Consider the following 72,089-nt stretch of genomic DNA (forward strand, 5'->3'; position numbering starts at 1 on the left):
AGGAATGAAAAAGTTTCGCGTTAAAAGACGCCTACATAGTATATATATATACGGTGGAACTACTCTCTCGCGTTTCCTCGACACGGTTCCACGGCGGTATGGACCCCAACACCATCTCACTCTCTACAGTTATAAATATAACGTCTTTTTTCTCTCATTCTTTTTTGGGAATCACTCGCTCTCTACTTTATATATATATATATATATTTTTTTTTCTCCAAGCGGTAAGTTCACATTGTCCGAGCCTGTATCCTTTTGTTAAGGGTAAAAATATAAAGCGTCGGGAACGGGAGGAGCGGAGGGATACATACGCGCGGTGGAGAGATCTCTCGCCGCCCACACGTCCCACTCTCTCCCTTCCTTCCTCTTCTCATTGTAACAAAAGGGGGGTACGGGCTAAGGTCGCCCCCCTCCTTATTCGGATGCTTTAGAGAAGCCGGGACCAGGAGCTTCAGAAGGAAGTTGCCTCGCGGAGAAGCCAGCTGGCGGAGCTTTCGACTCTTTTTGAAGGCCCGTAGATGAAGCTGCTCAGTATCCCCCCGCGAATACAGCTTTTACGCGTTACAATCCAGCTCCGTACTAGTCGACTGGTTTGTTAAAAGAAACGAAATATAGACAGACTTGCCAAGAAAAATCCGCGCGAAATCCCCCATAAAGATAAAAAATATAGAAGAAAGAGGAAAAGAAAATGTAACGAAACATTTCCCATTGAAAAGAGAACCCGAGAAGGCGAGAACGTCGTCAGCTTTCCGTAAGCGAATTTTCGCCCCGATTACGTTACGTATTTTCCGGGTGTCAACATGCGTCGTCTGCTTTGTTGGATGCTATCGACGCTACTCGTCCTGCCCTGCTTTTTCGAAGGTTGGTAAACACGCCACGTTTTTCAATGGACGTTCCGTTCAATTGTTATCGTAATTATTTTCTTGTCATTAAGCGAGAGGTTCTGGAGGTTAGTTCGCGAATGATATTTCAAAAATCCCTATAACTTCCGGTGGGGCTCTTTAGATGATGATAATGGCCAAAGTGAAAAATCGATTTCTACTAGGTCGTAAAATGTTGTTACGGAGCTTTTAAGAGGGCTTAAGATGGCGGAAGGGGCTTTCTCGTGGGCGTATTCTTTTTTTCTTGAGGCATACGATGAGGAATATATGAGCCAAAGCACGAGATAAAGAAATAACGGTGTATGAGGAAAAAATATTTTCATACATACCTTTTTTTTATAAAAATAAAATATCTTTTGGTAAGGTCAATCCTAGGAAACGAAGAATTAGCTTTATTTGCTTAATAAATCTGATATACACAGACCGATTTAACGAATACTAAACTAGCCTTTGATCTGTTCAAGGTACTAAATTATAATTTTTACTATTCCGAGTCTTGATTAAGACGTCGTAATGAAGCTAACCTTGATAAACCAATTTCCTTGTAAAAGCCCTTTAATTACTAAAAACGTTCGATTGAAGGAAATATCGAGAAGGCACTTAGCCCTGACTTACCACCGGTGTAAATTGAAACTAAGTGATTTATTGTGTTTCGTCCTTATGGTGGATAACGTCGAGTATTTGTTGTATCCGAACGAGAATTACTATAAGGTCTTTTGGCTTTTGATTGAACTGACAAAAGCTTTCCTAGTAAACTTTAAGATTAGGCCCCGATATTATAGAGGTTCAGCACCACGCTTCTCAACGCGAGCGCGTAGACTTTCGAAAGGCTTTGTTAGAGTTCGGAAAAGAGGAAAAAAGAAATCGCATTATACCGGGGTTATTTCTATCACTAGATTTTTATTGTTCGGTCGCTTCGAAAAAGTGCCTTAAGCTGCGTTCAGACTATGTGAAAATATTACGTTAGCATCGGTCGTGTCGTTTCGGTTATGTTGGTCGCGACGGTTCGTTCATTTCACTGTTCAGAAAGGAACCAACCTTGCACATAGATTAACACAAGAAGTGATTGTTCATCCTATCAGACCTCAGTAATAACGGCATAAAAATTGAAATAATTTTTTATCCACCTCTGATTGGTTATAGTATTTCGATGGTTCTAAAGGTCGCCACTGCCTAGAGTCAGCGCTGATGAGACATAAGGCTAATTGTCTGCTATGAACTTTTTGAGCGCAACGAAATGCAAAAATGTAAACGACACGCCCGAAAATTTAAAGTCTCTGTTGAGAAGTCTGAACGATGTAAGAAATCGAACGAACCGACACGATCGACGCAAACGTAATATTTTCACATAGTCTGAACGCTGCTTTAAAGAAAAAATATTTTTTACTTTCAACTACGGGATAAAATGGGGTTGTAAAAAGCTGTTTTCGAGGGTCGTTAAAGCGGAATAAAGGTCGCGAAAGAGTAAATATATACGCCCGCAGGTGTTCCACATCGATTCTCTCCGAACATTTTGTCTACCAACAAATAGGAATTTGATTGAACTGTTATTTCTTAACATCATATTTAAACAGTCTTTTTTTTATGAAAACGAAATATAGTTGAAATATTAATATTATCAGAAGTGTATATAAAATAGAATGTATTATAAGCGCAAGTTAATCAATTGATGGTATTATCTGTTTATTTAAACAATTTTACTTTACTTTAGTTTATCAATAATTTGAATGTTAGTTTGCGTAACATCTAGCGTTTAAGGAATTTAAATGATAATTTTCAACGAAGCTAAACACAAATTCAATCTCGAGCGAATTATACGAATGAATAAATTTTAGGTTGGTAAAGAAAATAGAACTGAAACTTGCGGGATGCGATTCAAATCCAATTAACATTATTTCTCCCTTCAGTTCATCGGAGTATATTCGCCGATAAAAAATACAATTTAAATCCAGCCCATTTACGGACAAAATAGCGTCGCATTCCGAAACATAAAGATTCTTCGGAGTAAACAATTCTACATTAATCTTATTATTATTTATACGAGAAACCAAACCCCGAACAGCCACTTTCGCGTATTAGCCATGTAAAATCGAGGTTGGCCTTTCGGTAACTTTCGGTAACTTTCGGTAATGGAAGCGGACGACCGAAAAACCGGCGAGTACAAGGCGGGGACGCTGCTAATAGATTTTCCCATTTCACTCAGCCGTGCCACGCGGCGGCGTTTGACTTCGGCGAATGCCATTTTCGACTTTTTTGAGTTTGAGGAATTTGAGAGAGGCGCGTCAAGGAATTCACTATTAGGTTACGTAAAAAATTTATTTTCTTGGTTTTTCCCCTTTCCTTACCAGGGTATAATGGTGTCCTTTTCGCCCTTTGGGAAAATAAGATAAAAGACGATAAAAAATTGAAGAAAAAATATTTTTTCCTTTTTTGAGCGATGGAGGCCATTTTAGGAGAGAAAAAGCGGGTCGCGCGTGAAGGCAAGACGCAAATTGCCTTTCACACCCAACTATAGAGGAACACTGAAACAATTTAAATTGCTTCGATGTACGTTGAAAGAACCGGCGTACTAAAACTTATAAGAATCTTCTTTATCACTAGTTTTTTCTAACGTATATAGGCCCCGGGGTTGTTTGTTCGAGCCCGGATGAAGGGGAGACGAGGCTGCCTCATCATACTTCGATTTTTCATTTTTTGATTCGAGCTGATATTTTCACCAAACTTAAAAGTAATTTTAGATGTTTTCTCGTACGTTATTTCCCCCGAGTTTCGGCGGAATGACGCGAGGGTAAATTTCGGTGTTTATTAAGCGTAGAAAAATAGTCGTTGACTATTGAAATATGGAAGATAACGTAACCCGTCAGATTTCATTAAGCTTGTTTTCCACTAGCGCGCGTCATAATGTTATTTTCTTTACGCGCGTAAAAACGTTTGAACGTTTCAAAGCTGAGAAACGCGTCGTTGCGCGCGCCAGTGGAAAACAAGCTTAACGATGATAACTCATTACGATGTTGTTCTAAAAAACTTACTGATAAAACTGATCAGAAGTCAGTTAAGTTAAAAAGGCGTCGAGTGTAAACTTATGAAAGGTGGTACTGTCTTTAACCCTCGACTCGTAACGTCGCAATCTTCATTATGCAGAAAACCATCATTTTAATTATGAGACAATAATGCGCGTTTAAAATGACCCGATAAAGATACTTTTCACGTCGTAGCATCGCGACTAAAAATAAAGGGTCACCCTCGCAACGAGATAGACTTTTTTTTGGCTCGTTTGGGAAAAGATGAGCGATTTTTTTACTCAACCCTCGAACGTGGTTTATGGTCTACCATTAAGCTTAGAGGGGGGAAAAATCTTAGCTTTAAGATTTTTCAATCTTTTACATTATGAAAGCCGCAAAAGATACAGAGTAGCGCGTAGCGGTGGCTTTCAAAATCGCGGGACCTTAATGCCCAGAGGATATAAATAAGGCTTACGCGCGGGGAAAAAAATCCATACATCAGTTTTTTAAATGAATTTTTTAGAGAAAGGTTGTAAGCGTAAAAATTTCACGTTTGAGATATGACAAAATTTTCCCTTTTTTAAATAAATTATTTTCAATGGATACTAAAATGTATCTCGGTTTCTCTCCGAGGTGTAGCACGCTGCTCACGAATGAATTGAATAAGGTAGTTCGTTTTAGCTCCACTTATCTTTGGCCCAAAATGAGATATTCGGGTAAAAACACGGAGCTAATATTCATTTATATTTATTGTAACATTTTACCTATGTATTATAGTGCTATATATGATAGAGCTTTTCAAGATGGTTGCCATTTCAAAATGGCGGACTAGACAAATATACAAACATTCGCGTATCCTTTTCTACTTATTCGAACAGTACGTAGATTTCACCAATAGATGTCTTTTAACCAGATTTACTTAAATAATGTAATTTTTCACTTACAAGTGTTAGTTGATCAGTGACCTGGCCAAGTTTTTCAAGGTTGCTAGAGATTTTTGCTAATATGCAAATATTTTTCAGTTATAATTTTATTTTACTAACCATTGAAGAAGCGTACTTTACTTAACTAATCTGTATGCCTAATTAATTATTTAATTAATTAACTAATTAATTAATCAATTATATTTTTCTATAATTTACTTATTCATTTATTAATTATTTATTTATTTATTATTGATTTATTTATTATTTATTATTCATATATTTTTAATCAACTAATTAAAAAATATATTATATTTTTTATAGTTTACTTATTTATTATTTATATATTTTTAATCAACTAATTAATTAGTTAATTAATATATTTTATTTTTTATAGTTTACTTATTTATTTATTATTTATATATTTAAAAAATAATTAGTTAATTAGTTAATTAATTAATAATTAATTAATTATTAATAATATATTTTATCTTAGAAAAGTTCAATTCAACTTTTATTCAACATTTATTCCCAGAATTACGTTTAATAAACCTCTAATTTACTAAAACTGTGGTCGTTAGGTGGCTCTATGTGATTAATTAATTTTTGAGTCGCGCATTGAATCCATCACCTGCTAAATATGTTATCGTAGTTAAAAGTATTTAAAAGACTCTTAGTTGCGTATTTTAGGTAAACTGAATTTCTTCCAATAAATGGGAAGCAGTGGGCAGTCAGATTTAGTATTTCGTCAAAATTTATGATCATTTTATCAACATCAATTGCTTTAGTCCTAAAGATTTGTGAAATGTGAAAGGGTGATTAGCCCACGCACTCCTAGCTCCCAAAATATATTTTGGCGGCAATTTGGCTCCTAATTTCGAAAAAGACGATCTAAAAGAGGAACCCGTTTTCGCCGCTAGATACCCAAACCACCGGCCCGACAGATTTACTCAGTGTGGTAACATTAATAATCCGGCTTCACGTCAAAGCTTACAGTCTTTCACCCGGGAGGTTTCCTTTTCAGTGTTTTTGCCTTTGATCGAAGTTAGTATTGGGACGACGGCTAAATATAGGAGACGTTATGTTTGTATTAAATTGTAAATGACTCCATTCAATGTCAAAATTTTAATCCAACTAGAATCGAGTCACGTCTAGTTTGAATACAATTCTGTTTGGATCAAATCACTTTGATCAAATCGGAATAAAGTGGTATTTATTACATTGGGATCAAGTATAACACATTTTGGATTCTTAATTTCCGAACCAAGTTGAAAATCAAATTTGTTCTACCATTTTCGTAAGGGATCACAGTCTCAATACGAGATAGTGATGTACGTCTTGGCCTAGCATTCGCAACCACATCGGTTCGATACTGTAGTTCGATAGCAGTTCCGTCGTTCAGGACGCTCCTATAGATTCTACCTACACGAACGGCCCTTAAATGCATTTCTCCTAGATAAACACGTCCGCGAAGAATCATTTCTGCGAAGGCGAACTATTATGGTTACTATGTTGACACTACCTTCGTAGTGGCTGTATCAATTTTAAACCTGAGTATTTCATTATACAGGAAGCCTTAACGCTTGAGAAATTAATGTATACCTAGTATTAATTCTATATACACGTGAAAACGATACATAATAAATAGTCATTATCAGTGGCGAATTAAGCGATAGTCTGACAAGGAGACTACTCGAGCTGGTTATCACCGATTTTGTTGAAACTCGGGGGTTAGGTAGACCTTATGGTAGTATGAAAATTGCCACTGGTTAAAGGGGTTTTCCCCCGAGTTCTTCGGTTTCCCCTTCCCATAAAAACTTATAGAGGTTAACGGTAATAGCAAAAGTAAATATTGAGGTAAAGTCTAATACTATCGCCTCGACCTGCGACATCTTATTTGAGGGGTAAAAAATTCTTGGCTTTGGTGATGCCTTCCCCCTCGCCACTTTTCAGGAACATTAAGTGTATCGATGTACTTCACCGCGGTAAAAATAGTTCGCTTTAAAATACGCGGATATCAGTGGCGGCACTAGGAATTTTCGCGAGGGTAGGCAAACCAAATAAATGGGCCCCCGACCCGGGACCCCCCTTTTCTCAACGAAATGCTTCAATAAAATAAAGTAGTGATGTACATGACGAACAAAAAAGTTCTAACAACAGTAAAACGAGTCCAAATATAACAGAACTGGTTTTATTTACTAGGAGATACCTCAAAAATTTCTAAATACATTATCGGCAATTGTTTCATTGTTATTTATAAATAATTTTATCTCTTTGGGGCCCCTCAAAATTTTAAGGTAGGCAGTGGCCTACCTGGCGTACCCCCTAGCGCCACCACTGGCGATATTAAACTTTCGCTAGCGATAATTTGATAATTTATTTTCCAAAATAAAGTATATAAAGTAGGTATATGATTGAACCTAAAATACGTCATTTTAAAAACAATAATACGACATTTTAAAATAGATACACATGTATCTTAAATCAGTCCTTTTACTTTTAGTAAGCTTAATATGACGTGATATCGCGCTAGCCACAAATTTATGTTATGTGGAATATATTACAAGAAAACGAATATTGAAACGGATTAAAACTTAAAAAGGTAAGAATTTTAAATGACATTAAAATTAGACTTTTTTTGTGGCTTTTAATTACTAATTGACATTCAATTCTAAGCCAGAAAAGGAACATATTAATTGGTTTCATAAAAAATGACTAGCCAAGGGTTAAGTATTGAAGCATTGTTGAAGAATTATGAAGATAATTTTTCGAACTGAATGTAACCTATAAAGCTATTTGCGAGTCGTTGTTGATGGATGGAAGTCTTTAGCAAATACTAGATAAACTATGCTTAAAATACAAGCATAACACCTAAAATTTCGGTTCGGGTTTGTTTACTGACTGAAGCCTTTTGCTCTCATTTCAAATTCATCCCTCAAATAAAAATTACACTGTGTAGATTGAACTTTCGGGGCGTTTAAAATTGCAATCGGCGTCAAAGGTTGCTTAATTACGTGGCATTTTTATTCACTGTATTAAACTAATCACCTAATTAAAATCTTTAAACGAGGTCCAAACAAAACCGAGCGTGAAGTAAAATACTAGGCTAGCGTTTCTGTAACAGAAGCGGACGATTCGAGACGTCGAAAGCGAGGACCGAAACAATGTATCCCAAAATTCCCCGGAATGCACTACTTTTCTCGGGAAAATATGCCGAATAAAGTGCTTTTTCATTGGTGGAAAAAACACGTAATCGATAGCTCTTTAAAAAGGATGTCAAGCGTGGTGGAAGGTAAAATCTGAAGGCACTATTAGACTTTATCTCAATATTTACTTTTGGTAATAGTTAGTGTAGGGAGGTGTTGGCTCACGTGGCATGAAGGGCTTGCGTCTACCCTCCTACGCATTGTAACCCGGCCACCTGTTTAAAGGCATTATAAGTCGCTAGATGACTTGGACTGATTATTATTTATTATTTAAAAGGGAAAAGTTGCAATGGGCTTTAGTTTTCCCATGGAAAATGAAAATGTTTTTGATCTCTCAAAACAAAAAAAAATTCCATTTAAAAAAGCATGGGATTTTCTTGGTTTCACAGGGTACTTACTTACTTAAAAAAATTAAAAAAATTAAATTTTCAAAACATACCCAAAATATGAATTTGACCTATTTTGGGTAAAATTGATAAATGATTTTGGCTAAAATTGATCAATTTTGGTAACCGAGAAAATCCCATGCTTTTTTAAATGGAAAGGTCAAAAACATTTTGAATTGCCATTGTAAAACTAAATCCCATTGCAACTTTTCCCTTTGGCAACTTTCATACTACCATAAGGTCTACCGAACCCCCGAGTTTCAACAAAATCGGTGATAACCACCTCGGGTAGTCTCCTTGTGAGTAGACATAAGCCGAGGGGGCCATAGGCTGTCGAAAGGTAGGGGGTCCCGAGATGAAGTTCGAGCATGGTCAGTGGGGCCCTAATAAAGCTCAAGCCTATTGACCCGAGTAGTTGACATTAAATCTGATTTAAATGATTAAATCTGATTTAAATGATTAAATCTGATTTAAATGATTAAATCTGATTTAAATGATTAAATCTGATTTAAATGATTAAATCTGATTTAAATGATTAAATCTGATTTAAATGATTAAATCTGATTTAAATGATTAAATCTGATTTAAATGATTAAATCTGATTTAAACGATTAAATCGTGATGAATAAATCACGATTAGAAATTAGAACGAGAATCAGAATGATTATATGGTGATTGGAATGATTATAATTGTGCGTTATTAGAACGAGCTGATTTGGATAATTTAATATGTGATTAGAATTATTATTTCGTATTTACCGCGCTCGATAAATTCTCGATTCAACCGATAATTATTGATTAAATCGTAATTAAAATGATTAAATTGTGATTAAAATGATTGAATATAATTAAAATGTTTAAATCTGATTAAAATGATTAAATCCTGATTAAACAGATTAGATAATGATTAGAATAATTAAATCTCGTTTAAATCGTTATTAAAGTGATTAAATCGTGATTAGATTTTCCAATCTTGATTAGAATTTTTAATCTTGATTACCCTGATTTAATCATTTTAGTATGCTTAAGACGCACACAAAATGGAAGTGACCTGCCCTTCGCTCTACACACCACAATCACTAGGGTAAAATCCAACGTGACATACTTATATATCATTATATTTTTTATGTAAATATAAATAGTAAAAATGCATTATTCCATGATAGAAATTAAGAGCTATTTAAATCTGGCTTTATATTGTTATTATTACAATAAATAATATTATAAATTATTTATATAAATTATAGTATTGATCAATTACTTAATTAAGCCCCGTTTTCAATTACGATAAATTTCAGGCTTTTCGCTTTTGCTTTTTTAACGCGCTTTTATTTAAAAATAAGCCTATATCAAACTTATTTAGATATCTGGTTCTCGCGACAATAAAGCCGATAGAGAAGCTTCTCGCGGTTGGTTTTGACGGAAAAGCGTGATTTTTGCTCGGAAAAATAGTGATTGAAAACGGGGCTTTAGGCGTATATATTCGTAAAATATTATATTTTATGTGTAAATTTTCTTTTAGACATTAAAACCTCAGCACGCTCTTACAAAAGAAAAACGCTTTGTAAAAAATAGTGAGAAATGAAAAAATTATGCTTTGGCTGTCATTTTCCAAAATGTCAACGAATGTTTTCGAGCTAGACGTATGTATAGTAATAAAAAATCCATAACAACCTGGCGACACTATATGCCAGGTATAAACCACTTCTAATATTTTCCAATAGGGAGCTAACAGTTCTACGTCTCACGACGTCACCCATGCTTTTTCCTATTGAAAAAAAAAATTCTACCCAACATGGCGGCCAAAGCCAAAGCTACGGAGTGTTAGCTCCCTATAATTTCCGAAGGTTTTATTTATATTGCCTGGACTGTTTAACATCTTTTACAATAATTTAAACGCAACCCCATTTCTTTTAGTTTTACCACAGCTCCTACTTACACTAGAGCGTTATAGTTTACATTAATTTAAATCATATTAAATATCAATTGATATTATAAAACCGTAAGATAAATATTAGTGTTATTGAATGAAAAATTAATTAGCTCTAGTACATTTAAACTTGAGTGCTAAATTTAACACAAATTTAAAGTAAATGAATTAAAAATCGCATTTTCTCGTTTTACCACCAGATGGAGCCATGAATAAAAAATTTCAATTATTTATGAAACTCACGACGTCAGTAAAAGATATCTATTGGTGAAAGTTAAGTTCTATTCGGATAATTAGAAGCGATGATACGAGTGGTTTTATATATATCCGGTCCGCCATTTTTAAATTGACGCCATTTTGAAAAGCTCGATGGTAAACAACGCCACTACGCTGTTTCTATCATAAGTATAGTGACTATGTTCGAGGAAATACAAATGGCAACTTAGTACTCGAAGGCTCATTCGCGCATGGACTAAATAACATAAGATAATTTTGGCAAACTCAGTTGCAGGTTAAGAAAGGCCAAATATCTAGTACATTTAGCGGAAGGATACTAAATCGGCGGCGGGAATTTCGAATGTCGCCTATTTTCTATTGAATTCCTAAAGGTTCCTACGCGTGTTATATTAATCTATTTTAGAAATGTCTATTGCGTAAATTTCAAAGTGATCAATAAATATTTAATGTACATTATTATTTTTTAGTTTAATTATAGCGTATTTTTAGTATTATATGCTCATAAAAAATCAAATCTTGCGTTTATGTACGTTAAAGTGGTATTCTTGACATTAACCGTTCTATACTTACCCGGGACTCACCAAACGGATATTTTAGGTATGCCTCCCTATTAGTACTAAAATTAAATTATTACAACAGTTTTAAATCTTATCTGTGTTAATTAATGAATTATCACTTTGATATATAACGCAATAGACGGTATTTTCCAAATTTATATAACCACGGTGGAATTCAACCGGAAACAGGCCAATCCGAAATTCCCGCGGCCGATTTATCTATCCGCCAAATGTACTACATGTAGATATTTAGCCTTTCTTAACTCGCTACTGAGTATAGTAAGAGCAGTAGGATTGGGGTAAGAATTTCAATTACGATTCCAAATGAAATTGAACTTGTTTACGATAAATAGAGGTTGTATAAGTTCATCATCATTTATAGATCAAATGGGGCTTTCTAAAGCGAAGAGAAATGGCAAAGTGAGTTCCCCGAGGGGTATTGACGCAAAACACTAGTAAGACGATAAGGCGACTCGAGGCTCGCTTCTAATCACAATCACGAATGAAATGGATATTACATTCTCGAAAGATATTGGAAAAGTTAAGTTTCCAAACTTTAAGCTAAATACGCGAATCATTCGGTGACGGAATCTCTCCATATTAGAGAACGTCTAGACTCGGCCGGATCGCGTCGGCCGAGTGACTCGCGAAATAATTCACTTCGGGATAAATTTAATTAACTTCAAATACATCTCTGATAAAATGACCTCGCGGAAACGCGCCGACTCCCGGATCTTTCAACGCGAACCACCAAATTAATATATTCTCCATTTTTTAACCTTTTAGCTCGAACTTAATTTCTCAATTTCATCTACACGTATCGGAGTAAAAAAAATAAAATACCGGGGTTAAGAGCCCGATGTAAGAAACGGGAACGTCTAGGCTTACGCGGCGCTTTGAAGTTACCACGAAGCCTTTAACAGTGACTTTGTTCAGTCTCTACAAGACGTGGAGAAACTTTTAAAATTAGATTACGAAATTTTTCCGCGATTAATAAATAAAGCGTGGGCGCGAGTGTTTTCCCGGGTTCATTTTTTTCGGCGTGTATTTTCTTAGCAATAACGGGACGGTGTAGGGAGCTTCTTAAGTTAATTTAACACGCTGGCTAATTGGTTATGGCATCTTGGCGGAGATAATTCTCGGGACGGCGTCGTCTTGAAAAATGTGTCTTCCGCAATTAGGCCACTTTATTTTCTCATCCAGGAAAAATGATGTACTTAGTGAGGCACCCCCGCTCGCCTATCTCTAATGCCCCTGGCGTCACGAAAATGAGAGTACACCGATACGAAGGACATTATTAGCTTCTACGCCTTGATATATCTACCCGAGGTATAGGATCGCCCGGATATTATAAATAATTACGAAAGCTATTCTCCAGCGCCATTTACAACTCCTTTCACGTCGACAAAGCTATTTATTACGGAGGGAATTTCTCCCCTTTGAGAAATATTTACAACGACGCCTTCGTACCAGCCGCCCTCCCCTCCTCATCCCAAACGCGTGTCTTGAGAATGGAAACGTTGCAAAGTGCATTCTTAATTTCGAAGGTGTAAACTTGATAATATACGGGCGAGCGCGTTCCACCAGCTGCCCAACTTTAATAGCGTATAGTAAGACTTCGTAGTAACGGTATGTTCCTTATAAACCCAAACATTGCGGATGTCGCGTATACGAGCGACCGATGGGAATTCGCCTCATACGGAGCCAGTATTTCGGATAAACAACGTATAATTTTAACGTACCAAAAGGGGACATTCCCGACTTACATCCGGGGTACGCGTGTAGTTTCGATTCGGGAAATTAGCGTATTATTTCTGTTTAGTAATTCGGACGAACCAAACACGGCGTACGTGTCCGCGTAATTCGCCGGTGAAGGATTAGAGTCCCGCAACGAGTCACGATCCTCACGTGCCGACTTTCATTTAAATCGGTGGTGCGAAAAATCTCCGCCAGGCGCGTTCTTTCCGGCGGCCCCCGTTCGAAAGCTTCACCCCAGTCCGCCTTAATCGAATATAGTGTTAATTATTTGCAAATAGCCAGGGCGTGCCTTTTACGCGAAGATTAAAGAGACTCGGGAATGACAGTGCTCGTTATGAGTTTTCGGAATAATATTGCTACGTGATGAGAGTGCCCAATTGGGACTCCGCTAAACGGGGCTAATCACAATATAAAACGAATTAAAGCTATCCGGCCATAACGAGGGACGGATTTATGTATATTAACCCCAGACCCCCGCCCCCCATGAACGAATAGTTGATTTTATAAAATAAAAAGTGGTCTTGCCCAACTTGTTAAAATGTTGCTCTTACGTCACAAGACCCAGCTTTATTAGTATTATTTTTCGCACGAGCGATTTGCACGCGCTCTAGAAAAACCAATATTCCTCTGGCGACTGTAGCGCGCGCTCGTAGGCTTGTCAAAGTAAGAGACTGTGACGTAAGAGCAACATTTCAACAAGAAGGCCACGTTAGTTTATAAAAAGAACTATTCTTTTCGGCTTTGGAATAAGTCCGGCGAAAGGACGTACGTTGTAGGAACTCGCGCAATAACAAGCCCCGTACAGGAATTGCCAAAGAGAAAATTTTTAAATCTCCGGACGCATTCCATCCTATTTTATATAAGCTTTCGGGGACGATAGCGTATATAGAGAAATTGAGTGTCGCTCCGTCGTGAGTAAACGCAATTTCTTAACGCCTACGTCTCCCCCTTTTCTTAACGTTTCTCTTTGACGTTTGAAAGCTATGGTTAGGAAGTCGCGACGTGGTTGAGTTTACAGGGTGTTTCAAAAAGTTATGCAAAAAGTTTTAGGAGTTGCAGGGGGTGAGTCGAGAAGTATGCCTGTTTTTTCCCATTTTGCCACGATGAGTTAAAAGAGCGCCAGAGAGCTTCAAAGTGTGGCCTTTACTAGCCCCTGGAAGTAGGCTGTAACAACCACCAAACAAAGCAGCAGGGAAATGCGAAAATTAAGGTATGGGTTCCTGTGATAGGTCAAAAAGGACTTTGTAAACAAATCGAGGTAACCAGCGTAAAAAAAGTAAACCTAATCAGTAATTAAAGTCGTGATGGACCGCGATTTCAGGCAAATTCATCGTACCCCTGAAATCGCATTTCCCTGCTGCTTGGTTTTGCGCTGGTTGCAGCCTACTTCCAGGGGCTAGCAGGCCACACTTTGAAGCTCTCTGGCACTCTTTTAACTCATCGTAGGAAAATGGGAAAAAACAGGCATACTTCTCAACTCACCCCCTACAATTTCTTAAAATTTTTGCATAACCTTTTCAGACACCCTGTATAGATGAAGATACGTCACCGTTAAAACAAAACCACGTATCTCAAGTTACGTGGTTTTGTCAAAATTTACATATTTAGATTCTACACCCCAATTTACGTATATAACATAAAAAACATTAATAGGTTGCAATTGGATTTATTTTTTTAAATCGAGAAAACATTTAAACGTATTTTTGATATTCACAACTTATTTTGCGCAAAAGCACGTATCTCTAAAAATTCCCCTTTAGCAAAATATTTTTAAATTAAAATCCTCATAAATTCAATATTGAAACGAAATTATTTATCTATAAAATTAACTCACATGTAAAAACCTAACACGCAATTTCACAAGTCCCTGAAAAATTAAAAAACCATTTTTTCTCAAAAGGGCCACCGACGAGATACGTGGTTTTGTTTTAACGGCGATGAAATACTGTTTAAGTTTACTTTTTTACGCTGGTTAACTCTATTTGTTTACAAAGTCCTTTTTCACCTATCACACGAACCCAAACCCTAATGTTCGCGTTTCCCCGCTGCTTGGTTTTGCGCTTGTTGCGGCCTACTTCCAGAGGCTTGTAGGCCACACTTTGAAGCTATCTGGCGCTCTTTTCACTCATCGTAGGAAAAGGGGGGAAAAACAGGCATACTTCTCGACTCACCCCCTACAACTCCTACAAATTTTTGCATAACTTTTTGAAACACCCTGTATAGTTTTCGCGTATAAAACGAGACACTCGTCGGGAGAAAATACGTATTCGCAGCGCGTGGTGGAGAAACGGGTCGACGTATACGGGCGCTTAAATGTGGCCGGCGCCCTTGTGGCCGGATTAGAAATTTATTCAAATATAACGGAGTACTGTCATATACAAAAACCGACTAGATAAGAGGGAAGAGAGAGAGAGTAAAAAGTACCGCTTCGAACATTCCGGAGCGAGGAAACGTTCCGCATCAGGGAACTGTACTTTCTGGGTTGGTGGACGTACTATACGTGCCTCGGCTAGGAAACCAGGCCGGTCTGACAGGTCTTTCGTCCGGAAAAAAGGGACCTATTTCACTCTCGACGGCAACTTTATACCAGTCTGCCCATTATATAAGTATGCCAGGGGAACCAAGAAAAAAAAAGATCCGCGAACACACCATTATATATATATAAGACCTACTGTACCGACTTTGTTTATCGCTCGAAAATTTTGGGGCGAACAATTCCGTTGGAACTTATTTTCCTTTTAATTTATTGTCCTATCCCACCTTTCTTCTCCATTTATTTTAGGGATTTTTTCTCCCTACAGCGTTGCCTTGCCAACCCAAGCGAGTTATAATTAGCTCTATAAGGCCGGTAGAAAATTATTTATGATAGTTAATCCGTTTTATTTGTCTGGAAAAACAGCTTCCTGGGGGATATTATAAATTTAACGCGCTCTCCGAAGATTAAATATGTATCCGAAGGCGGGGAAATAAGTTTCGGCGAAGTAGCCCATCGCGCGGATTATTTATCTCATTTCTACGCCTCATATATACGAAATCTTTAGCAAAACCGCTCATTTGAAAAAGATGATAAAAATACGAATAATTAGCGAATATAAAATGTGAAGGAAATCGTTTTTGGCGAAGTTCAACGCTAGTACGAATGAACTTGGCCACTTTGAAACGAGTTTTAAGAGCGACTCCCCTCTCTTTATTAATCGGCGTAGGAACGGTATAAACGGGGGAGGGAGATATCAAGGAGGCTTTTACGGAGTCTTAGCCGGGGATAATCTGTCTCGGGAGAGGTCAAACTCGGAAAGGGGTAACTATAAACGTAAACTACTTGTTACGTCGAAATGAGCCGCTGTTTCCTTCGTTATTAGCCCGTTGGAATGCCGCGTTTCCGTCCGTAGACCTTTCCCGCAAATGATACAATTCTAGCGGGTTAACACCGCGCCATACGCATTCCCTTTATCGCTGGCGGAACGGATGACACTGGAAGTATAAAGAAAACAACCCCACCCGCGCCGAATAAGAGGAACCCTGCCGCCAGGTCTGGCTTCCAGCGAGCTATCGACAAAGTCTCGGCTCTAGAAAGTATCCTATATATTTGGGAATCCCCTCCCGCGTAGGAGATTCCGGGGTTCTCAAGTGTTGCGATTGCCTTTTAGACTCGTGACGGCGTCGGCAACCAAGCTTGCCTATAAGTGGTAGACTCATTAGGAAAGTAAATTGCCTTTCTCTCTTTGGCTGACTGCAACCCTCTTTCTCTACCCCATCCTAACGACCGACTAAATTTCCTTTCGTCATTCTGGGTAATTACTAACCCCCTCTACCCATTAGGGCCTTTTTCACGCGGGCTTTACAAAGCTTCGGGAAATTGGCTAAGAGAAAGAAAAAGGCTTAAAAAGGAGAGAAATAGAGAGAGAGAGAAGCTAGTTGCCCTCTCGAGCCAAGCTAGTATGAAATAAATTTTATCGGTAAAGTGTCGTGTTATCCACTATTTTTTCCTTTAGCTCCGCGAATCTTTTTCTTCTTAGGCATTGGTAACTGGGATCCCCGCCAGCAGCCAACTATTCCCGACCAGGAGAAGAATGGAGCCTATACGCTGACTGGGGAATCCCGAGGACGGGTACTACATTTTAGTATCAGGAACGGAATTAGAGAGAGAAAGAGAGAGTCCAAAGGGGGAAAAACGGCGCGGCCAGCGAAATAAAAAACGAGCAGAAACAGAAAAAAAAAAGAAATAGAAAAGATAATTTCGTTTTCATTCGTAACAGCTTGCTTGGCCGATACAATTGGCAACGAGTGGGAGCCTTTTGCAAATAGGGAATTACAAAAAAAAAATTCCCGACCGAGCATATCCGTCGTAATGTCGTTGGTGGGGATGGTTTTAATTTATTTAATAGGCGCAATTTTCCGAATTAAACGGCGATTATACCGAAATTAATATATTAAAAAGAGAGGAAATGATGGGGACTGGGAAATAATGCTTAATGTTTCACGACCAATGTTCTTCGTTGAGTGATATAATCAAATAAATACGGGCCAGCTCAAAGCGTCATTTCTCATTAACGCTATCCCTGATTACATAATCGTTTGACATTTATTTTAGATATTAATTTGTTAATATAATCAGGCGGTAATCTATCTCGCCAAAGAGATTTTTAAATCCATGATTCATATTTAAACGTGGGTATTTCTCTTATTAGAGCTCGGCGGAACAGATACATTTCCCGCAAAAATTTCGATTATTCATAAAAATTTCGGTTAACTGTTTATCTAGGGATATTATTCGCGGTTATAAAACTACTTAATATGCAAAAAATAAGTTTTTATTCGGATAATTTTCCGTTATGGATAAAAACAAATAAAACGGATATTTCTTATCCAGACCCCGAACTCTTTCTCTATTCCTTATTAAAATCATGAATTTATTCATATTCAGCCATGAATATAGAACAGTAGGTTATATACCTGGTACCATCATTATTAAAAAAAGGTTGGACTTTCTGCCGATTTACGTCACAACGACTATTTAAAAGAGCCAATCGGAGGTGAAAGGATATGAAAAATCCCACTCGTGCTCTGGAGTTACAGTGAGTGAATTTTAGATTTGCGTTTCGTTTTTTAGACTCCCTAAGTTTTAGATTAATTATGGTTTAAAAAGTGCTTTTAAAATGTCCGTTTCTACCAATATGACTAGTTCAAAAGTGAATCTTTTGAAAGCCATTCTTTCCACCTCTTGTGATAATTTTTAGAATCTATCATTATTTCATTTACGTAACTTATCGGACCTAGGCCTAGCATCCTTTGAAGTCAGGTTGAATTACTTTTATATATTTGGCTACAGCTAGGAATTCTGTTTGAATTTTTGATTTTAATTCAGTCAAAATACTTGATTGATAAGTATCACAGTCAAGACGGGTTCACTTCTGTTAACAAACGTGAACCAAAATGGTCTAGATATTCGAGCCTTTGTGGTTTTAAAATTCCTTCCTCCTTATCAAGGGCTAACCTAGCAATAACCTTTTGGGTTAATTCTTCACTCGTTAAATTTATTTTAGATAAACTAAAACTAATTTCACGCGCAAGTTTCTGGTTTTTCTTACCCATAATTCAAGTTCAAGTTCAAGTTCAAGTTTATTAGCTGTAATTTAGTAGAGTTACATTTTAAGGTTTAAGTGCCAAGTCATTAGTGAGTTATAGCCCTTGTTAAAGAGGTACCCCCTCACTGTCCGTTTGCGTCCTACCAAGGACAGTAGATACAGGGACGAGAAAGTGTATTGGCGGCCTCTGTTGGAATATATCACCTAAAATGACCTAAACGTAAGGAGAGTTAGTTGTAAACAAAAAAAAATGGCGGTCACCTAATTTTAGCGGTTCTTGACGAGGCTTAAGTGTTCAAAACAAATGGGCATTTTTTTATTTACGCTCGTAGTTTTATTTTTAATTTAACATCAAAATGGTAAAAACTAACTTCAATAATACTGTCCATGGTGAAACACGTCTTAACAATGGCCGTGGTTTGTTTACATCTAACTCCCCGTGAATATGAAGACGTTTAAAATCGATTTTTTTTTCCTGCTTTCTCTGAAATAGTCGACCGTACTCGATTCGCCGGGCCGTCAAGGTAATTCGAAAGAATGTAAACCCCCATTTCAAACGGGACGTTTTGTCGACCACGTGTCGAATTATATGGCCTTGACAGCCCGAAACTTTCAAAATTCTTGAACCTCCCCCCCTTTACAGAGAGACGGTGGCGGTGGCAGATGATTTTGTATGGTGGAAGCTACAGCTTTTCCCGTCCGGTTAGAGATACAGTGTCCATGCTCATATCAAACGGACTCAAAATATTTATGGACGCGAAATTTTAGGCGGACGACTGTATGCGGTGACGCCCATAGTGACGCCACTGTGGGCGGGGTTTCAAAGCTCAGCCCTTTTTTTGAACGTGATGGCGCCAGTATCATAGGATATCTATATGTATGGTTGAATATGAATAAATTCATGTTAAAATGGAATTAATATTTCAGGTTCGAACGTGTGAAATCTTAATTGATAGGAAAAATTATGGGGCGACATAAAGACATTTAATTCCTAATATTGGTAAGCGGACTATTAAGCCGATTCATTCTTAGGTTAGCGGATAATATCTAGTGGCAGCGTTGCCAGTTGCTGAACTACAATTATCGTACCAGAGCCAAAAACTTGACGTTAAACCGATTGAAAACTTATCGTACATTATCGTACGCGTTGAATTATCGAAAAATGCGTACGTCTTAAAAATTGTCTCGATATTATCGACGTGTACGATAATTAGCGTACGGCTGGCAACGTTGCGGCTACTATAGCCAGTTGGCTTACGTGATTCCCGGTAGATATCGTACATTATCGTACGCGTTGAATTATCGAAAAATGCGTACGTCTTAAAAATTGTCTCGATATTATCGACGTGTACGATAATTAGCGTACGGCTGGCAATGCTGCGGCGACTATAGCCAGTTGGCTTACGTGATTCCCGGTAGATATTCTCGCAGTCATGCCAGATTGAGGGAAATTTCCCACATCTAGGGAAATTTTGACCCCACTAAACGGTAAAAGTGGAAAAGGGAATTCCGTCCCAAAATTATGTAAATCTAGGGGAAAAATATTTTATTCAAAGCTAACATAAAAATGGCACACCATCATTAAATTAAATTATTATGAAAGAGTCAATTAATACAATATCATAAGTATATTGTCAGATTCGCTTTAGCTTCCACCCCTGAAATATTTTTTTATATCATCTGCTAAATAACTGGCCGACGAGTCCGAACGACTTTTTCCCGCTCTATCCATAGTACAAACTGATTTTTATACTAGTAAAATTTTTCCTAGTTTTTATTCATAGCGAGATGAAATAAAATTATTATTTTCTCCACGACATTTGTTATGTTTGTTTTACAACATCCCAAGTAATTGTTTTACGCAAATATCATTGTTTTTAGTGTTATGGAAAATATTGAAATTTTGGTCCAAAAAGGGAAATTTTAGTCCAAAAAGGGAAATTTCAAGGGTCGGAAAGGGAAATTCCATTTTCGCGACCTGGCATCACTATATTCTCGGCCTACATGGAGAGATCAAGGATTCTATATTTTTAGAAGGATAGGAAGTGACTAGGTTCCCCTGTATAAACAGCCTGGCGGGAAGAGCGTGGAGTTTTACAGAAGAGTGACGTCACGAGGCGAACGGCTTGCTGCTTACCACTGAATTGGGAATAGTACCGCTAGAATGGCAATTTCAATCTGCTTTCCGCGAAACAAATTTTTCAAAATTGAGAACTCTATCATTTGTCGGCGGATTGGGTAGCCTGCTGTGGGGCGGCGGGCCTCCGTATGAGGGCACGGCGGTCCTGTTTCCCGGCCTTTTGGAGTCACACCGGGATCTCCGGTGCCAGCTGTGCCGGGTTACTTGGGCCGCTGTGCGCTCGTCGTTCCCCTTTAGGAGCTCTCTCCAAAGGGTTTGACTCTTTACTTACGTAGGTAGGGTGTCGGCTGGAGTTGCTACAGCATCCACTCTTAATCCCACTGCTGTGTGCGAAGTGGGGATTGGTCCACACATTGCTGCACCTTCTGCTGGGTTAAGTGGCTCGCGTCAAAGGTGCGACCATCATTAGTAGGGTACTACTACCCATGCTGGATTTGTCACCTGTACGGGCTAGGTGGACGCTGGCGTAGGGCAATATGATGATAGGCCTCCGGTGGTATGGTCTCTGTTATTAGGTACACCGGGCTATAAATTCTGACACACTGTCGGTGGCGCCATCCGCTGTTAGCGGCGGAAACTATATCCTATGAAAATGACTTTTTCCAATATTCCACCTTGAAAGTGATAGATGGCACCACCCGTATAATGATAGAGTTAACGGCTGAGTGCGCCGATTTGAAATTTCAGAATTTGTTTCGCAAAACCACGACTCCTGAACGCGCCTATGTCATTCTAGCGGTACTATTCCCAATTCAATGCTGCCTACATATTCGCCATTTACCGGAATACATTGTACGTTTGGGCACTCGATTAGAACGAGGTAGTCGAGGGCGTTTAATAAATCCCGAGAGGCGAAGAAACTGTACGGGCCGAAATGGCCGAATTGAGAGTCCGAGAATATTTGAATTACTATTAATTAAGTGTAATGAAAGCGGGATATTACTTACCGAAGCCCCATTATAAACTAGGACTCAAAAGACACTGTCTCGTAACTTTATTAAATCACCCGACGTGAATCATTTCATTAATTAAGTTACGACCTTAAATGCTGGTAAATGTTAATATTAACAATCTATACGTGCTTAGTATAGGCTCGTCTAAAATGTCGGGAATGCAGCTGGAAATTTTCCAGTTGCGGATTTTAATTTAAAATTACCAAGAACGTGTTTAGGTTACTTAGAACGTACGAGACTAATTGCCAGGACATGATCTACTACCTAAGATACTTTCTCAAAACAAAAACCAAGAATTTTCTCAATTCTTTAACGCCATATAAGCTGAATTTAACGATTTAATCTTTAATAAAAAGAATAAAAAGAATAATAATCAGCTAGGCTAATACCCAAGGCACCACCTTAGGCCTAAGTCATCAAGCAAAATAGTGGGTATAATCTCAAGGGTTTTTCGAGAAGTTCCCGTAAAAGTGAATTGGGTTTTTAAACCCAAAGTTGGAGGGCGTACCGTTTTTAAATATTGACATATGATAATATGAATTTTTAAATTCTTACTTTAGTAGTTTATTTTGCTATTAGATTTCTATGTATAATACGGTCAATGCCTATGTTTAGAATAGAGTCATAACTTTTGTTTCTCACGATAGATTTTATAAGAGCTATTTCTTGTTAGTGGACGTTTTTATTAGAGCACACTTTAGCTGCACTGTCTAAGAAGTAGTAGAAGGAACTAAGATTTTGGTTCTTTGGATGATTTTAAAAGGGTTTCTGTATTCCTTGGAATTTTGGTTTTTAGTGATTAAAACATCCACAATTGGCATAATTTTATACGTTTTAGCCTCAAAAGGAAATTTGTAGTGATTTCAGGAAGTCTAACAACTCTTACTCACTAAAAAACGAAAAAATATAAATAACTGAAAAACGTTTAATTTTTCAAATTTCAAATTTCTATGAAACATTCCTCGTGCGGGGGGACATATACTTGTATAAAATTGACCTTGAACCATGTCTTCAAGGTCATTCAAAAAAATCTCGAGAAATGTTAATGAATTCAGGGTTTGATAATAAAATAATCTGATTAGTTTTAATGTGACTAAATACAAGTTGGCAAGCCAAAATATACCTCTCCTCGGAAGAGTTTTTAATTTTCAATGACGCGTAACTGTATCCGTGGTTCTGCGGTAGAACGCTCACCTGTCGTGCAAGAGGGCTCGGGTTCGAATCCCGTCCGATTAAAAAATTATACTACAACCAATGACAAAAAGAGGGTGCTTTTGGAAAAACCTTGTCCCTGATTCTAAGAAACTGCGTACGCAATGATTACCCTTTGCCTCGAAAATGCGAACGCGTTCGCAGGCCTGACAGACAGACTCACCCACCCACAGACAGACAGACACGGTGGTTGTATAACCCCTCCTAGGGTACAAAGTCCCCTCGGAGAGGTAAAAATAAATACTTAATAGATTACAACGGTTCAATTATGCCCCCGTCGGCTACGATACATGCTTGAGCTCATTTAACGACCTAGTTCAATTATTATAAAACTTGTTGTCAAGACCTTCAATTTATCGGCTTCTGATTCGTCAAATTTGGTCAAATCAAAGTTATTTGAAATAATAATATGACGAGCAACAATTTTCTAATGGGAATCAAATCCGTAAACCCAACGGTTCTCGAGATATTTTTGAATGACCTTGAAAACATGATTCAAGGTCCTTAAATTTTACACTAGTAAATGTCCCCCTGCACGAGGAATGTTCCATAGAAATTTGCAATTTAAAAAAAACGGATTTCAGTTATTTATCATTTTTCGTTTTTTAGTGGACAGCCTGTATATTATAGTAATTATTTAGAAAAACAACGGTTTATAGTACACTATAATACTCTTTTTATTTAAAAAGAAAAAAGGCTTGCGTTAGATGTTTCGGCAGTGGCGATTACGCCGCCGTTGTCAAACGCGTGTTACAAATCGAAACATGCCGAAACATGTAACGCAACCCTTTTTACTTTTTAAATAAAAAGAGTTTTATAGTGTACGATAAACCGTTGTTTTTCTAAATAATTACTATAACTTATACACTAGTCGTGGAGTAGCAAAGTCATAGCCTGTATATTTAGTTCCAGACGCCACTACCCAAAACCAACATTCATATAGCGTTTAGAAACATTTATGTGTAATTGTATTTTATATTCGTCTTAAAATGTAACTGATTTTTTTAATGTTTGTATATTATTATTTTTTATTCCTTACGCATTTTTATACTATGTCCAAATACTATATATATGTTTTTGTGATTCTGTAAAAATCAAAAATGAAAAAAAAATTAGATCCATCAAAAATGGCAATGTGTATGTAGAGACTGGCCGGATATTGAAATATCAAACTATCGATTCTGTAAGTTCAATTTTAAGTAGTGAAAGTATGTTACGCTATATCTGGTTTTTTAGTCAAATCATAAACTAAATGCTTATGCGGACGACAAATACCTGTTTATTTTTGGTGCTCAAGGCTTAAATTGGCACCCTCGACCAGCGTTGCCAGATTTTTCTGACCGAATTATTGTACAAAATATTATAGTACAACAATATAAATTATGGTACCAATATAAAATAGTGTTTGCTTCCAAACATGCAGATAACTGTCCTCGTGAGTCGTGTGTTGTTTCTTTATGGAGAGTGGATGTAGTCAGTATCGATCATAGAAATCGGAATAAATAACTAGAACGATTTTTGCAATTTTGCCGCGCTCGCCGATTAGAAATTCCGATTTCTTTTCTATTAACTATCAAATGATCTGGCAACACTTGAACGTGGGCTTAATATTTCGTCACCTGAAAGCTAAAACTACATAACTTTAACTATACTTTTAATTAGTATAAAGATACGTGGTTTTTGCTTTCAGGTGACGATTTTATGTATAGTTAATAAGATGTTTTTACAAAAGATCGGTGGTCACGTGTTTTCAGTAAGTTTGCGTCACTACGGTCAAAATGAAATCGCGAAGTTAGCCGATAATTTAGTGTCGTCCGCTATTTAAGACAAGGCTTACCTGTCGTTTAATTTAACAGTAAAGTGAAAGTTCTAACTGCTATAGAAGATTATTTTTTTTTCTTAGTATTTTATATCTTTCAAGGTTAGTAAATAAAAAATAACTAAAACCAGACTACCTTATAATATACATAACACATAAAAATATAATTTTAATACAACCCTAGCCTTTATTTATCTGTTTGTAACGCTGTTAATATTTAAAACTAAAATTGTCTATACGCGGGCCTTAGTATCAGCTGCCGGATCTTAGCAGACGATGCCTTGCTCAAACATACTGAATTCCCATGAGCCTCTATAGCGAAAATCTTTTGTAGAACCACCTATTCTTATTATTTTAGTAGTAGAAATAATGTAAATATAAAAATAGTACCATTATAGTTCAATTGATTGGAAATATGGTACATTTTGGTACTATATAGTACGCTCTCCAAATAATAGTACCATTTATAATATGATGCAAAATTATGGTATTTGTACCATAATTATAGTACGTATGGCAACGCTGCCCTCGACCGTATGTCGAAGCATTTCATTAAAATCACAGACCACCACGATTTTGAATTTGACCAATACTATCGATAGTTTGATATTTCTATAGCAGCCTCTTCTGCACACGCGCATTGCCATTTTTGATAGATCATGATTTTTTTTGTCATTTTTAATTTTTACAGAATAGCCTTCCTGGTGAAGCTCCCGAATAACCGGCAAAACCAGTCGTCTAATTTTAATAATAGAGAGTTTCAGCAACCCATTTCTAGGCGTAAACGCGAAAGTCTACGTCTATTCCCGATATGTGGGTCAAAATTTCCTTGACCAAAAATTGTGTCAAATTTTTACGTCTAGCGAAGTGAAATACGGTGCCATCTATCCTTCAAATATGATACTGATAAGACCGACCTAGTTAAAAAAAATGGCCTTTGTGGTTAGTTTAACTCGTCGTCTGGATTCCTGTGTTACCGATGTTCCCAACGTTCTATTATCTGGCGTAGACGTTCGCGTTTACGCCTAGAAATGGTTTGCTGAAACTCTTTATTAAAACATTTTACTCTACAATAAGCGGTTTTTATTTTTTTTTAATTAATTTTACTTAATTATTTGTTAGTTTGAATAGATCCATAATTAAAAATAATATACCACCAACAAACGTTGAAAGTTGAAAGATTATAGCTTAAAATTGCCATTCCTTTAGCGGAAGGAGATTTGGCTTAAAATGAAGAATTGCGTTGTAATATGTTAAAGGGTTGTTGCGCCAATATTTTTCCCCTCACGCAATCACCACCGAAGTATTTACTAGCAGCGAAATGGCGCTCAACTTATGGTTGAGCTCCTGTCAGTATATTTAAAGAAAAATATATTGAAGTAACGGCGATACTTTTATTCCGCCTTTGAAGTGTAGTAAATAGTACGCCTCGTCTCTACTATACTATCTCAATTCTCGCAGACGTAACGTATCAAACGGGGAGGAGTTAATAGTGGCCCCTTTCAATTGTGGGTGACGGGTTCAAATCAATACCCTTTTATTGGGCTTTAAAGCGAGAGAGGAGAGGGTGTCTATGGCTAAGAGCTTTTCCTGGGAGGGCGTATATACAACGCTTTGAAATGATATTATTTGTATTATTACGACCCGTCGTAAAATTCCCTTCGTTTTTACGACCTCTCAAACGTAAATTTATTTATAGGATAGGCCTGAAAAATCCAAGGCGCTTTTAACCTCTCCGTCAAAACTCAACTCTTTACTGGGCCTTAAATTTTCATTACTGCCGCAAAGAGACAACCGCTTATACGAGTGCCGCCACTACCCTTCGCGCTTCACCCTTCGCAGTTAAAAAATCAATGCGCCATTGGATCCTGGTTCGAATAAAGTGTAATTTCTAGCCTCTAATTGAATGTACACGTTCGAATCGTCTATCTTATAATTTAAGGGTCCTTAAAAACGTTAAAACAAGAAAATCACCCCCCACTCCCAAGAAAACCGTCCATTTTATTACTAGAATGAGTCTTTTCCGTTGGGCTGTCTCTTTTAATATCATATGGGCTTATCGTGCCATCCAACAATTCCTCCTCAAAGTGGAAATGTTAAGTACTGGGAATATTTTACTTTTAGATTATAAGAGTTTTTTTTTATTTCTCCTATAGTGTTTTATCGGAAAAATTATATTACTCGCATTTATGGGCAAATGAAAATCGAATGTTATCTATTACCGCCATGATACGATGGTACCGGTATGGGCCAAGTATCGTATCTTAGGTAAAGTATCAATAGTTGTATCTAGAAACGATCTAGCCCCCAAAAACCTTAACAGCGGAAAACGTTGTATGGCCATTTCATCGGTACACGTTTTACCTTTTGCGGTTTCCCCCCTCCGTCTTTTTCCTCCCCTACAAGATACGTATCTATTCTATTTTTTGCAGCGCGCACCGTTCCTAGAAATTAATGTTCCGTCATACCGGGTCCATTTGATATTCAAAAAACTAGCGAGCGGGTTATCGCGATTTCGTACGGATGTCTTAAGCGATAAAAAATGCTAGTTACGGGTTTGTACCGGACGGCGACTGGCACGTGGATGGAATGAAAGAATGACGCGAAATAGCTTGTATTCCTCAACGTTTTTATTTAGTAATAATGATACTTCGCTTCTCCCTCTGGCTAGGATTGTATTTAAGGGGAAAACGACAAGAAAGAGGGCACGCTAAATTAGTTTCTGGTTGTTGTTTATGACGTAGCGGAGTCATTGCATTTGCATTCGCTCTTCCCTTATTCGTTTCTACCTGTAGTGCGTGATCGATTGGGCGCGCAACGAGAAGAAGAACGGAACGAAAACAAATTGGCAAAATCCGATCCGAGTTCCTTTTTCTTTTCCCGTGGGAAGAGGTCATCTTCCGGTATAGATTGTATCTTTCACGGCACTCCCCTCTCTGTATTTACTTCAAACGAATCCTATTTTTAGTCGTCTAAATTCGTTTCCTACTAAATTGAGCCAATAATGCCTTATTGGATAATTTGAAATTAACGAAACTATGAGTTTCCCAGACCCCGAAAAACAAGTTAAACATAAATATTTTTTTATTCGTCGGCCTACTTTGGGTCTAAAAGTCATTAGAGTACACCTTTAATGTTTCTCGATAATTTGAATATAAATGAAATTAGTAAAAAAAATTACAATTTACTACAGCCACATTTGCTAAGATAATCAGCGTACGAAAAAAACCAAGGTAGTGAATTTTAATCGAGTGCCCCAAAAGCGACAGTATGACGTCACCAGTGTTTTTATCTGGGTACGTACAAGTAACTTAATCTACTACCCAAGAGCCTCTCTTAAACAAAAAAGTTATCTCTCAATTTTCTCAATTATATCACGCCACCTAGTAGTGGTCGTAAAAACGTTTCCTTTATTTTTCGATAAAAAGCTTATAATTAATTACGGAAATGTTCAATTTAATTAGAAATTTAGTTCTTACAACTTTAATTACAGCTGAAATTAACGGTTTAATTTTTAAATGCATTATAAATAGCAAAATAGCTGGTAGATTATTAATTATCCTGTAATGAACGAAATTTAAAACCAGTACCCGGCAGATGGCATTACTGTTTCAATTTGAATGGCGATTCTCAATAACCGGCAAACGTTCCTGTTTAAAAAAAACATTTGAATAAAACCACGATTTAAAAAAGATGTTCTTGTTATAATTTGTATTGCAGCTAACTTTATAATTAATATTGTATTAGATTAAAACGGTTTTCTAATTGGTATTTTTCGGTACTCATTTTTAGAAGCTGGTCCTAACGCGTGTTATATTAATGAACCGTATCCCCGCGGTACGACCCCAACAATCCAAGCTCATCCGGTAACGTAAACGTTAAATTTTTAAAGGAACTCTATAGGCGTAGCGGAATTTTGTAAGAGGATGGGATGTCGTTGGGGAGTATCTCTGACCCAATGCAGTATACATCGCCGAGACGAAATTATAGGTAGCCTGAGAGAAAGACGTCGGAGGTAGTGTTTCGGGTCGAGCAAACCAATTTCCTCCGCTTTAATATTTAATTGGGGAAATCAGTCTTCTTCAAAGGGTGCGTCGCCAGCGATGGGATATTTCCTAGTGTACGAAGAAGAGAAAATAGAGAGTTCTCGTTTTTACTCTTTGACGCTCACACTTTCTCAGAGACAAAGAGGTCGAGTTTATCTCCCATTGAATGGCGTATTTAGCATTCTTCCTTTTCAATCCCTGCCTTCCATTTCTGCCAAAGCCCTCTTTTTATAGCTCCACTGGTGAAGCTAGTCATCCAGTGGAAAATCTCCATGTATTCTTTAACCCTTCCAAAGAGCTTAGGCTAACTTTGGGCGACTTTAAAAGGGCGCGCTTTCCTTAGCGACGGAGAGTAATAAGCTTAAGATGCGACCGGCATCTCCCCCCCTTCCCTCAAAAACATCTCGTAAACGCGGATAAGACGTTGCGCGTTTCGTAATGAAAACTAATGGGAGATGCGTGCCGGCTTCCGTTTTATGAATTTTTAATATCATCCCCTCCCCCGCGAAAAAAATTGAAAATGCTATAATAATTCTCCTCAGAAGCCCCGAAAACATAACAACCTTCCAACGTACGTTTTGAAAACCAATTTTCAATTTATTTAAATTAGATTAATTTTCGCTATTTACGAACGGAGTATTACCTGTTCTAGATAGAGAATACACTCGGCTGGTCCCTGGTGGACTACTTCTCCTAGAACAGCGGTGTTAAGCTGTTGGAACACTTCTACAGGCGTTTTGGTCTCCTGTTAATTAAATTGGCTTATTTTTGAAAATTTCGTTGTAACGTTTTAATCATTTTTAGTTATTTATTAAAATGCATATAAAATTATAATTAAATCAATTTTATATTAGATACGACAGAGATAGCGTAATACGAGAGTTATCCAATTTAAAAGCGGTACGCCTGGCTTCTAGGCAATATTCAACAGGGGGCCATGCCCCCGCGCTTCCCCCTGACTACGCCACTGCGGATTATAAGCCACGAACTAAAATGGAGCCTTTAGGTTATCTGGGGGATTATGACGTGAATTTTCGAGTCCCACCAAAAATGAGTCTATTTATCGGGATACGTAGCTCGGAGTTAAATGGTACGGGAAAATATATATATACAAATAAAATAATCCTAAGCTCCCGAGTTACAGTAGCAAAGCTGGGCTACGCGCTACACTTTTTATTATTCCTAGTCTCTCCGAGGAGCTTTTATCGTTATAACCCCGCAAAAATAAAGAAAACGTAGCCATGCGTCAGAGCAAAAGGGGTTTTCTGTTTATCCATTCCAAACGGAACAGAAAGTCGGATCTATATTGTATATAGAGGCGGGTGGCCGAACAATACGAGTCCCGAGAGGCCGAGCTCACCAGTCAAAAAAGAAGGGTTTTACTACGCAAACCGTACCCATAATCAGGCGCTTAATGGGAAGCGCGCGGTGACGGTGGTCTCGTCCGATTATATAACGGTATATCGGGCTTCTCCGCGGCGGCTTTTAAGGATGGCCTTTTCTCAGTGGCGGCAATCCTTTGGAAGAGTTCGATATTATTTCGGGCTCCCGGCTTTAACGGTAAAATGCCTCCCTTTTCTCGAATTGGCCATAAAAATACTCCTTTCGAATCATCCGGAGTACGTAGGGCTCACGATCTTACGCCCTTTTTTGGGTCGTGAGACGAAGCTTTCAGAGCGTCGAAGCCCCGATATTGAACCGCAAAAACTGGAGTTTCGTTTTTTTTCTCCTCCCGTTGAGGGATTTGTTATTGTTAGAGTGCTTATACGCCAGCACGCCGATGATTGCGGTCCTTTCCAGTCAATTTTTGGCGCCAATAGAGCAGAAATACCGTCGAAGAATATAAGTCAATAAAGAAGTAACCAATATTCCCTTCCCAGCGCCAACTCAAACACGCGCTTCTACCGGAAATAAACTATAGAAGAATCCGAACGGAAAGTTCGTTGGATGAGGTGTATCATATCTTTTATGTACGTTGTAGGATTCGTAATACGTTACGTATAAATTTAATCGCCTTTCTGGAAAGTTCTAAAAAATTTTCGCTAAAAACAAACAAAAGCTAGATCGTGTCGTATTACTATTTTATACGTTATACGAGACAAACAAGCCAACGAGATGATTAAATCCTCGATTTGTTCTAAAACAAACGCCGGATGAACGGACCAGTAAACACGCGACGATGGAACATTCTTATCTACGACTTGTACAGTGTAAAAAAATAAGCTACCAAAAAAAAACATTTCGCGTCATTTCGATATTCCTCGAATTCACGCGATATTTAACAAGGGAAAAAGTCGTCAATTTAGGCTTCCTTCGTATAAACGCTAAGAGCTCTTCTTCCCCATATATTCGCGCCCTACTCGTCGCTTCTCCGCGAAACTTAGCCAATGCCAGCCATCTTTACAGGCGAGGGCCGGTGGCGAATTTCAATGGCGATGAGATTGATCGGGAACTGATGAATAAAACATGCCGAGCATCCAGACGACAGTCATAACCAAACAAATAGAGAAGATGGGGGACTGAAAAAGGAAGAAGAGAGACGTCGTATGAGGTTTCCTTTCCCCTCTCTCTAGTCTTCCGGGCGAGTGTAAATGCTTTCCAAATGCTTTAAAAGCTGCAGGAAACGTCCGAGGGAGGTGTTTTAATCCTATTATATTCGGAAAGATTTGGTTTTATTTTTATATGTTTTCTATTTTTTAAAGAAACGGGATTCTTCCCTCCGTTTTCTTTCGCTTCTCCGTCCCCTCTTTCGGCCCCCTTTCCTTTCTCATTCGCTCCGCGGCGGCGGGGTAATGCAATTTCGCACTTCATGGACCGTGAATAGAATCCACACAGTTCCGACAGAGAGACGTTTCGAATACAACCTTTATAAAGTTTTAGCGCGCGTTTGCCAAGTTTGCAGCGACAGCGCGAGTTGAGGACGCGGCAATTGAGGTCGACAAGGAGTGTCGCTGGAAGGTGCGAAGGGTTTCTCCTCCTATCCCGCGTGCAGTTACCAACTTTCTTTTTTGGAAGTGGTTAAAATCGCGGAACCCGCCCTTATATTCAAAAGGTTATGCAAAAATTTTAAGGATTTGTAGGGGGTGAGTTGAGAAGTATGCCTGTTTTCGTCCCATTTTCCCACGATGAGTTAAAAGAGCGCCAGAGAGCTTCAAAGTGTGGCCTACTAGCCCCTGGAAGTAGGCTGCCACAAGCGCAAAACCAAGCAGCAAGGAAATGCGAACATTAAGGTTTGAGTCGTGTGATAGGTCAAAAAATACTTTGTAAACAAATCTAGGTAACCAGCGTAAAAAGGTAACTTAAACAGTATTTAAAGCCCCTGCTGCTTGGTTTTTCGCTTGTTGCAGCCTACTTCCAGGGGCTAGTAGGCCACACTTTGAAGCTCTCTGGCGCTCTTCAAACTCATCGTAGGAAAATGGGAAAGAAACAGGCATACTTCTCAACTCACCCCCTACAACTTCTTAAACTTTTTGCTTAACCTTTTGAAACACCCTGTATAGTAATACCTTACCGTCTATCTACACGCGCGAAATTATGGTTAAACCGGAAATTCCTGTATAGGAATGTTTCTAGCGCATTCGGTATTATAGAGGTATTTTGAGTAGTGGGTCTAAAGATGCATCAGGAAAGTTAAAGGGAAATATTAATAACTTTTGTAGATATTGTTGTTATTTTTACGCAACAAGGGTTTCAGCTTATAGAAATAACTCTAAATATATGCACATATATTTTTGTTTTATTGCGCAGGAATTAATAAGTCTTAATAGGCTAAATCAAGCCGGTGGTCATTTTCGTAAATTTAGAATGGAGGCATAGAAAATTAACAAAATCGTGGCGTAAGACGTACAACGGAATGGTGAAAGAATAACAAGACTTCGGCCTGTTAAGCTATTTACTCAGTTTAAAAAGGAAAAGAAAGAATTGGGACTGCATAATTGGTATCACGAATCATCGTGTTTGCACACGGGACCGCCGCCAACGCTTAAAAAAGAGAGCGGCGAAACCAAACCAAACGCGTAATCCAAAGATTTCTCTTTCAATGTTTGACTTTCGCTCGATTCGCTCTTTCCATTCCCTCTCTTTTGTCACGTTTTATTGTTTATACACTGTATTTTTATTCGCGATTGTCTCCGAAGGAATAGCTGGAAGGTCGGTCTATTACAGTCAGATCCCACCGCGGCCAAACACTGCCGACTTTCCATATTCAAATCTTTGTCTATTCTCGAAATTACGCCTCTCGCGTTCGATCGCGAAGCGTCTCTAGATTGATCCCTTAGCGTCAAATCCATACCGGAGTTAAATGTTCCAATTCAACATTTCATTTCTCAAAATTCCATTAAATAATGCTCGGGCCGTAACTTCAGTCGCTCTCGATAGAAGGCCGCGCGTATAATACGGTCTCGTCTGACCCTGCAATGTAGCGGCGGACAACGTGAACTTCACCTACTCGGTCGTCTTAAATGGAACTAACAGCTTGCCTTTAACCAACTCTTAGTTAAGAGATTACATTCCGATTAGCCATCTATCGCGGGTTAACGGCGGCTACGAGCGCTGCCCCCTCTATATGTATACTGGAATCTTCGAAGGTACCGCGTGAATTACAGCTTCCGGTATTCACGCAGTCTGCAGCTTAATTAAAATTAAAGCAACTTAAGTTTCGAAGCGCTCAGCTTCGATTTTAGATGGACTTAACGAAAATAAATCCGCTTAAAACGGCGCTCCTTGTTTGAAATGCGCAGCGCGTCACTCGGTCTTCGCCTCTCCAACAACCCCTCCTATAGCTTTCATCCCCGTTGTTCGCTAGTTTAAATTTTCTGAACAAACAGTGACCCGTTTTGAAAGCGTTTTATCAAGCGCTACCCTTTATATAAACATACGTACACGTATCTTCATCTATACAGGGTGTCTGAAAAGGTTATGCAAAAATTTTAAGAAATTGTAGGGGGTGAGTTGAGAAGTATGCCTGTTTTTTCCCATTTTCCTACGATGAGTTAAAAGAGTGCCAGAGAGCTTCAAAGTGTGGCCTGCTAGCCCCTGGAAGTAGGCTGCAACCAGCGCAAAACCAAGCAGCAGGGAAATGCGATTTCAGGGGTACGATGAATTTGCCTGAAATCGCGGTCCATCACGACTTTAATTACTGATTAGGTTTACTTTTTTTACGCTGGTTACCTCGATTTCTTTACAAAGTCCTTTTTGACCTATCACAGGAACCCATACCTTAATTTTCGCATTTCCCTGCTGCTTTGTTTGGTGGTTGTTACAGCCTACTTCCAGGGGCTAGTAAAGGCCACACTTTGAAGCTCTCTGGCGCTCTTTTAACTCATCGTGGCAAAATGGGAAAAAACAGGCATACTTCACAACCCACCCCCTACAACTCCGTAAAAATGTTGCATAAACTTTTGAAACACCCTGTATACGCGTTGAAGAAGGTCATTGTAAACCGAGTGATACGTGAGCCCTCGCGAAACTTTTAAGTTTCGAAAAGAAGATGGACGCTTGTCGGTACAAAACGTCGTCGTTTAAGTCCTTGGTTATAGGAGACGCGCAGTCTTGGCGACAAATTTAGATTGAAGAATTTTCTATTCCACTGATTTGGTAAGATTTATGTCTTAGCCGTGGGAATCTAATCAGAATCTGTACACAGACGCGGGCCCACGCTCCTTCGGAAGACACCGCTCCGAGAAAACCCTTAGAGCGAGTTATTTCGCGCCCCTGTTTCGCGCATGGCGGCGTTCATCCCGAGAATTCTTAATTCGCCAGGAGAAAGAATGGGAGAGCCGGAATAAAACTTCAACAACCCTTACGCTTTGGTTTTCACTCGGCAAAACCCGGGCCAGCCATTATAATACGACCTCCGGGCATCGGGGACAATCCCGAGAGTCTCGGCGATTCTCTCAGTTCAAATTGAAATCGCGTTATTTCCTAAAACTTTAATACGGGATTTGGCCGTAATCTTTCGCGTTAAGTTAGTTTCTCTTCGAAATTATCATCAAATGCAATTTGAATCATTTCTAAACGGAGTAAATATAGAACGTCCTAATATATATCGCGCGACTCGCGGCCCAAGATTTCTCTGGCCATTACGCTATAGATGACTAATGGGTTTGGGTTTCTCTCTGGTTCGCAGGTATTACGTGTCTCCAAATGCTGGCGATGCACGTTCCGAACGTAGTTTCTCCGGGGGATCACGTCAAATTGGCCGTCGAATACCGACTGGACGGGGAACAGCTATATTCCATCAAATGGTACAAAGACGATATGGAGTTTTACCGATTCGTGCCCATCGACCTACCACCGGCTCAAGTGTTTCCACTCGAAGGCGTCAAAGTCGACGTAAGTGACATTATACGACGTATCTTAAAGGGCCGCGGAACGGGTATAATTCGAAACCGAAATTCCGGCGACTGTTAGTCGGATTCGCTTACTTAAAAGGGGCTTCACTATACCGTTGTTTAGATCGTGGCCACTTATTTGATAGCGTGTCAAAATGTGTTTGGATGGAAGATTAATCGTGGAAAAGATAGACTAAATAGCAGTTTAACGTTTCAAATCGTTTTGCAATAAGACATTTCAACACTATACATTACCAAGAAAGTATTTATTTATAATTAGGGAGAATTACTAAGTTGCGGATACATTTTGCGTTTATCCACCATTCCACCTCACGATCTTCCAGTACGCTCATTCTCTTAAAAACAATCAAATGGGTCAAGTATCTCACTATAGGTGGTTTCTTTTCAACTGTTCTCGGACTAACAGTGTACTCTTTTTACACTAAAACATTTTATTCGCTTGTTCCGGGGATGAGAATTACTCCGCCCCATAAACTATTCGCTTGTTCCGGATTATTTGGGCATTGTAACCCGGCCACCTGTTTAAAGGCATTACAAGTCGCTAGATGACTTGGGCCTACGGTGGTGCCTTGGGTATTAGCCTAGCTGATTATCATTATTAGGTATCTATTTACTCTTTTAACTTGTTGAGGTTAACGGTAATAGTAAGTGTAGGGAGCTGTTGGCTCGCGTGGCTTGCAGGGCTTGCCACCACCCTCCTACGCATTGTAACCCGGTGACCTGAATTAAAGGCCTTAAAAGTCGCTCGATGACTTAGGCCTAAGGTGGTGCCTTGGGTATTAGCCTAGCTGATTATGATTATAATTTTTACTTCTTCTGAAAAGGAGATGTATAGGTGTAAATCGGAGTTTATCGTCTGCTGAAAAGGCCACAGGCAGCCATTTTGCAAAAAGGTTTTTACTCCGACTCAAACTATTCGCCACCTCAGAATCGGAGTAATATGACGTCATAGCCTTACTCTTCTTACCCTACTCCTAAATCCCTGAACAAGCGAAAATAAACCACCTATTGGTTTCCTAAACCTTACGACTTCCGACGCGTTGAACTATACGCGTGTGACATTTTTCCTTCCCTCCTCTCGTGCTGGGGAAAAACTAATAAGTAAAAACCAGAGGCACCACCTTAGGCCCAAGTCATCGAGTGACTTTAAACGGGAAATAGTTAAAATGTTACAGAAGTGGCGCGAAAGAAGCGTAGCCCGAGTCCATACATTAAGGATTCCCGGAATCGATACGGCCAAAAATAATCTACTATTAACTTCCAAAAGAAGCGATAGAATTAATCTGTTATACGGGAAGAAAGGGGGAACCCATTATCGAAAATCTACGCTTTGTACCTCGGAAAGCACTTGAAATTCAAGTTGTCATCTCGAGCTGCGGCACCGAGACCACCCATTCTGACCACCCCGCCTCGTTTCGTCGATTTTATCACCGCCATCCAACCCCGGGAATCGATAGCGAAAGGTAGACGGTGTTGGGCTGATGGCTGGCTGCTTCGACGAAACAGGATTAAGTCATCAAAGCGATACAGGAACTTCTTCTCCTTAATAACGGTATTTTAAAAAAATATAGTCAAACAGGACGTGATCACCGAACTTAATTGACACGGGCTATCTCCATCTTCACGTTTTTCCTCCTTTGGATCTTTGAATTTCTCCATTTCAGATGAATCGCTCGATCAATGGCACTGTCCACATTAAAGACGTCGACTTCACGACGGCCGGAATCTACAGAGTCGAAGTGTCGGCTGACGCTCCTTCCTTCCAAACCATCGCCGGAATGAAACAAATTATCGTGGAAGAGTCGAGTAACTGTATTCCTTATTTCATAATTCCATTACATTCCCATCATAGTCAACTGACAGATCTAAATTTAAGGGGAAAGCCCAAATATGATGCCATTTCACGATTATACTAAATTTTATAACTAGTAGCAAAAGTGACATAATTTCCAAAAGTGTGTCAATCAGACCTATTTCTTAATGAATGTTACAAGCGAAATACAAGTTGGGAGGGGAGGGAAGGAAGTTAAAACCAACAAATAACGCCTCGTAGTGAGGAACGGAGGAACAAAGTAGCACGGGTCAAAGTAAGTGTAATTTTTGATTTTTCGTCGTTCTGTGGAGATGCTATCGCCACCTACCTACGATATAATACCATAGACTAAAAAGATCCAGAAAGGCGACAATAAATAGTCTTTTATGTGGACGATCTCGAGTCGAGCATTCATTAAACTTTTAGCATACGAAAGTACAGGGATTGTCACACTTTTGGTAATTATGTCACTTTTGCTAGTAGTCATTTAAAATAAATGTTTACCTAATATTAAGAGCGTATTCCCGAAATCAATTCTTAACGACGCGACAAATTACAAGCTGAGATTCTTTTTTGGACGCGATGTAAAATATTACATAAGAAATATGGAAAATATATACACTTGCATATTAAAAAATATAGGAGGATATTGAGCGGAATGCGGTGGGGGTATTTTTTATATATAGCTCGTTTCGGGAGAGTGGAGATAAAATACCACGTCCAGAGGGCATAAATTCGAGGGGATAACTTTAATATTTCTTCTTTTCTCGATCAAACTCGAAAATGTCAACAGCCCATGAAAAGAGCGTAAACAGAAATATATGAACAAATGACTTATACGCTAGTTACATTATGTGAGGGGTTTTCCGGTGACAGGGTTGACTCGCGGGTGAGGTAAAAAATGACACACCAATAAATATAGAACAGTATAGAGGCCGATTCGTTTATAAGCAGACTAAATATACATATATATACGCTTGGAACTAAAACTGGAATTTTTCAATTACAGATAACCAGGAAAAAGGATCAAATTCCCAGGACAGAAACAACGCGTGTGCTCTCGCCATCACGTTTCTGTTTTACGCGAGTCAGCTGAAGTGTTAACGGTTAAACCATATTCGTGGTTAACTAATCCTAACGCTAACCGAAGTTGTATAAAACACCAAACGAAATTATATAATATACGATTTTAATTCGGTTTGAAAGGAGTCGGTGACACTAAACGGATACAAGGAAGACTTTATGAGCCGCTAATGTTTAGAAAATTTGACTTCGAATGAAAAGATAATACGTTAAAGATTTGTGCCTTCCGATTACGAGTGGAACGTTCAGAAAAAATATTGGAACGCATTATCCGTTTTAAACACGATAACCTATTAGATGAATGAATAATTAATAATATTTGTCCATCAAGATGTGTTTTTAAGAAAAAGAAAACTGTTGATAATATTCGAACTGAATTGTTAAGTAATAATAATAATAACACAACCGTCATGTGGTTCATATCATAATATTGTAAATTGATCTTAAAAACCAAGTACGGCGTTTGAAATCGAAACATTTCGTGTCAAATATAAGCTTCATATCAACACTGATCATGTACAATACCTAAAAATATATTCAGACTATAATATTACTAAAGTCAAATAAACGATGTTCCAAAATGATATTTTCACTTTTAAGACTAAAAATATAGAGCGCATTATCACGCTGCAAACCGATTTTCGGGGAGTAGAGATAGAAATTGAGATTCAGGCAACGTTTCGCCAGTTTATACGCGAATAAAGGCGGTTTCGAGCGACTTAAAGACCCTTCGTAACTCGAGCCACGCGGGTTATAGTTTGTAGCGGCGTCGTCATTTCGTCGCGAGCCCGAGAGAGTGGCGCTGCCCTCGTGGAAAGCGTTTGAAGGCATAAATCTTCGAAAATTACATCATTAGGCTTAATTCCAACAAGTGTCCGGGGACCTTCTTGTCAAGAACTGCAGCGCGACGCGCGATTAAGCAGCCAGCGATTGAGAGCAACTTAAGCGGCCCGGACGCATTTTCTCAAGACGATTTAGCTAATTTATTTCTTATTCGTCGATTACCGACTTATTAAAGTAGTCCCGGAGGATCGCTTAGGCGTCCGCCAAGACGCCTAATATATTAAATCAATTACCTCATTTCTTTCGTTTTCCCGAACGTATGTCTGTACTAAAATGTCAAGTGGATTTATACGGTTTGTAAACAAATACGCCTATTTAAGATAAATTAACCGTTAACATTCTACAGGGTTCGTTGATTTCGCTGATTACGTCATTCCATTGTCGTCATTATTTTACGCGTAATGCGTATTAAAGGGCCGCAACGACGTTTGGATTTCCCTATAGTTTCCAATACAGGGTGTCCACTAAAAACGATCCAGGGCAAATATATATCAGAAACCGTTTTCTCTATGAATTTAAAATATTTATGTTACGTAGCTCGTGCAGGGGGCCAAAGAAGAATGATAACCTCGATGACTTTGAGCCATGTCTTCAAGGTCATCCAAAAACTATCTCGAGAACCGTAAGTGTTAGAAAAATGGTTCAAATTAGAAACGTGTGCCCCGTCACGTTTTATGCCTTCACTGCGTGAACATGATCGGGTTCAACCAATAGAAAGTCGAGAAAAAATTTACCAAAATCACAAGGTCGTAAAAGGGAAAATTGCAAGACAGCGCTAATAACTCCAAAATAAGTCGTTCTACATTATCAAAATTTGCTAGACAATCGTATCATGGTAGGAGATTTTAATATTCGGAAAATTGTATGCATTTTCTTGCGTACCGTTTTGTGGTTAGACGCTTTAGCGCCTGCTGCCGTCGGAAGGGGAAACTTAGGAAATTGTCTTCCCCCGCCCGTAAAACGTTCATCGTAAAGGTTCGTCCAATGAAATTTGTACACAACACTGCGTTAGCGTGTTTAAAGGCTAGCTGCGTTCTCCTTGTGTTTGTTACTCCTAGGTGCTGCGAAAGTTGTATAGTCCGAAAACTCTTTGACAGAAACCATCAATAGGCAAGTTGATCAAAAATCGACTACAGCGACACCAAGTTTATACGAGATGAACTAAAATGTGTCTGAAAAATCACGGCTCATTTGACTTAATTTCCTATTTAGGATACGCCTCTCGTGTTAAAAAACCGGAAACTGAGTTCCTTCGATTTTTGGTTTTATAGGTGTTGAATAAAAACTACACAATCCCAGATATATCCCCCAAGTAACTAGGCAAAGTTTCAATAGAAAGCAAACGTTATTGTTGGTTTAGAGAACAAGCTGTATTTTTATTACTTTTGAAAGGATAATATACATTCTTTTTTAAAGCTGTTGATAGTGCATTTTAGGCACGACTTTGCACGTGCAATAAAATAAACGAGCGTGGTTTCGTACCTGCACTGATATTTAAAATTTAACCCGGGTTGCAAAGTACGAATCTTTACGCGGTACTTTATCTTTACACAGTTTGCGCATTCTACATTATTAAAAATGTATAGTATTATTTACGTAATGTGAACAGTGCTCGCCCATAACACAAAGGGCTTCTATACCATCTCAGTCTCCATTTTTCCAGCCCTATAAATAAATCGCAGCGCGCTCGCAGGTTGCCCGCTATCGGGGGCGCAGGGCGTCGCCTTTCAAAATCGACGCAAATTGCTTCTTCGGAAAATAACACAACTCAACAGTAGTAATAATGGTACTTTTGGTAATTTAACTGGGCTGGGTCCGCGTGTATCGAAGCATCCCTGGTTTTCTCTTTCATCTTTTCCCGCTTTCTCTCTCTCCGTGTATCTTCTAATATTTGACAAATCAATATTGAATAAGACAACGGGGCTTATTTACACCCCCCTTTGAAGGACTGTATTCTATTTTATCACTGAAACAGGGACAATAAGAGCGCGATTACTTTCGAGGAAAACGCCTAGGAAAATTGCCTTTTCTATATATAGTCGAACTCCACACGAATAGACTTTATGGTTGTAGGCGGGACGAGGTGAAATCTATACGGTTTCGATAATATAACGGTAATGATAAGCAATTAGAGGTTAACCAAAGCTTAGCTCGTGTCCTCTGCCTATATATTTAATGGAAATCCTGTTGAAAATTGTTTCAAAAATGGTGCGAATTTGACCACAATCATGAACGAAGCTATTGAGATTCGATTCGGAGCCGTACTGTTATTCAATGTTAAGAATGGACGCGCGTAGAACGAGTACTGACGGAAAATTTAGTCGTAATACATGCACAAACATTATCGTCAGGAGTAAATTTACTAGCATTAAAAAATTCAGCCAATTGAACGGTTACTTGATCATAATGCGAGTTACGTATGAAAATAATACCGCAAAAAGACGGGTGATCTCGAAAGTACGATTTCGTTATGCCTCAGAATTAATACAAATTTCCTTTTTCAAAAACTATTTTTGGTCATTGATTGTGCAAAATATCTAAATTTTCTCAGTTTATTTTATTTAAATTCGCAACAGCAGGTAATTCTGAGATAAAAATAAGCGATTTTAAGAGTGGGCAAATTACACAATTATTCTCCAGTAAAACTTTCATGGGAATTATCCCTGCTCCTATGCCCTTTGTAGCATCTTAGCAGACGAAATGGACTAACACGTAGGTTACAAATGGTATTTTGAAACTCAAACTTTATTTATAAATATTAGTTTTCCAAATTTCTTAACGTCATGACGCTTATCGTAGTAATCAATGAGTTCGTGATTTTTTCAGAAGATCTTGCCTTGTTCTCGCTTTGACTGTTCTACTACACAGGTCTAAGTGTTAGGCTGTCTGAAGAGAGTTTTACCTGGTAAAATTAAAATCTAAATGTGATCCGCTGTTCTCCCTTTTTTCATTTTAGATTAAAAATATTAGAACAGATAGCTCTAAATTTCCTAAACTCGAATCCTATCGCGTACTTTTTTCAAAAGCCATTATTATTGAAACCAAACCACCTCGCCATACGATGGCTTACGACTTGGGCCGCCGGTGATTTCCACACACAAACAGTCTTTTAAGAAGACAATGACAAATTTCGGTGAAAATACAGAAATAGTAGAAAATTTCTCGGCCAATGCCGGGGCTTAAACATAACGCGCTTATCCTAAGTTATCAACAAAATATTTTCGTTTAGCGGATCAAAACATTTTGGTTTGACGGCCGATGTTTCCATTATATAGATCGTACGGCTAAGCGGAAAATAAACAACAAGACCAGAAAGGAAACCAAAGAGAGATAGACAAGAGGAGGCCGAGGAAAGACGCGGAAAAAGAGAAGGTTCGTGGTACTCGCATAATAAGCTTTCGCGATCAGAGGGGGGCGAACCTTTCATCTTGGGAATAAAGAAGGCATCCGAAGAGGGATTATCGCGAATCTTAGCTCGATCGTAAATCTTTCTTCTTTGTTTAAGATGAAATTTGTCATATCCTTATATACGTTCGTCTTATCCGGACCAAGAAGTTTATCGAATTTTTGCTAAGAAAGAGAATAGGTTGGCGGAAATAATCATACTCCTGGAAAGGGTACGATTTAAATATCAGTTCTGGGGATTTACGTATTGTTATCCGCGTGGCCCTCGCCTTTTTTTCTTCCTCCATCAAGCGGGGTTGATGGAGAACTAGTCTCTTAAATATTTAATTGGGGATTCTTTAACTTTTCTTATTACAAAAGAGCCCGTCGAGTGTCTGAGCCAGAAAGGGGAGAATCCCGGCAGTGAGGCCTCGCGAGCTCAACTCTTTTGTTTCTAGTCTGACCCTCGAGAGTTTCGACAATGGCTCCCACCCTCCCTTTGACTAATGGAACTTTTAGGATGAGCTTTCTACATAACGAGGCCCCGAAGAGCGTGCGAAAAGGGCGTTGGGACGTGCTCTTACGAAAGATTATTAGCTAGCGGGGGCCGTCCCATCACCCGACGGTACATCATTTAGCCATTTTACGTTAAAGGAACGCTCTCCTCATACCTAGACTCCCACTCCGAGCCTCTCTCTCTCTCTCTCACTCGTACCTTACAATTATATTTCATTGTTTACAGAAGGGTGAATATCAGCGCGCGAGGTTGTCCCAGTGACCTTTATTGTTAAATAGGGGATCAGCCACGTCACTATTTCTGCATTTCCGCGAAACCGTCGTAAAATTACAGGATTTTCGAGTCCGATTAAGCCTTTAAGCCTCAACAACATTGATATAGATGGATGGAAAACACCACTCCAGCATCAATAGAGACTTTAGAGAGGTTTGGCTCGTCCTAGATAACGGATATGTATAGAGCGTGTAAAGGTAAATAGTCTGTGTGTAATAATACTACGTCTACAATTTTACACGTTTTCTAGTTCCATATTAATAGACAAGTTAAGCCTCTTGGTCCAAAACGTGCAGGGGAACTTGTATTTGATTGTAGACATAGTTTTATTGTGTAATTTCTACAAGTTCACCTGTGGGCAGATTGCCCTAGTTACCTTTCTAAGATCTTAAAGGCCACCAGCTCAGTGGAGTCTATACTAGACAAATTCTAAAAAATCTAATTAATAATAATAATAATAAGTGAACAGAAGGATCTCGATTTAAGATCGTAGAAATCAAAATTTTCCACCATGGTTAAAGATAACTATAGAAATAAACTAATGCGTGACTGATACTTCATGGAAAAAAGTCATTTTATTTTTAAGATACTAAACAAAATTTAATTAAGCATGGTGAAAATTATGACTACAATATTAAGTAACATTAAATCACGGAAGTATGCCTAAAAAGTTCAAGAGCTCTAATATAATAATATAATAATAATAATAATAATAATAATCAGCTAGGCTAATACCCAAGGCACCACCTTAGATTGGGCCTAAAAAATATACAGTCTACAGATAATAAGTATCTTGCGGTTACGTAACCTAATTACTTGTCAGTGCACTGTAGATACGATTATCGAAGGCTTTAAACACTCTTAATTAAACTAACCACTAACGTTGCTATGGTATAGTAATTGCCATACACCCAATGCACCTAACTAAAGCCACCTAGTGAATATAATCCTTGGCTATTGCAAGTGGGGAGGTTTTGAATGTTCTACAGTACTTAGCTCATTGGCGTGGTAATTGCGACCGTGAACTCCTTGACCAGCTTTGTTCCGATGGGTGCTGCGGGAACGCCTGACAGCTCTTACGGCATGATTATGTTCCTTACGTAGCTCTAATTGGCCAGTCGAAACGCGCTGCAGACGCAAACTGGCATTGTTACTACAGTCCGAACACGCTAGCACTAATCTCAGGAATCCATACCTCTACTTGGAATGCTTATCCTGCCGTATAGCGTATGGTAAGATAACTCTGACGGCTTTGGCCCCGCCTACAAGATACAAAAATCCCCATTGCGCGCGCTCCCCTCTCATGCAGGGCCGGACTTAGAGATCCTGGGCCCATAGGCAGATAAGGAGTCTGGGCCCCCTTTTCACGCGCTGCATTTACTCTTATCCCTGGAACTAGGCTGTGCCTGAATTTCCCTGATTCAGCGTAGAAGTCTGAGCTCTACGGTTATATTACTAAATAAAAGCTCTTAACAATCGTCGACTAAATATGCGATATTTATGCAACATTGCGATTTAAGGCTGCGTCCGTAAACTGCCAGGAAGAAATTTTGCTAATTTTAAAACAAAATCTTTTACCTAGGAATTTCTCCAATATAAATTACGATTGATATTAAAGATTAATGCCTTCGAATACAGTAATTACGGTCACTGGAGGGCCCCTTCCAAGGATGGGCCCCTTGGCCACGGCCTAGGTTGGTCTAGGCGGAAATACGGCACTGCTCTCACGTTGTTGTTTGTTAAGTTAACATAGTGACGTCAAAAAAACTCTCAGCCACATCGATACGAAAATCTGCCGCGATAAGCATTCCAAGTAGAGGTATGGATTCCTGCTATTCTCGGGTAAAGTTATGACCGCACTTTTCATTCCAGAACATCACTGCTTCACGACGCATCAGGATCGTGGTTTTCGTTGGAACCCTGAGCTACTCTGACCTTTTTTGGTTGGAAATCGTTTCCGCGAAACCTTCGAGTTCTTTCCAGGCCAAGTGCTATACTTCACTTGTCTTCACTAACCAACGTCACTGGTTTTTACTATATAGTTTTCTCGGGCTATTTACACCTCTTCACAAAAATCATGAGCATGGAAAATGTGTGGGAAAATTACGCGAATAACAATATACAAGAATAAAAATCGAGACCCTTCTTGGAATGTAATTGCCACTGGGGTTAGAAACGGGGTGCGCCCAAGTAGACCCCACTAAGAAGGTGCCGCCAAGAATGACACCCGAGGTAAACAAAGTTGGCCTAGACCGGAATATAATTTTTGATAACTAATTATTAATTGACTTTACTCAATTATTCGTCACTCACCTTACACAAGAAAAAAACTTGTAGGAGGAACTTGTAGAAGGTGCAGGCTGTACACACAAAGGTACGTCTACACTCCTACAAGTTCACATTACACGTTTTCGGACGCGGACTTAACCTATCTAAATTGTCTTTACTCTTTCAGAACGTGAATTCCAGATGGATGAAAAAAAAAACTTTCAACAAGAGAAAAATTAAAAAAACAAAATGTACGAGAGATTTTACACCGCTTTTTGTCCCTACAACTATCGAAGAAAACAGTTTGGATTAAAAAAAGTGAAACAAAAGCGCGACGAGAGAAAGTGTAAAAGACTCGGAAACATAAAAAGAGCTGTCATAAAAGGAGGGGAAAATAATGTAATGGAAAACGGATGGAAACCAAAGGAGGGGAGAATCATTAAATGCTTACCAAAAACCCACCACTCAACGATTAAAAACCACCGCTGTTCGAAACTTAGCATTGTCGAACGCTACCGGGAAAAACACTATGAGAGCATAACCACACGTGACCAAGCTAACAAACTTACCGATCTACCAAATAACTACAAGAGTCCATAAATTTATTTTCGTCAGTCTCTTGCGACATTCACCAAAAATGTGAACGGGATTTTGAAATCCGGATTTCACCATGGATTTCCAGACTTATTGTTCGATTTCGGATTTATTAATTTTTGCACGTGGACTTAGGGATTTAGCGATTTCTTGATTTCTAGCTGGATTTCAAGATTTATCGTTGGATTTCAAGATTTCACGTCGGATTTCAAGATTTCACGTCGTATTTCAGGATTTCTTGCCGTATTTCGAGATTTCGCGTCGTACTCCCAGATTTCAGGATTTCTTCCCGGATTTCGAGATTTTGCGTCGTACTCCCAGATTTCAGGATTTCTTGTTGGATTTCTAGGAAAGTGTACGGGATTTTTTTGAATGTCTGACCCCTCGGTCTCTTGGCAATTAGTGAAAAAATTATTGGTATACATGACGTGGATAGAGACGTCATTGATGTCGCGAATGTGGATGAAGGGATCGCTGACGTGGTTCTTCGCTGGAGTATTTATGATATCATTATGATATAGCGGGGGCCCTTTCAGTTACACCAATGTAAGGAGTGTTGCAAACTGTGCACCTATAAGAGCGTAGATTAAACTTGAAATTAAGTTTCATCTCCTCGTTATTGTCATTAGTTCGTATTTATTTCATTTATACACTAAAAAAAATCTCGGATTTAATTTTGTAAATAAAATTGTGCAGCAGGACCCGCGAAAACTGGAATACACTTTTAGACTAAACTAAAAATGCATAAGCTCCCACGAAAACAGAAGATAATTTATACTCAAGATAGTATGTGCTCGCCATCTAACTACAATAAATAAACAGCATACGTTTTACATGCTACAAATTTAAGCCCTATGGGTTATTGGCATTTTATATTATTTCCCAAATAGCTCCACGGAACCTACGGAACCAGTTTGGGAAACACTGGTATAGTTTATCTCGTACAACGGTCATTTAGAGAGTTGAATTGGAAGGTTATATTATCCTGTTAACCTTAATTTTGACAATTTACAGCTTTCGTTCGATTAAAAATTAAAAACGACTTATTTTTAGCTGTTATATGTAACTTGTATTTGGATATTGTGCATACGTTTTTTCACCGCTCATTTTTTTGATAGGGATGCCAGGGACTTATTACTCATGTATCCTGACCAATGGCAGGTAATTAAAAAAGATAGTTGAGGGTTCACGGGGATGGGTGGGGATAAGGGGAAACTATCTCTATGTAAAATCCCCTTGGGTGTTACAACAATGTATGATCTAGGATCACTCGATTGCGTTTCAATATTTCTTCCTCTAGCTACCCTTTTTTGCCTGGTTTATTCCGATCTCGTAAATCTCTTACACCATTGCATAATTTGCCAGTTTTCAATAACATTACCGCCCCATCTATCGGTTTCAAAAGTTTTGCACTGAATAAGGCAGAGTGTTCTTAAAATTAGTCCCGCGCTTAAGTACCATCTTGGCCAATTGCGATCAAAACTATTGAAGTTGGCTGTACTTATGGTATTTGAAAATACCTTACAATATTGAATCTGGCGAATTGCCTTTTTGGTTAGCTTTACTTTTCTATTCTTTCTTAGCGACTTAGTAGCGTGGCGGGATGTGGCTTTCAAATAACGATGATACTATCAGTTCGGTGATTCTCAATTGACGGTTGGATAAAAGTTCGGGAGAAGTGGAGTTGATCTAAATGCTAGAAAATCCCAATGTTAACCTTCAGATTTGGTTATTCTTTAATTGATCATCTTCACCGCAGCTACCGCGAAACCATTACCCTGATGTAATCGTTTATTAAAGGTTATGTTTTGGAAACCAAAATCCGTTGCAAAATGACTAAATTGAGATGAGCTTATGACGTTCAATTGATTACCATTGACTTTTCTCGCTGCTTTTGTTGTACCAAATCTTCCAAAAATCAAATATAGTATGTCTATAGCTCGAAATTAATCTGATTTAACTGTAAGCCGACAGAAGGTGAGTAGATTTCAGAAGCCTCACAGTTATCTATTTTATATTTTCCTCGAGTAAATTCCTTTTAAAATTTTAATTCTGGGTGGGGTGGCGGAGTGGTTAGCACTTTCGCCTCGCAGAAAGAGGAGCCGGGTTCGATCCCAGCTTGTGCCACTTCGTGAAAACTCGGAACAACTCCTTCTGCGTTGAGTTTGCAAGTTCTCTCCCCACTGGTTTAAGGGGTTTTCCCCCGAGCTCTTCGGTTTCCCCTAACATAAAAACTTGTTGAGGTTAACGGTAATAGTTAGTGTAGGGAGCTATTGGCTCGATCGCGTGGCATGCAGGGCTTGCCACCACCCTCCTACGCATTGTAACCCGGCCACCTGAATTAAAGGCTTCAAAGTCGCTTGATGACTTAGGCCTAAGGTGGTGCCTTGGGTATTAGCCTAGCTGATTATTATTATTATTATTATTATACAGGGTGTCTGATTTCACCCTGACATCGTTTAAAAAAAAGATATAATAGGTAGTGTATTGAAATTTTCAGGGTATACGTATGACGTAGGAAAAAATTATAATTTCTAATTTAAACTTGTTTTTTCGGAACTTGAAAATTAATATTATAACAAAATATACTTTTGGTAACAGCATATGAAATTTGATTTTATAAGAATGATGTTTAAAATAATAAAGTTCTGCCATTTAGTATAACCCGAATTTACTCATTAAAGCTGTTAGTTTTTTTTCACTTCTCTAGGCAAAATAATGGGGTTTTGGGCTATTTTTGCTAATTCATCTAAATTTTTAAAATGAACTTTTTGAGAATTAACGCGTAGATCAACAAATTTAAGTAAATTGAGTTAAAATAAGGGGCAGTGTTCTTGAAATTTGTTAAAAAAGTTCCAGATGATACTTGCGTGTTTTAGAGAAATACCCCTCTGAAGATGGACGAAAACGAGTTTTTCACTCTTATTTCGTCTGTGCAGAGAGTTTGAATAAACTTACGAGGCTGAAAATGTCCAAATTGACTAATCTGATGGTGTACCATCTATTTTCGTCTGTGGTTTTACGAAATACCTTCACCGAAGCTAGTTACGCTGATAATTTGAAAGATAAAAATATGAGCGCAAACCAAAATCCAGCCTGAATGGCTCGAAATTACGTTTTCATTGGTGCCATTAACTTAGACGAGAAAAATTCCAGGACTTTTATAAGGACAAAGGTGAAAAGTGGCAGACGACACTATAATGGTAGGAGCTGTTTTTATCATAATGGAATAAATAACTTATGCTGATTCTGCCGTATGGAGACCCTATAAGCGTCAGTGGCTTTTTGTTACAGTTCACGCTTAAATATATCGCTTAGGAGAGACGGAACCCAAAGGTGTGCAACTCAATCTTTATTTCGTTATTTTATAACAGAATTGATCGGTCCCAATGAAAATATATTTATACTTTATTTATCGATCAATACAACCGCCATGTTTCGATATTTTCTAGCTTGCTATTAGTAATATTCGCATAGTAGCTATAATTACTACAAAATATCACACTACCTGACAACCAAAAACCCAGCACTGACCGAAAAAGGCGAATGTCGAATGCTAGAGGGAAAACGCCAGACAACCTTACGTATTAGCGTTGTTGGAGACCCAGAAGATAAAACAAAGAGCAGTATACACAACGGAAAGTAAATCGTAGTTTTATAACTATATAGTCTGCAGTTCTCATTGTCCAGTACACGAGATGTACACTCTTAGAAAAAAGGGTGTTTTGAGGGTTTTTCCTAGAACTCCCGGGTTCTTTGTAGAACTTTAATTAGTTTTTAGTCATCGAAGAGGTTGTTTATACAACCTTAGGGTTTTATTTTTATCATTTGGGTTTAGCAAATAACCTTCGGGTTTTATCTTGGCTACAAAGGGTTTTATTTGGACCAGGTAGGGTTTTTTTTTTATAACACGTAGGGTGTTTGTTGACCGCGTAGGGTGTTTGTTGACCGCGTAGGGTGTTTGTTGACCGCGTAGGGTGTTTGTTGACCAATTATGGGTTTATTCTAGATCTTCAAATATTTAATATTTGAACCTTTGGGTATCTCAACAACTTAATGCTATTTATTGTTGAAGTTTAAAATAGATCCTTATCAAGTTTCCATTTGACCCTTAAAGGGGAATTGTCACCACCCTAAAATTGGTTAAAAACCATTTAAATCGATAGAGGACTTCCGAAAATGGTTATACAAAAATTTCATGTTAATTTTTCCAATATTTTATTTATTATTAACAACCAAATTTCGTGTTTTATCCCCCCCCCCCGACTCGAGAATCTCGGAACCGCTTGGTTGAACCTACCCGCAGCGCCATCTCGTGAACGAAATATTATTTTCCCCGGTTTTATCGTTTTTCGGTCGGAACTGTCATCTGCTACGACATTCTCCTTGGCTATTTCACCGAGTTATATTCGTAGATTGTAGTTTATCGTGTTTTTAAAATGCCTTATACGCCGCACTTTCTAAAATTTTGTGCCGCTTTATTTGGTGGTAGATAAAACCTAGGAAAGATAAGAGACCAACCTTTGAGGCTACTAGATGGAACCTTGAAGGGTTTTAACGAAAGCCCAACGAGGAGGTAGTTAAATTTGTGGATGGATTGAAATAGAACCCATGACGGGGCTAGGTAAAACCTTAAAGGTGCTACGGAGGATTAACTAAGCACCTAGGTTGGAGTTACATAGAACTTTCTATAGTTCCAATATCATCCAAAAGGGTTGTTGATAAAACCGAAAGAAGATGTATGAAAAACTCCTGATGGTACAAGATAAAAACCTTAAATGGAAGATAATCAAACCCCTGGCCGTGCCAGATGAAACCTCAAAACAAGGGCCATACATAACACCTTTACGGGTTGAAAATAAGGGACATCGGTAAAAAACCCTTTTTCCGGTTACAAAACACCATTTTTTCTAAGAGTGTACATTCTTGCACTAATATGATTTATGCAGTTGTTAATAATCCATATTAAATATCTGCTCTAAGAAAATACTAATTCAATCACCGAGATAATATAAAATCACATGGCCTGAACAGCTTTTGTATTGGTTTGCCCACCCGGGTATCCTGAGGGTGGGCGGTGGCCACTCTTTAACATAGGATGGTAAATTATATATCAAACGATAGGAAATCATATGGCCTCAACAGCTTTTGTATTGGTTTGCACACCCGGGTATCCTGAGGGTTGGCGGTGGCCACTCTTTAACATAGGATGGTAAATTAAATATCAAAAGGTAGGAAATCACATGGCCTCAACAGCTTTTGTATTGGTTTGCCCACTCGCGTATCCTGAGGGTGGGCGGTGGCCACTCTTTAACATAGGATGGTAAATTATATATCAAACGATAGGAAATCACATGGCCTCAACAGCTTTTAAATTGGTTTGCCCACCCGGGTATCCTGAGGGTGGGCGGCACCCACTCTTTAACTTAGGATGGCAATTTATATATCAAACGATAAGAAATCACGTAGCCTCAACAGTTTTTGTATTAGTTTGCCTACCTGTGTCTACTTAGGGTGTATGGGTTTGCCCACTAGAATACACTGATGTGGAACTAATATTACGGCCTGGGCCGACTTGTTCTTATTTTAAATGATTTTTGTAATAAATGTATGATGGCAAATAAGCAAAATACTAGTCCCAAATCCACGGGTTTAAAAAGAAACTGAGATCATGAAAATATTCTTAACCCCAAACATACTTCAAAACCTAGGGTCTCTCCAACAAATCCTAAAAGGTACGTCTCTAAAATATTCATTTAAAGACAAGACATAAGCCGAATTCACTTAAACCAAAGAATAACAAATGTTGTTAGTCCTGCTGAACTAGCTCTATAGTCTGTATGAAAAGTTTGGCCGGTTTTATAGAACGCTCTATTGCTACTTTGTTAGAATAATAACGTTTAAAGTTATTTTCCTAACTAAAATTGGATATAATTATGAAAAAGCTCTGGCTAATGCCACAAAGGTTTGTGTAAAAATTTATTAGTTACAGGTGCATAAATAGTAAGTAATCAGTTTTCTTAGCAAGAAGCCTTAGCTTTTTTTCTTAAAATGTATTTTCATGTTATACGTATTGCGTAGCTTTAATTTTTTCTAGAAGCCCATACGTTTTTTACTATATACTGTTAATAAAATTTTTAAATGTATTGTGTTCTAATTTTTAAGCATAATATAATTCGTTATCTTGAAGTTTTAAAAGTTGAATAACACCTCCGTCTTCGACAATACATATCTGGGAATGATGAAGGATATCTTGAAATCCACTGATTGAAGAAAAAAATTATTATTAATTAATATTTTAAGAGGAACGGTCAAGCTTTAACCAGTTAGATAGCCCTATAGCCCATTAAAAACTAAAATTTATGGCGAAAATCGCATCAAAAAATATTGAGTGGTTAAAGAAATTTCGGGAAATCTAAAAGCGCGCGTCCGCCGCAACACCTGGTGAGAAGTCGGTGAGACAGAAAAACAACGTAAAAGCGCGCGCTGCTGATGACGCAAAAAATTTGTTTTGCACGCGCGGCGCGTTCCAATTATAAGAGACCTAAGCCTAAATTGCGCGATTTTAAAAGTTAGAATAGTTCGCAAATCGCTCATACGGGGTTAGGGGCGCTGGTGGCAGCCCCTAAGATGGCGGCGAAAATTCAAACCCAAACACCTGGAATTACTTTTCGTTTCAACTTTTTGGGCCAAAAGCTATTTTTTCAAGACAAAAAAGGTACGTGTTAGTATATTGAACGTCTTGTTAATCTTTTGATACGGAAATAAGGCCATATTTGGAAAAGCTTGGCCGTTCCCCTTTAATTAAAAACGCCGTACCTGTGTAGGGTTCCATATCCAGGTTTTGAGCTACAATCACAAAAATGTCTTAGCTCCGTCACTCTTAAAGTTAAGAAAATCCCTGGCTTTGAGCAGTGTACCGAAAACATTAAATTGGGTAATTTTTTTTAGAAAAAGGGTTCCATATCAAATAATGATCTATATGCTAAAGAGTCTTACAAAAAATATCTGAAAATTATCATCAACGAGAAAGGTTTTTTTGGAACTGTGGGTTCCAACTATTAATAAAAATTAATGTTTCCAAATAAATCTAAAAATTCTGCAACCACTCTTTTTAAAGTGTTCGCGTTAAATCACTTTTTTCTCGAATGAGAAAATAAATCCCCTTTCAGGGCTTTCATTGTTTCCAAATTATTTCAAAATTTACGTTAATATCTCAAATTGCTCGACAGGCCATTTTCCCCAAAAACTATTTAGTCTAAAATTCCGAGAGAGCCCATTAATTTGCAAATTTCAGCAAAATTGTAAATTTTTTTCACCGGTAGGCGTAAGACAAAACGTTGTAGAGCATACTGGAAAATGTATAAATAGAGTAGCTTCAATCGAAAATGACCTTTTTTCATTAATTTTCAAGGCCATGTAAAAGACAAATTGGTACTACCCAAAATAACTTTATTTGAAAAGGATATACCTGTTAGTTAATAGGTTGTAAACTATTCTATGGATGGTTTTTCCCTTTACTGCAGCGGCAATAGTTGACAAACATTTTTCGTTATTGAATTTCCGTGGTTTTAGACAAACTGTTTCTCACAATTTAATATTTTTAAATTGATCGTCGGCTCAACTGTCAGTGATAAAAAGGGTATTTAAAGCTAAACTTCATTCACATCAAGTCTGCACTATTCTCGTGAACAGCGTGCTTTTATGTTTGGCGAATTTAATCTTATTGCCAATCGAGTTAGTCAGATGTTCTCAAGACGCTATCCTAAAAGTAGACCACCTCGCAGTACCGTTCTAAGGGGTGGTCCCAGCTTCCACAAGATTGGAAACATCGATGGGTCTTCATCACACTTTGAATTTCCTCATCACTAACCAAGTAAAATTCAGCGATCTGAATTGCGACCGAGGGAGGAAGAATTGAACTTACAATAGCTGTTATTCATAAAAATATTTAAACCTATGAACTCATAAAAAACTGTGCTGTTTAAAAAGAACAGATATATCCATTTAATAAGTTACTTTTGGCGGGGTGGCGGAGTGGTCAGCACCATCACCTCGCAACAAGAGAAGCCTACTGCGTAGAGCTTTCAAGTTATGTCCCCACTTATTAAAGGGTGCGGCAGCTTTTTAATGGTATTAATAATAGGGGGATACAATATTTAATGCGTTGTATAGGGAATATTTAATTAATTAGCCTTATAGCTTAGGTTAATGAAAGTGTCAACAGTAAGAAATAATAAAAGGTTTATTTACACAAACATATTAAAACATACTAAAACTTAAAACTAATCTAACACCAACAGTAAGCTAACTTACATCTAATCTTAAAACTAAAACAATAATTTTTGGGTGGTTCCCCATCTTAATTAAAAGTTTATACGGTACCGTAGCGTTTATCGTTCGGTGGTTTGTCGACGAACTCTTAGAGATGATCTCTCCGTAGCGTAGAGGTCCAGTCATAATGGCGGCTCGTTGGCGTAGAGGTTATTCTTTTGCGGGATACCACGTATCACTCATTTTCTTTCTCGCGCATAAATTTAACCACGAGGTCGCGAGAACATAGCTCGACTTTTAAGTACTCCATCCAAAGCTCAACTGCCTGACCCTTTCTACTTTTTTTATTATTATTATTAATATTATTAGTACCAACTTTTTTTATCCTGACCTCGAAAATTAATGAAACCACTCTGTATACATTTTTCAGTATGCTGTACATTGTACAACTTTCTCATTGATAGTTTTTGTCTATAACGCTTACTGGTAAAATTTTTCAAAACTGCGAAAATCTGTCCAATGTGTCTGCATTAAAGAGTTCCCTGACCAATAATAAAACCCAGAAATTTTCAGAATATTAGTTTAAGTAGTTTTTGAGAACAATGGCCTGATCGAGCAGTTTCAGACACCTTGTACATATGGGCATGCATTGTATGTTAAGCCGCTTCGTCACCTAGAAGAAATTGCCAATATTTTTTGACTTTGCACTGTAGTATTCGACTTAAAGCTAGGTTTTCAAAGGCGTTTGAAAATCCAAAGTAAGCCAAGTGTTCGCAGTCGTTGTATACGGGATTCTCAATAGGTCACTGGAACGCAACGACAGAAGCTCTTTTTTTATGTTTCACGTGCCTTTTCAAACCTAGTCGACTAGAACCAAAGGCACCAAAATATTTTAGAAAATAGTCTCAATGCGCAACTTACTTAAATAGACTCGTTGCGTGTAGATAGGTCAGCTAGTTGTGATCGAGTCTTTGATGGTGAAATCACTCAGTGCATCAGCAGAAACAATCTCGCAAGTGCTGTACGGAGGAGGATTACATTTATGGATCACGAGTATATATCTTGACTTGGCAAAAAGCTTGAAACGAGGTTATTATGGTCAGGGTAGAAAAATCTCATAGTTTCATTTTAAATATTACTCGTGTCTAGGTCAAGTTATAGAAGCCCTGAGTGCTTTCGTATAAGTCTCGATCCGACGCGTTTGAGTATGATACCTACAAAAATAATTGCGAGTTTTTTTTAAAGTGTTGAGATTTTCTTATAAATCTTTTGCTTTCCGAACTTTAAGTCGGTTTTTCCTAGTCTATATTAATGGTCTAAAAGGGAAAAGGAATGTTCGCGCCAAGATAATTCCACTAGCCACGAGTTTTTCAAAACTTTGCTAAACCCATACCCGAGTAGACGATAAGAACACCCATTAAATATGAAGTAAAACCGAGAACGAACGAAAAAGTAAATAGGCGTAAGCGACCGCGCTAACATGGAGCCGCGTCTCAAGACGGAATATATCAACGGGTAAGGTTTTCCCCTTATCATATCCCTAAGTAACGTAACCCTCGATTTAACTGGTTTAGTACTAAGTTATATAGCCGACGAAATGAGAGCGGATTTCTACGGCAGAAATAGACTGAAGGAATCCTGTTTATGTACTCCTCTCTCTTTTTCATTTGGTCGCGTAACGAAGAGGCTTAAGTTACTCTTTCTCTCTCGCTCTCTCTTTGGTTTTAAAGTGCCTGAGGAGAGATCAGAAAACACGCCTCAAGATAAAATAAGTAAAAAGGCCCAAAATTAAAACGCTTTAAGAGAGATTCGAGAAAGAAGATACGCGAGGAGAAAAAGGTCTTCAGATCTCGAGAGAGAGTGAATCCGCCAGTTTGGAAGGGAGAGTACGCGCGGTTCCGCTACGCTAATTTTAAGTTCTCAGATTTTCAGCTTTCAACTCTATCATATTCGTGCTCCGTTAAACAGCAAATCGACAAGACAAGCTTTTTGGGATTGCTGTCAACTTCCCGCGCACACCCCGTCTTAACTACGAAAATGATCTCGCAAAATGACACTGTCGTAATTGAGCAAATGTTGACCTTAATTCCTCTCTTAAAGCGCTATATATTCTCGTGTATGAAATGCAAATAGCCCAAATAATGGTGTTTTCAAACTAAAAATATAGACGTTTATTTAACGCTATAGTCACCGGAAAAATGTTTTATGTTAGGCCATTGAGGTGGTTTGTACGAAATTAGTATAAATTTGTAGTTCCATGATACATTTAGAAACTTCAAAATAACCGAAGTTAATAAACCATGTTTATTGTAAAGTTGGAGATTGAAAAAACTCAAGTTTTCTAAGTTACGGAATATTCGAAATAAGTGGAAATTTTCCAAAGATAAATGGGTTCAAACTATACGCGGTAGATAAAAGGTAGAAGCGCTTCTAACCCGCAGACTTACACGCGCAAACTTGAGCTTCGGATGATAAATTCGCTGCGGGAAAGTGAATATAGCGGAGAGCAATATCAAGGAAAGCATTTTAGCCTTCTCGACTCTCTCTCCTTTCTCGCTCCCTCTCTTTCTCTTTAATATTTAATTGACAAACGCGCTCTTCCAAGAAAGCTGGGAGAGTGCAAGAAGGCAACGCCGGAGAGCGATTTCTTTCGTCTCAAAACTTGCACCCAAAGGAGCTCGCATCAGTTCAGGAAGCTATCGCGACCACCACCAGGACCGGATGACGTGATCGAAGGAAAATGTAGGGTACATTCTGTAACTACGGACCCGGACTAACCCCCTAGGTACGTGGATATGCAGTTTTCAAAAGCAAAAAAGAGAAAAGACAAGAAAGAAAGGCAGTCTAGAGAAGTGAAGGGAAGGAGTTTAAGAAGAATGTGTTTTAGCGTGAAATAAAGCTTCAACTTTTGTCGTTACGAGTCTCGTAATTTTACATAATTATGTAAAGAATTTTTAAACTAGCGGATTCTTTTTTTGCATAAATTAGGATATTAGCGGAAAAATGTTTTTGATTAATACACGTGGTACGTGGAAATTCAAATTTGCAACCGCGTCATTAAACGGGCACTATGTTTGCAGATTAAGTTTTGTTTTTTCTTTTATGAAAAATCCAACGAGTTCCACGGCAGTTTTGTTTAAATTTAAAACGAGACTGGCTACAGCTTGCCTTTTTATATTACCGGATATTTAAACAAGTTATCAAGTCAATTTGTAAAAATAAAGGTCCTTTGTCAAAGGATTTATTTTTTCTTATCTGAAATTTCCCAGTAAAGTTATATTACTTTCGGGTATTACTTTTGTTACAAAAGGATAACGTAAAAACAAAATATTTACGTGGAATCCTATTTCTACGTCCGAAATCTAAATGGTAAGATTTAATAGGTAAACTATTAATTTCGCAGATAATTCGGATTCTTTTCTCAATTTACTTACACTCGGAGCGCTTGGAACGTTTTTCATCTTTCGAGCATAGTTTTTCGTTTTTCGGTATAATGAAAGAGGAAGAGATTCTCGTGACTAGTCAGTGTCGAAAAAACGAAAGCGGGCTTCTTTTCGAGCCGAAGGAACCGAGTACTTCCATTAAAGGATGGCCTCCGGGGAAATTTGATGAACTTTTCCTACAATAAGTTCCAGAAACTAAAAGAATGGACCGTGGATTTATCTCTTCCCTCGAGATAAAAAAGCGCCTTTTGAGAGGGAGAGTTGTCCGATTCAACATGACTGCTCAAGCGCTTGTGTGGCTTAGAAAACAGACGCGAGACTAAACGTAATACGACACTTCCTAATAAAGCGATGATATTAAAACCGGGTCTAAATGAACTTTACCGAATAAGATTTGAAATACGCTGTCTATCCGTTTTTAACGAGGGTACACTATATCTAAAAGCTTACACTCTAAAAAATTAAGGTGTATTTCAAAACCTTTTTAAGAAATTTTTCTGGGTCCAAATTTGTTCTGTTTCGAGATGTTAACTCACACCATTAAAGGTGTTAAATTACTTCATTTTTACACTATTACCCAAAAATTCAAGAAAAAACGTTTCATTAAAAGTAATCTTTAATACCTTTTTTACACCTTTTTGGTATATTTATCCTTCTTAAGTAGCACATTTTTACTCCATTGAAGGTGTAAATAACAGTATTGTTTTCTTTTTTAAAGGTGTATAGTACCACAAATTAATTTTGGCATATATATAATTTAAAAAAAATTGTTTTACTGTTACACACCATATTAACACCTTTACGAGAAAACGTTAAATTCAGAAAGGTGTTTTTACATAAAATGTTTTTTTCTGGAGTTAAAAAGGTACGATTGTAAAATAACAAGTTTACGACTCCTTAGTTACACCCCTATTTTTAATAGTTTACCAATATCTAAAGGTTTGTGTAGAAATACTCAGTCGGAATGAATTATATATACCATCAAGCCTATTTATACTACCGCGCGTCTAATGGTCTATTAAATCCGCTGACTAAGTCTAAAGATCAACTAATGCGCTTTCGCATAAGCAACAGTTGCTTAAAATCACAGCTTCAACCGATTTTACAAGCCTTTAAAGTATGGAATGGTAATACGATTCGCGCTAAAAGTTAAATAGTAAAAAAAAAACCCCGTTTAGGCCTAAAAGTGGGAAAAAAATCGTAAACGATAATGTTCCAGAAGCAAATTTGTCCAATCCAGTCAGCGTATGCCGACGAGCGGAAACATTAAACATTAAACAAAAATGGCAATTCAACAAGCTCCGGCAGACTTTTTTCCTTTTATTTGAGTAGATAAAGAGAAGCTAGAAAACGGGCCGAAATACGCCAGGCACGTATGAGATCACAAATCCGCGTTTTTCGTTTCTATTCTATTTCTTGACATTATGGTTTTTACTTCCTTTTTAAATTCTTATCCAGCCCGAAAAATCCCTTATTCGTCCGATGGTCCGGAGGGAAAGACTAGCTTTCGAGGGAGGACGGGGGGCACCATTGAATAGGCGAACGTTCGGAGAATTTTAGGGACGATATTGATCGTGGTGATGAATAAAACATGTACAATCGTAGCCAACAGCGGTAGTCCGAGGCGCCACATTTCTAAACAAATGAAACTTGACAGTTTAAGAAAAAGGGAGCAAAACGCGTTTGCTTCTAACAACATTCGCGAAATACGTCCGAACAACATTACGCCACGGAAGACGAAGAAAGTTTTTGCTCGCTTTGTTTTTCCATCAAACGTCTTTCCAGGTAAAGCGAGAGTGTTAACATTAGACGGATTCCTAAAAAAAGTCGCGACAGGCTGTCTTACAAAAAAAAATGAAAAGTATTGTGACAAATATGTGAAGCAAATACATTACATTTTCACGGGGAAAAAACGAATCATTAGGGTTATATTTAAAAAACTTTACCTGTTTTTAAATACCAATTTATGTAAAAGAAAATCGATCGATATATTTATCTTTAAAATTTTCGTCTTTAAAAAAAGCATTTACCCGATTTCTTCGAGATTGGGTAAAAACATTATTGATCGTACACGTTTCTTTCTCACCGATATTATTAGATAGAAACAGACGCGTATGATTTGCAGCGAAGATTACTGTCGGGGATTTAAGGGGTATTATCTTGTCAGGAGAGGAGTTTTAAATCCTTCTTTGGCTCCTTAAAATTCCAAAATATAGTTATTGAAAAAACTCTCGTTTGAAAAAAGAACTATTCTTAAGCCTATTTTTCGATTTAGAATTCGGTATGCGATGTACGGATAAAATAAAATTACCCATACCATAAGTAACGTAGTACACATAAGTACGACACTTCCTAAAGTTTTAATATTAATTTTTAAACGAATCGTTTTTAGAACTGACAAGGAGACGACCCGAGGTGTAACGCTCCGATTTAGTTCAAACTTGGAGGTTTGGTAGACCTTCATATAACTTGAAAAACCCTAAAGGGAATTTATTCAATGGGCAACCGTTTTGCCATGACAATCAAAAAGGTTTTTGATAACACAAAATGGAAATTTTCCCATTGAAAATAACATGGGAATTTATATTTTCTATTTTAAGCATTTTCAAAAATTAATTTTTTTTTAAAAAAATTGGTCAGATTCCCATGTTATTTTCCATGGGAAAATTTCCATTTTGTGTTGTCAAAAACATTTTTGGTTGCCATGGCAAAACGGTTGTCTATGGAGACATTTCCCTTTACGGTTTTTCAAGATACATGAAGGTCTACCAAACCCCCGAGTTTGAACAAAATCGGTGCGTTACACCTCGGGTCGTCTCCTTGTGAGTGGTATATTATCGTCATTGGTTGTAGAACATTTCGCCTTGGGCATATTTAGATACTAGCGGGGCTCTGTGATGATTTAAATCGTAGAATATAATTTCCGCTAATTGACATTCTTCAAAGCTACGATGTTAATTAAGAATGCGTTAAAACTTTCATATCAAGACTAATTCAAGTTATTTACAAATTCAGCATATATTTTTATAGGTTAATCTTCTACAATATTTAATAAAAAAACCTTTGATCGGAGTAGTCAATGCAAATGATGTCTGATAATAAAGTTTTAGCAATATTGAGTTTCTCTTCAACACGCGCGCAGTTTAGGTCAATAAGTGATATTCCGTTGATTGGGCGAATTAATTAAGCGCTTTTTTGTTTCTCTTTCTTTAGAGAGAGAGCAAAATAATACTAAAAAAATCGTCCTAATTTGAAGCAGTTCTCCACTCTCATCCCCCCTAATTAAATAAACGAATTTATTCTCATCGATCGAGACGCGCGCGCCCGATTGGGATAATTTCGTCGGGGGCCTCGGACTCGAGTGTTCTTTGAGCCAAGTGAAGGGCCTCCGAGGTCATTTCGGAGAAAAGCGCGCGGTACGGCTCCGCTCGCGCGGATGTTACCCATCTCCTTCGCTTCAATTGAACTAACAACACGGTGACGCTTCTACTCGTTCAAATTCACTCGAACGTATCTCCCGCAGCCCTCAAAACCCTCTTTCCACTTCCAGCACTTTTTCATTCGACTTACGACAGCAGCAACTTCCCAACATCTTACAACTCCTAACAAGCTGAATTCCAAACTGCCGCGATACTCTAGACCTTATTAAGGTGGGGGACAAGTGGAGTACGAGAGTCCCGTTTTCGACCGGTCTCCAGACCTAATCTCAATCCGTACCACGAGTGTGGATTACAGTTGTAAAAGGGTCACAAATCTCCGGAAACAGAAACTCTCATACCAGTACCGAGTACTAGGCAAAATGTGAGCGAGTTATATTTACCGTCTAGTCAAGGTTGAGATTCAATTATACGACTTATTTTCAACCTTACTCTAATTTGAATTCAGTGGCTGGATTTTGGTTCGGTGAGAGGGAATAAATGTAATAAACACATTCTTTCGTATTACTATACATTTCGGGGACGTGCCCCATGTTCCCCCTCGCAACGACACTGCCTTCTAGGAGCGACAAACGCAAGGAGAACGCAGCTAGTCTTTAAACACGCTAAAGCAGTGTTGTGTACAAATTTCATTGGAAGAGCCTTTTCGCTCAACGAATTTTCCCCTTCCGACGGCAGCAGGCGCTAAAGCTTCTAACCAATGAAAAAAGTACGAAAGAAAATTCACGACTTTTGACGGCCAGCGTTCTCTTTGTGTGGCGTACTGTGTTTGTTGCTCCTAGCTGCCTTGCTCTAATAGTTAGTTAGTTAGTTAGTTGGTATGTCTATAAAATTTAAACGTAGTTTTCAAGTAAATAAGGAAATCCAATTGATATTCTAGTATTTGATAGAATAGACCTTTTAAAGTAAGATGTTTAGAAAAGCTGCATTATTGCAATGACATAATTACAATGGTATATTAGTAGCAAGGTTGTATTTACTTACACGGGGGCGGGAGGAAAAACGCCACTGACGTCAATCGCGTTGAAGGACTTCAGTATTCAGGGAACCAATTAGATACCAATAAATAATGGATGATTTGATTTTTTTGGCTGAGGGAGCTTACACCGTATCATCTTGTCACTCTCCCTGAGCATAAATAAACACATTCATGGTAGTCAATTCGAAATTATCAACAATCTAACCATTATCATTCGTAGCGAAAAATATTTATCAGCTAGTTTGTCGGCACTGACCGATTGACGAGATTAAATACTTATTTTAAAGGTAGTTACGTGAAAGATCTATAAATTCGAGTAAATACTCATGTTCACATATTCGATTCAACATCTCTAGAAAGGTTTCGCTATGCCATGTCGGTATTCAAACGGAACTTCCTCGCTTAAGTAGAGCAAAAGTGGGCGTTCTAAAGTTTCACTGATAATGGAAAAGGAAGAGGGCCAACATCTTTTCTCGCCTTAAACTATTTAGGTGAAAATCGCTGAGCCTTCTTTATATGGTGTGTGTAAGTGCTGCTTGGGGAGGAAAAAGAAATACCATAACACGAAAAGCTTTATCCCCTTTTTCTTTCAGGTATAAAATGCCGAAAAGCGGTGTATATAGACTCGACTAAACTCGCGAAAAAAATAGATAAACAGAGATTTATAGAAAAATTCTGTTTGCTCAAGGATGTGGCAAAACTTTGCTCAAAGCCCGGCGAACTCTTTCGTTAAAAAATCCGCTTTATTACCGCCCCTTTTTACTTATTTTTAAATCACTCCTTTAAAAGAAAAAATCTCTACACTGTAACGCTACATTGGAAGATTTATGGGTAAAGGCCGCGTTATATCGCTACTATCACCCAATAACCTCGTCTGGAAAAAACACTAAAATTGCAACAAAATTCCCCGAGCCTGAAGATAGTATTTTCCCGGATTAAATATTAATTTTTAATTTAATATAACTCGCTACCTCCTCTTCCTTTGTTTAATCTAATAAAAAACCGTATTAATTATAATTTTCAATAATTATGACCTCTTAATGAAACGAATTTTTCTGAGATTTGTTTTTTAACCATTTCTTAAGTATCTCTTTTTCATTGATTTCAACGCGTGAATTCTTTATCAAGTAGTCTGAGCCGGCGGCATTTTTTATCTTCTTTTTCCCGAACCAAGATGAGAAGAAACGTTCAATTTGCGTAACGCCTAGGCCTACTGTCGCGTGCATTAACAAGCGCGGCGAGTAAAATTCCAAAAGTTCCAGATAAAAATTATGCCCCGGGGAAATTTAATCAATCCATCCATTTGGGTCTCTGGCGCGTCTGCCTTAGCCTCTGTAGCGGAGCGGATGGGAAACGAGATCCGACGCTTTTCCTTATTCGTTGAAACTTAGAAGGCTCCGACTCATTGTACGCGGAGGAGGGAATTCATCCTCGGACGTAAGCGGACACTGAAGCCAAAGGCAGGGAAAGGTGTACTTCAATCGCGAATTAAATACCGGCTCGAGCCGGCAAAAGAGAGAAGAATCGTATAAAGTCTCGGTGGGTGCCGCCAGAACATCTCTCTCTCTCTCTCCAAGATTTCCCTGTTATCAAACATTTTTATTCTTACTTTTTAGAACAGGAGGGGAAACTTCCATCATATCTCGAAAAATAACGAGCGTCAGGATCCCGGTGCGCCGCCGTACCGAATTTCAAAAGAACAGGATATACGCGCGGCCTACGCGGAAAAGCGAAACGCGGATAAAAGGAAAATTCCATCCCAGAGAAATATTTCGGAGCTTTTTCGGGATAGATATCAAAACTCTGTTCCCAAAAGGACACTCGATTCAAATTTAACTATCCTCGTCGGCGAGCGTCGCGACAAAGATATACGCCTTTGATGAAAAAAAAACGTCAACTTAGGAATGCTCTCTGACGAGTTCGTTAAAAAAGATATTGGAATTTGATAGTTCCAACTTCTCAAATTGTTCCAATCATTGCGGAAGAAATCCGAGGCTGATTTTGGCAAGCAAAAAAATGACAGTTACGAATGAAAAGAAAATATAATAATAATAATAATAAATCCAGGCAATACAAATTAGCGAAACTACGCGTATTCTACAATATTTGTTGGAAATGAAACCAAATTGCGTATCTTTAATGATAGCAATTATTTTGTTCTCGGAAGTGGTAATTGGCTTCATTAAGCTAGTTAAGAGCTCGATAGTAGTCGCTCTGAAAGGAAGCTAACGGCTGCTTCGTAGGCTGTAGACTATTGGACTGAGGACAGATTTACGGGTACAAGCTCTCCGTCACGTATCAGTCCCGTCTCCGTTACGAGGCGAAGGAAGACTAACTCGGAGAGTCAGTGCCCCCTACAGCTGAACTCCGGGAAACAATGGGGCGTAATGTTTCCTTTAACGCTTGGCAAAAGTCATTGTAGCGGTAACTATAGACTCCGCGGAGGTAAGAACGCTATAGGGAAACAGACACAAACAGAACTGTCTATAGCTGAAGTCTCGGAGACAGGTAATTCGAAGCTGGCAGATCCACGCGGGCGAGGGCGGAATAGCTACGAGAGGACTAATGAATAAAGGGCCTTTTATGTCAACGCTCTAATTTCCGAGTATGAAGGGATAAGAAAATTTAATTTGTAGTTTGTGGCGCGCTTAAGTTTGCCGGATTCGGAGTGGGGGTTCCTTCCCCACCAAGCTATTCAATAAAGCGTCTGTAATTCTATTTTGATAACGGCAGAGGGCAGTGCGCGCGGCGTGTGGCGAATTTCACTGTAACTCATTAGTTGTTAATGCGACTCGAGAGCTCTAATTAGATCACTCCACTGCTCTTTCAAATTCGCAGCGAACAACTCACCCCCCCCCCCCCCGGCGCACCTGCCCTTATACCTGCAACCCCTGTTTACACCCGCTACAGGGAGCCCAGCGAGCTATCTAACTAGCCGCAAGCGGCTTCCTAATTGTTTTAAGAATACCAAAAATGTCGCCAGCATTCCGCCTCAACAATTACATCTAACGAGCGTTTTAATTTCTAGAAACAACCGCTAATATTCTTTCTCTTTTCTCTCTCTCTCTCTCTCTCTGCGGGGATAAATAAAAACACATAAAAGAAGGTACATTAACAATGTATACTCCTGATATACAATCGATTAAAACTCTCGAACAATGCTTTCTTCAAATTAGTGCTTTAAGAAAATAAAGTAAAATTTTTAGATATTTTCTGATGAAGCTACGCCGATAGGATCAATCATACGGTCAATTTCTACTTCTCCGAAACATGATGGCTATGCATTTCGTGTTTGCAACTGAAAATTTATCAGACCAATAATTTATAAGGCTGGAGGTAATATCTCAAAACTTTTAGTTATTATTCGGAAATCTTTGAATATATGTCAAATATTTTAGATATAATATTCTGAAACCTTCAAATTATATCGAAAATATTACTAATTAATTAGGAAATCTCGAAAATATTACTAATTAACTAGGAACTCTCGAAAATATTAATAATAATAATAATAATCAGCTAGGCTAATAACCCAAGGCACCACCTTAGGCCTAAGTCATCAAGCGACTTTTGAAGCCTTTAATTCAGGTGGCCGGGTTACAATGCGTAGGAGGGTGGTGGCAAGCCCTCATGCCGCGCAAGCCAACAGCTCCCTACACTAACTATTACCGTTAACCTCAACAAGTTTTTATGGAAGGGGAAACCGAAGAGCTCGGGGGAAAACCCCTAAACCAGTGAAGAAAGAACTTGCAAACTCAACGCAGAAGTTGTTGTTCCGAGTTTTCACCCAGTGCCACAAGCTGGGATCGAACCTAACTCCTCTTGCTGCGAGGCGAAAGTGCTAACCACTCCGCCACCCCACCTAATTAACTAGGAAATCTCGAAAATATGAGTAATTATCTAGGAATCCTCGAAAATATTAGTAATAAAGTATGAAATCTTGAAAATATTAGTAATTAAGTATGAAATCTTGAAAATATTAGTAATTAAGTATGAAGTCTTGAAAATATTAGTAATAAAGTATGAAATCTTGAAAATATTAGTAATTAACTATGAAATCTCGAAAATATTAGTAATTAACAATAAAATCTTGAAAATATTAGTAATTAACTATGAAATCTCGAAAATATTAGTAATTAACTATGAAATCTTGAAAATATTAGTAACTAACATTAAAATCTTGAAAATATTATTTATTAACAATAAAATCTCTAAAAATTGGAAATTATCTCGAAAACTTTGAAAGTATCTCGAAAACCTTTGAAATTTTCTCTAAATTTGTAGAAATTATTTAGAAAATGTTTCAAAATTATCAAACTGAGAAATAAAATCCATTTTAATAGCGCGGTTGTTTGGGAAATACGAATCCCGTAATAAATCTCAGCGAGAAAGTAGAGGAACAACGCGAGTAGAATATTTAAAAAACTCGTGTATACGTTTTCTCCTTGGATTACAAGGGATGGAAACGGCGTTATCTTGTCACGCTGTCAGAGCGAAATCCTCTTTTGGAAGAAAAATGACGGAAAGACGAGCGGGGTTGGCCGATGGAGCCTTCAACTCTTCGAAGTCTTTACGAATCGCTAAACGAAGCTGAGATTTCGAGCAACAACGAGGCAAGCTCCGTCCCGCCCAATATATCCGAAAGAATCAATGACTAACGACCGTATACGCGCGGCCGCCTCAATGATAAATTTGACTACTATTAACTTAAGCCTGGCCGCGCAATAACGGCGAATGAAAATATCCGCGGAGGCGGTTACCGCGAACCTCAATTAAGCCAATCCCATAACGTCGTCGCCGAAAGTCTTTATCTCTAAATTCTATTCTTTTTATTTTGCAGATTAAAGAAGTTCACACTTTTAAAGGAGAAGGACAGTGACTGGCGCGCACGCTAGACGAGGGGACGCGGCCAAAAAATAGAGACAGAGCGAGTGGAGAACCATTCAGCTGGATTTTCGCGTCGGAAGATTAAGAGAGAACTAAAAGCTTTTGTTCAATTTATCCCTCTCTTTCCTTCTTTCGCGGGGAGAGCGCCGAGAAAAATGAAAGAGGCTTAAAAGATTCCCACAAAAGAGAGAGAGAGAGAGAGTCGTCTTCTTCTTCAACGTCCGTTGAAGAAGAAAAAAGGAAAAACAATAAAAGGTCTGATTAATTCGCAATTCGGTCGATTGTGGCCGAGTGCTTAAGAGGAAAAATCAGGCGTTTCTTAATTAAATAAAATAAAAAATATACCGTGAAAAAAAAAGGGTTCCATAAATTTTTGATGACTGGGCGTAAAGAATACAAGAGTATTTTCCACAAAGGACTAAATAATAATAAAATCCATGGCAACAGGTTTTAGCTGGTTCTTAATTGGAGATGTTATAAGACATTTGATTGACCAGAAATATATAAATATATTATATATTCGACAGGCTAACCACTTCCTCAAATTCTGTACACCGATTACAGCGAGCACAGCCTTTGGTAGTGCTTAATATGTAATCGATTACGTAATCACTTTAGTACAGTCAAAGCTAGAAGCTTTTACACCGATTACGGATAGTGATCAGCGCCTCGACTAAATTTTATCCTAGCGGATCCAGGAAACGTGGTATTTTCTACAAATAGGATGAAAGCGTTTCTAACACGCGGAATAAATCTAATTAGGTGAATTGCGACTTATTTCAATGGCCCCCCGAATTCCACAACGCGGATGTGGCCCGAATTGGGTATAGTTACGGTATAGCGCCGCCACGTAGCGAACTGGAAAGAGGGCTTATGTTTCGATGCCTTCGGAGCGTGCAGCGCAAAACTGTTATTGAACGAATTTGGGTATTGGACTTATAAATGAAGCAAATTTAATTATGTCGCCACGGCGCGAGGCCAACGTATAGCTTAATTATGTTTCGGTTTCGCAACAAAGCCGCCGCCGTTCCTAACAAAATCAATTACATCCGAGCTAAATTTGTTAGCCGAAAATTGATAGTATACGAGACTGCGGCTTTCGTCGAAGCCGCGGCTCCTAATAACACCGTACGAATATATATATCGAAAGATTGCCGATACTAAATTTAATCGGGAGACGGCGAACAGAACTAAAATCAGCCACGGTCTCCGAAATGGTCCGGGGCCGATGAAGATATTATCTAAAGGAGGGACTTAACGTTAGTTTCGGTGGGCGGAAGATTAACGATATCGGCGAATAAAAGCGGCGGCGGCGTTCCGATAACTTTTTGACAAATGGAAATAAAAGGAGGAGAGAACAAATATCGACAAAATAATGAAAAGGGCCGAAAAGATAAAAGCTTTAAGACGGAAATGCTTATCCACGAATTCTCTCTTTATTCGGGCATCTCGCGAGCCCGAAATTATTGTTTGACGAACAATCCGTCATTATACGCGGTGGACCTACATACGTTTTGTTTTTTCGTTCAAAGACAAACGGTACTTTTGTTTCCAAAAGTCGTCTCTTCTTCTCCGGTTCAGCGATTACTGACTGCGGCCGCGGGGACAACAGATTCTCGATGACTTTATCGGCCTTCGCTCCTGACAAACAATTTCCCCCATTTTCTTTGACATCCGCGAATTACCAGATCCGTTTCGTTTGTTTCGCTAATTGCTTATCAACGAATTGTCGTAAAGAAAAATACACGTTATTTTTTCACGTACCGTCCAAGGAACCACGCTAGGATGCCTAATCGATACATTTTAATCAAAGTTTTTTTTAATTTTTGGTAACTACAAGTGTACGAGTATTGGGATAAATCGATTATAATTTTCCAAAAGTGTGCCAGTTAGGGGCTTTTACGTAACGCAAAAAATCAACTCCCCCCCTTCGTTAAAGGGAGTAGCATTTGGTAGGACCCTGCCCTAAAAAAACGTAAGAAATACTCAACCACCCCTCAATTGTATAATGATACATATAATCACGAAAAACGTTTCTTTGTGCTGTCTTATTTTTATTTTTTATTTTTAGATTGGTGTATAAAATTAATATGACCGTCTCATTTACGATGTTGTCTCAAATGGTTATAAATTGATAATGAATTGTAGTCCCCCTCCACGCACGAGCTATAGCTTATGTGGAATCGGGGGAGATGAAGATATATAGATTAAAAAAATGTAACAAATAATGTCATCAATAAATTATTATTATTATTATTATTATTATTATTATTATTATTATTATTGTAATAGCGTCATAGTTTATTGTTTTACCTAAAAAAATAATAAAACTATTATAAATGAGAACAACGAGTAAATAGGAATTTACATTTCTACAATGCTTCCTCAGCTCTCTCACTAGAGGGAGCTACTAAATTCGTAGCGAATTTATGGAAAGGCCTATTGCGACTGTAACTTCAAATTATTGATAATTTAGGTACCTGTATAATTGTATATGATACCTAACTTAGTAACGCTCGCCCTCACCCGTACTACGTTACGTAATTTGTGAATGGACCCTTAATAGAAATAATTACTCCACTATGTGCAGAGTGAAGCAAAATTTACATCTATCCAAAAAGAGAAGCGTCGCTAGCGAGAAAAATACGAAACTTAAAAAAATAGCGTCGACACGACTTCCTGACTTCTGACGACGAGGCAAAAACAGTCATTAAAAATGTGTAGTCATTCTAGAAATGGCTCTCAGTAAAAATTTAATATGAGGATGATAAGGAACTTAGATATATAAGATAAAATACAATAAATCAAGTTTTAAATAGTTGACCTTTGACCCTGAAAATAGCTCATTTTTAATTTTCAAAATTTAATTTTTTTTCCGCATTCCCTATACAAGCTTTAGTTGCAGTCAAAAAACTGCGAGGGTAATTTTTTTGTTTTCGAGAAAAAAAATTATTTTGTATACCCCTCCTTTCACGGTTTTGGTATTTTTATTTTTTTTAATCCTAGACGAAAACTGTCAAATAAACAAGTTGTAGAGCATACTCGAAAACCTTAATTGAAATTGGTTTGGTCGGAATAGGACAATTTGTCACTGAGATATTAGGTCATGAAAATTAACATGTTGGAAGTAGGTGGCCTGAGCCTTTTCACAACTAATTGAAAATTAAACCTATCTAAATTGTAATGTTTGTATGACTGCTAAAAATGAACTTTTTTTAAACTATTTTTTTATTGGTAATTAATTTTGAGAGAAAAAAACAATTTCCGAAAGTGTTACAAAATTTAAAAAAGGAGGTTGTAAAAAGTCTACAAAAATGTGTAATTTATGCCAACTGAATTTGCAATGTGCAACTCCAAACTAGTGTAAAAGTTATGCGTATGAATGAAAGACATCAACGATTAAAAGTACACTATAAGGCAAATTTATTGTTTCTAATCAACGCCTACTAGAAGATAGCGTTATTGGACCATTTTTTCTACCGAATCTGCTTAATGGGGAGAACTAATTGTCCTTCCTACAGAATGAAGTTACAGAAGCGTTGAAATATGAACCTTTGATCAACATCCCACACCTTTTGTTCCAGCATGACGGTGCGCCTCCTCACCAGTAAAGAGTTCTGGTACACCAAGTTCCCTGGGCGTTGGATTGGAAGGAACGGTCCAGTGTGATGGCTTCCTAGGTCCCCAGACTTGACACTGACGTACCACTTCCTGTGGGGATTCGTGAAAGAGGAAGTTTATAAGACGCCAGTCACTAGCGAAGAAGACTTGCGCCAGAGAATTATTGCAGCGTATCGACTCGTAACTCCAGCTATGGCCCGTGGCTCATTTCAAAATATGCTGTATCGTCCACGAACGTGTATAGAATTATTGAGCTTCATTTATATAGTATAAGACTGGTACATTTGTAAATTGTGTAGCACTTTGAAAATTGTTTGTCTCAAATTAATTACCAATAAAAAAAATTAGTTTAAAAAACGTTAATTTTTAGCAGTCATACAAACATTACAATTTAGATAGGTTTCTTTTTAAATTAGTTGTGAAAAGGCTAAAGCCACCTACTACCAACTTGGTATTTTCATGACCTAATATCTCAGTGACAAATTGACCTATTCCGACCAAACTAATTTCATTTAAGGTTTTCGAGTACGCTCTACAACTTGTTCATGTGACAGTTTTCGTCTAGCAGCTAGCGTTAAAAAAATAAAAATTCCAAAACCATTCGCTGAAATTTACAAATAACAACGACCGCACCCGATAATGTACATCCTGAAAATTTCACATTTCTAGATAGCATAGTTTTTGAACAAAGTGCCTGAGGCGATCAAATTAAAACACCCTGTATATATGACACTTGCCATTCTCCCAACACAGTCTGTTTCACCAGTGATCATATAAATCATTAAGAAGTGGCAATTCACCAAAAGTAATTACTAGTCATTGGAACTGCCAGATAATGGTGCCTTTTGGACGTCTCAGCTCTAGGATAGACTATCATTAACCGAAATTGTTCAATGTCATCCTTATGTTGACTATGTTACTCGCACTGCACGGTTATTTGAAAACCTTTTTATATTAAAAAACATTAAAAATATCGACAATTAATTAACAACGGTCTTCTTGAAATTCCGGTATACTTATTTCCTAATATGGTTTGTATGTATCTGTTAGCGTTGGATCTTGTTCTAGCGTTGTAGCTACTAACTCAGTAGGTTCTAATGCTATTAATTCATCCGTCTTCAGCGTAGGTTTGGATACCATTAATCCATCCGTTCCACTAAAAACTGGACTCGGAAAGTACAGTTACGAAGTTTCCGCGAAGTTATTAGAGCTAACATGGGAGGATGGAGGGCGTAAAACGCGTCGCATTGTAGCGGGCAGCGACTGTCGGCGTGGAGAGAATCATTTGGCGTCTGCTATCGACAGTTTGATGAACGGCTCAGATTGCCTTTCCGAGGTAATTAAGGCTGAATTCAAAATATAATCATAATAGGACATTAAGCTTCGATGAGCCCCGACTTCGATACACAATTTGACGTTTAACTGACAGTTCCGTCAAAGGGAACGAACGGGGTGAAACCTGCGGCTTGTAGTTAGCCGTTGACCATCGAACCGCGTAGCGTCTACCCATCGTCCTTTAACCTAACAATAGACCCGACGGTACGAAGGGGTAAAGTTTCTCTACATCGTCTAATATACAATAGCGCTAATAATCAACTAAGCTTCGGTGAAGACCGTAACACGCTAAAATGAAAACGAAGAAAAGTTCGGGACCTTTACACCGCCTTCGAACGTAAAATGTATAC

General features: G+C 38.2%; 1 protein-coding gene across 3 annotated transcripts; it reads left to right on the forward strand.

Moving 5' to 3' along the window:
• The first annotated feature begins 474 nt into the window (after nt 1-474).
• Nucleotides 475-38,247, forward strand: LOC149932744 (uncharacterized). Of its 3 annotated transcripts, none has more exons than XM_090156119.1 (4): nt 475-861; nt 34,763-34,968; nt 36,653-36,800; nt 37,811-38,247. In XM_090156119.1, the coding sequence occupies exons 1-4, from the start codon at nt 801-803 to the stop codon at nt 37,903-37,905; spliced, it is 510 nt and encodes a 169-aa protein (XP_090012245.1). In that variant the 5' UTR covers nt 475-800; the 3' UTR covers nt 37,906-38,247. The 3 variants fall into 3 exon arrangements, with proteins under 3 accessions (XP_090012245.1, XP_090012246.1, XP_090012247.1); XM_090156120.1 differs by having other exon boundaries at nt 36,653-36,794; XM_090156121.1 differs by lacking the exon at nt 475-861 and adding an exon at nt 10,883-10,936.
• The last annotated feature ends 33,842 nt before the right edge of the window (nt 38,248-72,089 follow it).

This window comes from Leiobunum rupestre, chromosome 8, assembly GCF_980474605.1.
Source record: "Leiobunum rupestre chromosome 8, qqLeiRupe1.1.hap1, whole genome shotgun sequence".
In the NCBI taxonomy this organism is placed as follows: Eukaryota; Metazoa; Arthropoda; class Arachnida; order Opiliones; family Sclerosomatidae; genus Leiobunum; species Leiobunum rupestre.

Coding starts and splice junctions, on each gene's coding strand:
- LOC149932744 (XM_090156119.1), top strand. CDS start 801: ATGCGTCGTCTGCTTTGTTGGATGCTATCGACGCTACTCGTCCTGCCC. Junction 34,969..36,652: donor TCGAAGGCGTCAAAGTCGAC/GTAAGTGACATT, acceptor TCTCCATTTCAG/ATGAATCGCTCGATCAATGG. Junction 36,801..37,810: donor CGTGGAAGAGTCGAGTAACT/GTATTCCTTATT, acceptor TTTCAATTACAG/ATAACCAGGAAAAAGGATCA.